Source organism: Gavia stellata, chromosome 10, assembly GCF_030936135.1.
Source record: "Gavia stellata isolate bGavSte3 chromosome 10, bGavSte3.hap2, whole genome shotgun sequence".
NCBI lineage: Eukaryota > Metazoa > Chordata > Aves > Gaviiformes > Gaviidae > Gavia > Gavia stellata.
The window spans coordinates 16,621,467-16,692,911 of record NC_082603.1 but is presented as its reverse complement, the minus strand read 5'-3'; the positions used below and the strand labels follow the sequence as shown (position 1 = coordinate 16,692,911).

Genomic DNA, 71,445 nt, shown 5'->3' with positions numbered 1-71,445 from the left:
ATGCCAAACTAAAAAATTACAAAATTAAGAGATTTATTTTCGGCATGCTTTTCTTGAGCAAGAGATAGCCTTCTTTGTACAGTCACTTTCACTACAATTATGTTAATCCATTTAAAGCAATGAGGGAACATGTTAACAGGAGATAAAGACTATTTTAAGAGAAAGTAAGGAAGGTGGTAGTGAAAACTAGTAGCAAGAATGGCATTTGCTATTTTTAGGTACATTTACTTTGCATTTTCAGCGTCTCTCTAGTACAGCATTAATTAATAGTGTTTATTTAGTTCACTTTTAGAAATGTAAAAACCACTATGTACAGAACGGCACCTTTAGCTGGACTTTAGTGCAAGTGATTATCGATACCTAGAACATCAAAAGCACCTGCTGATCTTAAAATACCCTTTTGAAGAACCACTTCCAAATTGCCTTGAAATAGAATGTCATGTTAAGATAATTTTATCTTACAAGAGCATATTTAACAAATTACCTGTGAATTGGAGAATGTTTCAGACCTTTTTTGTTCAAAAGAACGTATTTTTGCTTCACTCATCTTATCTGAGTCTGCAAAAATATAATGTCTAGGAGAGTACAACTCTGACAAACAGCTAAGTAACCTCAGGATTTCTGTTGTGTGCCCACCTGTAAAAACAAAATAAACTGCAGTTAATATATGAAAAATTTTGTAACTTTCAATTTCTTCAGCTGAATCAGTCACTTTTCCTTTTAAAACTTATTAGTACTAACATTATCAGTGACGCTCTTCTGAGAGTAGAGGATTCAATTAAAGTTTAAGTAACACAAAGACAATTCCCACTGGAGCTGTAACGATGGAAGTTTTTCAGCTAAATGGGATTGAACCAGGATCACACAGAAGTACAACATTTGTGTTTAACATCCTGTACACAATGCAAAAACAAGCGGGCAAAGAGATACACTGTAGTCCATACTCAAAAGCCATACCATGGTGCAATGGTCACAATGAGGTTAGATGGGATCCAGCTCACAGCTGCGCCATGGAAGCGTACCTCCCACTTGACCCTACCCAGAGTTCAGTCCTACGACTTGCAAGAGCAGGGGCTGCGCTATCCCAGCTCGTAATACTGAAATCAAGCAGGCAGCAATTTCACTCTGCAGCTATGCCCATGTAAAAGCTGAGTGCTTACAGAAGAAACAGCCCAGCTCCAGCCAAGAGCTTTAACCACTGTCCTTGAATGGGTGTTGACAACCTTCAAACTGTAAGGTCACTTTGTTCAGGGAGCTACATTGGCACTAAATTAGAGAGAAGGGGAGGGTGTACTTATTGTGGTTTTTGGGAGCAGGGTTAATTTTTATTTTGTCAGCTGAGTTTTCTGAACTGGAGTTACAGGAATACCCGTAACAGTGGAAGAGGGGAGAGGGAAAATTGTGCGTGTAGGTAGAGTGGAGCTGGTTCACCTTTTATCTGTTGGGCTGGATCCGCTTAACATGAAACTGCACCTGTAAGTATATGCATAAGCATTTACTGGATGTGTTACTTTTCACTCTGCTGGAAGTTGTAAACCAAATGTATTCCTATTACCTCCTGCTGCCCAGTGTCATCAGCCTCCTAAGAGACCTTTGCTATTGAAGTCAAGCACTCTTAGCTGGCAAACTGACAAGCAGCAAGAGCTATGCTGCCGCATTAGACACGAGAGTTTGCCACCTTTCTGTAGAATTTAATGCAGTATTTTTCAAACACGTTTGGAGGGATTTTCTCATGAGCGATGGTTTGTTGAAGCTTTCACATATTTTAATGCAATCATCGGAGTATTTCCATAGGAGCAGGAGATTCCCACTTCAAAAAAGTCTCGAAGAATAGGCTTCAACATTATATGAATCTTAACTGACTTATGAATTATTTCACCTGGTAAGCTTATGTATAGTGAATGCATTTTTTTAGTATGTACAAACTGGATTCCAAAGGACCAAAGAAAAACAACCACATTTCCAGCCCTGGTGGAAGTAAAGATGACCTGAAAAATTATAAAACTGCCAGTGAAACCCAAAGTGCAGAAAGATCCTGGGATTATTACTCAATTAGTCGGTGCGCAAAAACCCCAGGGATACTGAGGTGATGAAATCAAAGCTTGCCTGGATTTGTCAACTGCAAATTTTCAAGGTAGTCTAATTTTTTGGGGCAAATTAATTGCCCTGCAACTTTGGGGAGGTCACAAGGAGCAGCAGATGTGTGTGGGGTGACACACTTGGACAGCAGTACTGCCTCTGACAGACCCACGTGAGACTCTCGTAAGTAAACCACAGAAACGTGGTTTGGGAAAATTATTACAAAATGTCACGTATGTAAGGGGCGCACGGATGTTTGGAAAGCCTTGCCCTGAATCGCCATCAACAATTTTCTGTCAGAAGGCCAAGCAGCTGCGCAGGTCTGTCCCGCATCAGTTTTAGCCAATGTATTTGTTAACGCCTTCGGTGAAACGCACGTACCGTCTGAAGGAAAGGTTCATAAACCAAACTGTCAGACGTAAATAGGGACGAAAATGCCCCAAAGAAAAATGAAGCTTAACAATTACTCAAACGAAGAACTAAAAAACCCAAAGACAGGCGGCGGCCCCGCGAGCGCCCGACGCGGAGCCCGGGCACAGCCGTGGCGGGCACGCCGGCAGCGGCTCCTGACGCACGGCTGCCGGCGGGCGGGCCTCCCCTCAGCCCGGTACTGCCGCGCCCGCCACCGCCACCACAGCTCCTGGCACGCACCGGGACGCACCGACGAAGGCCGCGCCGGCCCTCGCCCCGCGCTGCATGCCGGGAGCCGTAGTTGCTGGTGGCCGACGGGGGCGCTCTGCGGCGCGACCCGCTCCCGCGGGCGGCAACCCCTCCTTACCAGAGCCGGCCACCACCAGGAGTCTGAGAGGAGGTGTCCGCCGGCCGCGGCGCCTCCTCGCCAGGACGGCCAAGGAGACGAGCAGTAAGGGAAGGAGGAGGAGGAGGGGGGCAGGCAGTACGAGCTCCATGGCGCGCCCGGAGCCGTCCCGCCGCACCGCGCGGAAGTGGGCGGGAGCACCGTCGCCGTAAGGCAGCCGGCGGGGCTCAAACCTCCCCGCGTCTCCAGCCCGTGCCCCAGCGCTGCTGCTCGAGAGCTGTGGTGGTGTTGGGGGAGTGGCCTGCGGTGTAGCGGCCGGGGCCGGGCCGGGCCAGCGGTACGGGCGGCGGGCGCTGAGGGGCCGGCGGCGGTTGGGCGTGTGCCGGGGCAGCGGCGCAGGGCCGGGGGTGGGGGGGACGCTGTCGGCTGTTCTGGGCGCGGGTGGGCGCAGGCCGCCGGCTGAGCGGGAGCGCGCGGCTGTCTTCGGGTGTGTGATGCGTGTTCGCGGTAATAAAGTGTGAGACTCAGGTTCCTGAGTGAGAAAAGGCTGGGTCTGTACTCCTGCACGTGTCTGACGGGAGTTATTTGTCCACGAGAGCAGCAGAAACTGGCCTTCACCGCTTCACCTGCTGATCAGCCGACTCCCTGGGGCTCCGAAATACTCCCGTGTCGGAGCTTGACCGTGAGGGTAAATAAGTACCGATGCTTCCCTAGTCCTGCATGCCGAGCCACTCCTCCGTGCCCCTAGTCTGCCTTTTGTGCATGGGTTGCAGTCAGCTGAAAGGAGATCTAACTGCTTTAATTTGTAAATTGAGAAATGCATACTGGAGAAGTAGTCGTGTGGCTCCGCTGACACGCACATATTCCTGCAGGAATTTGCAAGCATGCGCAGGCATAATCTTTATTGAGGTATGTATGCGTATATGGAGCTGTAATTTTACATAGCCTACGACAATGCATAAAACAAAGAATATTATTATTTCATTGCCTCTCACGATTTTTGTTTTTATTCCTTCTGATACTTTAGTTTTTTGTTTCAGTAAGAAGTGTGGAGCAACAGATCAGCACTCTTTTCATCTCTGTCAGCATCTGGTCTTTGTTGCGGCAGCTGTGATGATTCAGCCATTGGACTAATCTCAGATGAGATGTGCATTTGCTAGAAAGAGTAAGATACTACATTTTATGATCAGGAAACAGTAGAGTTTGTTCATCGTTGTCCTTAAATTACCTGCCAGGGAGCAAGGCCCTCCTCTTGGCCTAGGAATCAGGATCAATGAACTCTAGAACTTTTTGGAGTGGTTTGACACCATCGCTTCATGGGGTGACTTGTCAAGCATATGAGACATGACAGCTGTGCACTTGTACCTCAAGTGCACAAACACAGTAGATCAAACACATTGCAATTCTGCATCTGTCTGCCATGGTTTCTCTGGCTGTTTTTTTTCTCTTGTTCATTCTGAACAAGTTGGACTTCTTGTATCCCTACCAGCCTTGGGAGCTGAACGTTTCTTTCTCATTTTTTTACAAAAACTGGTGCCAGTCATAGATTGCAGTGGTTACTGCATAATTTACAATTAAAAGTTATACTTTCTAGCTACCTTTTGCCATCTTAGTATCTGAAGTAAAGTGAATCTTTCTGCATTGTGCCTCGCAGTTCTACAGATTATGTTTTGTTTTTCTTTATATCAGTGCAACATATAATTTTGCAGTTGTTTTAATCAGAGACTATTAAAAACAGTGTTACCGTGGTAAGGTCTTCCACCCAAATGAGTAACCTCACAAAAAATATCTCACTGCTTAATCATTGTTGGCATTTGTAAACAACAAGGTTTTAAATAATAGTTCTGTTGATGATGCATGAATTTCAAAAATTCATTTTGCTTTCCACTTAATCAGCTACATAAAACTAATAACTAGGGACAATAGAGATGCAAGCTTCTAAATTACAGAAGAAAGAGGAAGAAAGTACCACAGTCCTTTTTCAGAAAATAAACTACGATGTTAAAACAAGACAGTAAGTTCTATGGGCCATTTAAATGCTAATTTTGTCTGTGGTGATCTTTCCCCTCTTGTACCTTCTTCAGTGAAAATAATGTCATTGATGTAGAATGTATCCCAGGTTGCCATAGGAGGTATAGCTAGCAATTGTTTTATTTAAGGATTTTTTTCCAAGGCTTTTTTATATCTTCCCTTTGCTCTTATATTTCCTACCATAAGAAGTGTTAAAGAACTGCTTTTTATTAGGCATTTTATTCAGAGAAGCAATCCTGGAACCTCAGGAGCAAAGAGTGATATAAAAAAATTCAACTTACTTTCTCATCCTCATGTTACTTCTTCTGCATGTGCATACTTCCCCTTCTTACATAGAATTCTTCTGTAAGGCTATTTGGCGAAATTCATGAGAAACTGACCTAAACCCAGTAAAGTTGGAAGGGTGGTTTTTTTTGCTAGGCAGGTAGTTTAAAAACAAGAGGAAAAATAAGAGTGATGCATACAGGTAAATACCTGTTCTTTGGACTAGAAAATTGAGGATCTGACAGTTCCTTGGACGCAAAGCAAAGATTCTGACTTTCAAAGAGTCTAAAAGGCTAACCGGTGAGTTTGCCTCATAAACTCCTAGAACAAGTGCTGGAAGTCTTCTTACTCATTGGGAATTCTGCTTGAATAAGGGATATAGCTTTCAAGTAGCATCCACAGTAGATTGCAAGGCTTGAAGGAAGAGTCAGAGTTTGATGAGACTGGTTAAAATAACTATTTAAAGATTGAAGCAACTGTCTGCAACCTAGTTGCCTTAAAGTTTTGCAGATTTTTTTTTTTTTCTTTGTGAAAATTGAGTAGAGCCCATGAAGGATCCCATTTGCAGTATAACACTGCTGATTATGTCTTTTCTCAGTAGGACATAGGTGTATTTGTGGTTTTTTCATCATGGCAACTCCCTGCTCACTTGATACAGACAATGTTCTGGACCAGGGAGACCTCAGTCCAAGAACTGTGAGAGTCATGGAGCAAGCAGGTTGCTCTCTACTCATTCAACTGTGTTGCATGCTGGGTGATTGATTCCCATCTGCCAAGTGCCTTGAGAATACTTCATCTCAGCATCAGATATGCATGTGAAAGTTAATATGAAAAAGCAGTAACTCTCCCAAAGTTTAGCACATCATGGTCACATTAGCTAAATAACATGAAGCAGGTGAAGTATAGGACTTCTGCGAGGACGGCAATGGCTAGTACTGGATACTGTTCTACAGTTTGTAAAATTAATAACACTGCAAGTGAACGTGTAACCTGTTTGTTTGTGAGGAAGCAGTGCACTTGCGCTGAAAAGTCATTTGACAAAAGTGATGCAAGTGCAGTAATTACAAGGGCTGTCTCTGGTACCTCTGCTACTGATGCAGGAAGTTAGCTTTGAACTTCTTTACTGCATGACAAATAAGCCACGCTCATTCTAAATAATTGATCACTGTTGTCCAAAAGAAAACTCTGAAACTCTTGAATAGGAAAAAACAGGATTTTGTAAAACAGTGTAGTATTTTTTCCATTTACCGCGTGAGACAATGTTCCAAAGAAGAACCCGCTGCTATCCTTTTTATACGTGAATGTTCTCTGCAGAAGCTTACTAGTACATCTGATGCATGTCTCCTTTGAAAGTTACGCTGGTGAGTACTAAATTGAACTGAGGAAAGCTCACTCTGTGTTTCAGTTTCTAACTTCAACTGTTAGAGAGTCTTTCCATGCAGCTGCAATACACCGTATATTCATGGCTTAACTGGCATTTTGACTATTTTTTTTTCTTCTGATTATGAATTCTAAAAGTAGACCTATGAACAAGAGTGATTGTACTGTTGTTTTCTTAAATGAGGTAATTTTGCCTTTTTTTGGCTTAGAGCGCAGCTTCACAAACGGTTGCAGCAACACAACGGAGGGCTAAACTAGCAAAATGGTGGGAGGAGTTGGGTGAGGAAAAGGGCAGGAACCTCTTACTCAGGCTTTGCTACTGGAAAAATTGTAATGTGGAACCATTTATCATATTAAACTTCAGTCACGTATTAAATTTATCTAAATATTCTTAGTTTCTGCACAATAATTTATGAAATTAGAAGTGATTTGAAAAACAAGATATGCTATACAAGTAAACTTGATTTTCTGCAGAAAACAAGTATTTTTTTTATGTGCTTCCAGTGTTTTCAGAAACATAAAGAGCAGTGATACTATGTTCTTTGATTAGAGAAAACCTGAAGAATTCTGACTAGGTTTCCAATGATTCTTCTTTAATATTAGAAATGCAAGCTGCATCTGGAAGACTCTGGAACAGTAACAACATCGTAAGTGGTGTAAAAAGTTCTGCTGTTAGGCAGGAAAGGGATTTTTAATTAAATCAGTGGACTAGGCCATTGGGGATCAACTGGGGACAAAATGAAGCAGGCAGCTGATAAATGTATAAGTTACTGCCTGATCTCACTTGATGGCAGAACTAGGATGTTATCAGAGCCAGTCTGTGGCAAAATCTGTCTTTTAGCAGCAGTTACTTTCAATTACTTTGGGCTAAGTGCAGTTTTACTTTCTTATGAGTCATGACAATTATAGGAATGTAATCTTAGAGGTCCTGATTTGTATCTGTAATCAATAACATCTGTAATATTTATGTTAACATTACAGTTAGTGCTGTGCTTCCTGGTTTAATGGCACTTTTCATATATATTTAAGATGACTCTCATTTGTTTAGATACAAAGATACAGCATTTGCAAACACTTAAACAGTGCTGGTCCTAAATAGCCAAAAAGCTGGAACCAAATCCCCCAAATAATGAGATTTATTCTCTATTAAAATTGAATTATTTCTCCCATTCACATTTGCCATTCTTTACACTTTAATTTCCAGTGGTGTGCTGTGGTGTCTTAACTCTGCCGTCAGTGACGGACAACAAAGTGGTTGTGAGTTTACACCAACTCAGTAAATAAGGTATCCTTCCTTCCCACTATTTAAAGATTTCCCTCTTTCTGGCAATGGTAAGTTCTCTATGTGTAGTCTTTGGAAATGGGGGAGGAGGGAGGAGGTTTTTTTTAGAGATTTGTCTGGGTCTAAATACCATGTACAAATTTAGAATCAAAGTAGCAATTTATAGGGAAAATGTTTTTCTCTAACAGGCATGAACCATGCTGCTAGCAGATGTTTCTTTAATCTACTACATCTGACAGCGTGGCTAGAGAGCTGGTGCGTGTGGCTTTGATGACACAAGGTTTGGTAACTGTTTGGGCACATTCTGAACATGATTTTATGAAGCAAGAACATTAGTGGTAGATGGCACCAAAATTACATATTGCAACTTGCTCTAATTACTGGGTATCATGGTTTGGGAGCAGTCCTTGTAACATAATGTAAATTAATGTTCTTCTTTCTGTTCAAAAAGCTAGGAGAAAGAGACTACTGTTTCACATCTTAAAAGTACTGAGCGTCCTGGAGGTCACTCAACCTGTAAAAATAAGGCCTTTTTTAAAAATACTCCTAAAATAGACTTGGAGTCTGATATTACCTTCCTGGAAATGTATCTTCAAATCTGTTTGTAATGTAAAATGAAATTTGCAGGGTACTTGGCTGTTAGGATGTAGGGTTCACTACATATTCACTGCAGCTTTTTGACTGGGGTTTTTGTGAGCTTTCCATGGAACTGTAAGGAGGATAAGGAGAAATGCACCTTTGTTTGGCCTTTCCTGGGTTTCTGCTGTCAGAAAACTGGCTGTTGCTTGTGCAGGGAGATAGCCTGGTCTCATCTGTCAGCTTGTATCAGTGCATACCTCTTCCTCTCTCACACCAAAGATCAGGTAGTTGGGGGGTTGCAGCTGCCATCACAGTTCATCTTCTAGATTCCAGTACTCAGCCCTCAGCATTCTCGGGCTTCAGAAAAATGCCTCTCGCCCTTCTACGCTCTCTCCATCCTCTCCTTATGAGCATACAAAATGCATCAGAACTGACACCTTCCACTGTAAAGACAGGTTCCTGAGTTGAAAGTGAGGACAGTTTTCTGAGCTGCTTAGGTTTCTAAAGGCCTAGCATTGAATTAATGACATGCTGGAGTTGGAAAGAACTGCCCATATTAAAAGAGAAGAGATTATGTGTTCTGGTTTTGCTCTACACTGTCTTTCTTTTCCTCCCGTTTTCCTTGTGTCTTTTCTTTATGTAGTTGTATTTAAAAGTATGTCATATATTGACTATTGTTTGGGGCATGCTGCCAGGCATGACTGTAAGTTTGGGCATTTGTCCAAATCCTATTAAATTCAATTGAATGTAATGACTCCGCAAGCTCTCAATGGAGATAAATTTAATTCTTTGTAGAGTTTGCAAGGGCTGGCCAAGTTATCTCAGCATTTTAATTTCTGTACGTTTGTGTATAATTCTTGCAAGACAAAAACATAACATTTTGAAATCTGAAATTCCTTCTATTGCTTCTATCTCTTTAGTTAAAAATATGTAAGAAGTCAAGCACAGCAAACCACGTTCACGAAAAGCTGTCACAGTTAAAAGTCCAGCTATAGTCAATATAACTTACCTTCTGCACTCCATTTTAATTCTTTAATTATGTGATAATGTAAAATTTAAAACCAAATACTCCTCACTTACATTTTTTTTCATCAGCCACTGGTGATGTGTAACACTGTTCTCTCTATGCTTGACAGTACAAGAAGAGAATGTCCTTGCCTATATTACAGATTAAATTAATGTTATGAAATTATACACCATTTGCATTAGTTATTGTGAAATTAATGCATTGTTAAGGTGTCAAGAGAGTTGGTTGATGCGATGTTGTTGCGAATTAAACAGTGATAATGAGACAATTGCTTAGAGTTAAGTTATGGTATTAATTATTTTGCTGATTAATATATTACTGAAAAGAAAAAAATGTTATGCATGCGGAAACACTCATGAGTTTTCATGGCAGCTTCTGATTTACTAACGCTGACCAAGACAAATAAATAATAGAAATAATTTCCAAATAGGGATCTTACAAGTGATTTCATATTCTTTTTAGAATACTTTGAAGACAAACTATGTTGTCTTTTTGATTGTACCTTTGTGTTTGAGGAGTGGTACAATTGTAAATACAAGCAATTCTTAAGTAGATAATAGTCAAGCCAAGAGCTTGTATAAGCCTTAATTATTATTATTTTTTAAAAAATCTAAGTGAGAAACTGTTTGTAACGTAAACTGCAATCACCTTTAAAGACTACTGTACACACAAAGAAAGAAAAAGTTTGTTCAAAGTGAAACTGAAGAGTTACTGCCCTGGACTTGTTACCTTCTCCCATTGTCGTGTATTTTTGTAGTTAAGAATCAGTAAGAAGGGGATGAAGTACTGTGTTCTTATCCAGATTATTTTTTTTTATTGCTACAACATGCAGGAATTCTTTGGGACAGGCACTATGCAAAAGTCAGATGAAAAGATGGTCCCTGTTTTAAGGAGATTTATTGAAATATGTATTTTCTTAAAGAAAGATTAATTACACAAGGTGCAGAGCATTACCTGCTCCAGTATCCTGGCTTCATGTATTTTTCCCTAGGATAACTTGACATAAAAGAGTTTGTTCAATGCCCAGATGGCCTGCATACACGAGCATCAAATTTGCTGAATTCTAAATGTCACAGACTTGCTGCGTGGTATGTCTGGCACATCCAGTGAGTCAGAGGTGACCAGTCTAACACTCGGTGCATATGTGTGGAGTACAGTATGTCCAGAACACATCTGACTTGTGCACTGCAGAACACGGCATTGGACTACACATCTGGTCTGCATATGTGCAGGTATTGTTGCCCAAGATATCTTGAATCTGAAAGTTCCCACTTTCAGTGGGGAAATTCCTGTTTCCACTGGGGCATAATTTCCACGTAGAAAAAGAGAGTATCACCAGAGGACCTCCAGATGTGTAATATCCATTATTCAGCAAATCAAATGAACAGGTGCTGAAATGTGGGCTCTTTAAGTAGTCCCCGTAAAATGATTACAGCAAAATGTGTATGTGTACAACAAAATAAAAGTAAATGTGCAACACTGGGAAAAAACCCAACAAACCAAGATGATGTAGTTAGTGCATATTACAATGCAACTTTCCTGCAATTTATTCAATTACACAATATATTTGGTGCAATTCACAAAGAGACTTTTCAAAGCTGTTTATAATGTTTGCATGATACATTTTTATGGTGAAACTCTTCACCTTAGCATTTTTTCATATATATCGCATATACAATTAGGATTACTTTTGTATTTTTCTTTGTTTTTAATTATCCTTGGGTTTTATATTCATTTTTTTCTAATATTTGTAGATACCTGAGTACATCAATCAGAGTGAGTGTTGCTCATCAGCAAAAATTTATATGGTGTTGAACAGTGTTACTGGAAGTGGAAACCTAAAAAAAATCCTGACTTGATCTGAAAGGCAAGCTTTAGTTCTTTGTTTTAGCATGGATGTATTTAAATGTACTGTTTCTTCTCCTTTTATATCTTTCTTACTAGGACTGCTGTCTTAGATCTTAGGTTTGGAAGTTACAGTACAGAGCATGATCTCCTTCATATAACTAGAATTGCACAAAGGTACAGAAATCTGCCTGTATGAAATAACATACAGATCAAGGCTCTAGAGAGGGGGGAAATCACTAGGCCTGCTGACATCAATGGAAACTAGAATTAAACTCTAGGTAAGAAGCTAGAATAGTGCCAATACAAAATTTGCAAGTAATTACAATAATAACAAGTAGTACTGCTAGAAGGAGGGTCTTTGCTAAAAGACATAATTAGCAATAAAATTAAAAGGAATAGTACATTCTGGGGCTCCTAAATTAGCAAAATTAGGACATAAAGTATATTTCCTTTTGAAACAATGTATTACACCACTTTAATATCTACCCCGAAATATGAAATTAAAACCCCATAATATTTAAGAGGTATAAATTTAAAAATTGTGTTATTCTCTGAAAAATATGTAATTATTACAAGTATTGAGTACTCTATTTAAGAACTGTGTGAAAAACAATTCTTTGTTTTCTTATTCAGGATTTTTTTTTGTAGATTTCAACAGCATTTAGACACACATAATGTGAGCGTGCACCAGGTTTCATTGTTTCCTCGTGCCACTAAATAATTTTCCTTCCTTTTTTCCTCAAGGCTTTCACAGATCAACAGAGGATGGAAAAATCACTAAAAATGATAGACAAATTTTTGCAAAATCTTAAAAAATTGACAGACACTCAGAGGAAACTCTGTTGTCTGAAGAAACTATTCAACCTTTTCAGGTGAATATATCTGCCATTAAAATATCTTAATAAACCATTTTTCTGCACCGTGGTGCGTGCTGAAAGAGGCATAGTTAAATGCTGTGCAGCTGCTATGGCATGTGCCAAAGTTTAGACTGATCTAAGCAGGGCTTAGAAGCTATCTTCAGCATACAGATGAGTGATACTATCCCAAGTGTGCACTCGGTCTTTTTACCTGATGTGCTGCCCCTGAAAATCTGATGCTATCATGCAAAACAAAATACCTAGTATCAACAAGCACTGTTGTGTTCTCTACTTGAATTATGCTGATTTTAATTAACAGTCTGAATATTAAAAAAAGCATCACTTTCTGACCCTTTGCATGTTGAATTGTTGGGAAATAATTTGTTTGTTTTTAGCACTGCTTGGCACCTATTTCATGCTTTTCAATTGTATGCCATTACAAAGTACATCTTCTTTCATTTTTTGTTGTTCTGACATCATCAAATTCTACTCAGTACCACATTCCACAGTGCTCTTGTTGCTAAGAGCCTTGACTCACACAAGGCAAAAGGAAATATGTGCATGTGAAGAAAAGAGTCTGGTATTATTTCAAGCTTTCTCCTGCTGTTTCTGGTGTGCTGCAGCTCGGAGATTAGGGAATCAAGAAGTCATGTTAATCTCAGAGCTCTCTGGTTTAAGCCTTTGGGAATGGAATGCTTTCTAGACCTTCAGTTTGCTGATCCCAAAGATGCACCCAGGTGCAGCTTTGTTTACTAAAGAGCCAAGGACACATTTAACAAAGCTGCAGTACTGCCTCTGTTGTAGTCTTTTGTGCAAGCACATCAGAAGAAAGAAAACGCATGGAGGAATGTGAGGTGAACAATGAAGGAAGCCAGGGGAGGATGAGTGTGGGAAGGAAGAAAATGAAGTGACAGAAAAGGAAAATGTGATAATAAAATAGAGGATAATGTGGGAGAGGGGAAAAAGAGGAGACAGAATGACCTGGAAAAGAAAAAAAGAGATGGCGTTCTTGTTGAGTTCTGTGGATCATATTCAGCACATCTGTCTTAATACGGTTTGATGTTTTGTCATAATGCTGACATGGTGCATCGCTGTAGCGGTTTGTAATGCAGCATAGTAAATTCACAATGTGCTGTTTTACAGGTCCTGAATAGCTTCTGGACAGTTATAATCAGGACAATAATACCAATAGAGAGGGTAATGCTGGAGGTGAGGTGTAACTAGATGAAAGAGACAGCATGTGATGAGAGATAAATGGAGAAGAGACGACAGGAAAAACTGGAAGAAAACTGAAGAAGGGAGGCTGAGATCCAGGAAGAGGTTAGTGACCAGACAGCTTTCCAGAAGCAAGGCACTGTTCCGTTACTGAGAGTAAGTACTACTGGCAGAAATGCTATTTCAAATGGGGAGGTGACAGGAGCTAGGAAAGCTAAACTAACTGATGTAAGATGAAAAAGGAAGGGTGTGTTTAGAGGAAGTAAACAAAAGCAGGGGAAAATGAAGGTATTTAGTACACTGCTACCTAAAAATGTGACAGGATATGTTACAGTGACCTGTGCTGGAAAGGTAAGACTCGCATTCTGTAGCACTTAATTCTGAGTAGGTATAACACAATATGCATCAACACACAAAATATGTCTGCTGTTTGGAAAATGAAGGTAACACTTTCCCTTCAGGGAAGCATACAGCTCAGCAACTGTTAACTGGGTACGTGCAGGGTGTGGGGAAAAAAAACCCAAAGCATGTAAATTCGCTCTTTTTTCTATGCAATTTTTTTGGGGGGAGGGGAGATTTTTTTATAAACGGAATCTTTTTTTTTTCCTTTTCCGTTCACCGTTTTCCTGCTATTTTTCAGGTTTTTTTGGCTAACACCAAATTCAGATCCTTTCTTTTCAGTCTCCTCTTTTCAGTCTTGGGCTTTCCGAATTAAACGCTGCAATATTAGCTGCCTACAGTTACTGTGATTGGACTCCATGGGTGGCCTGAGCAATTTTCAGACAATGGAGCTGGTTCTTCTCTCACTCACACCAGTGTAACTCGTTGGCTTCAGTGGAGTTACTCTTGATTCACAGTGTTGTGAAAGGAGAATTGTGCTTGCTCTTTCATATGTTCTTTCATCTCCATGATATTTTTGCTTACATGTATAATTGATTTTCTGGGAATATCTCCTGCTGCTGACAGGTCGACCTAGGAACTTCCTAAGATGGAAATAAATTTAAGCATTTTTTAGGTCACTGAGTTCAATCCACTGCTGCTACAACACCATGTTATATAATTTCTTTCATAAATGGATCAGCCTTTAAACATTCATTAAGACTCTATTCTTACTACAGTTGGTAAATTCAGACAGAAAGGTTAGTTATGTCTTCTGTAAGTTCAAAACCACAACTGAAACAATTTTCAAATGCTCTAGAAATATTTTCCTTTCTCACATAAGCCTCACTTTTCAGTACAGCAACCATGATAAAGGCTTCATTCTTGGCAGAGGTAGGCTCAGCTATGAGAAAGCACGATTCTGAAATTACAGGCATACTTAGGAAAGGGTACAGTGTAGTTTTCTATTCGTGGTCACATCCCTCTCACACATTTTAGTGAGAGTTACAAGCGGTCATCTGACAACAAATTTTTACCATACCTGAAGTGCCACCCTGAAAGTCAATTATAGAAGGAGAAGGGTATGGAACAGGTGTGTACAGCTTGGCTGAGGACGGATTACTGCAGACTTCAACTTACTTATGTTGGGCTACCGTCTCTTTACCACCCTGTCCTAGCAGACCGCCTCTATTTCAGCAGAATTTGTTCCTCGTATATGGAATTCCTGGGCCTAATTGGCATAAAGCTGAAAATCATCAATATAACCAAGAAATTTAATTGTAATTAAAGCATAGATGAAAGGCAGAGCCCAATTTTTCTCTTACATAGTGTAAATAAGATGATTCAGCTGAAGCCAACAGAATTATGCCGTTATCTGCGCATGCTGTTGTGATACCTTCATGTCCTCCCTACCTTCCCTGTGGTCTTTCAGCATATGTGCCCTCTATCGACATGGAAAGTAATTTTATTTTCCGCCCTGTGTTCCTAAATTTCTGTTCTACACCTCACATTAGCAAGCCCATTGCCCGTACTTCCCTTCCCTGCTTAAGCCTGGCTTCAGAAGTTGCATTTGTTACTGGGGAACTTCTTGACCATTGCCATTTAGCAGTGGCAAATTTGGTTTGCAGCTGCTGGAAAATGGTGGCTGCACATCACAAGGGAGTGAGGAAGAGTTGTACTAGTTGTGAAAGCCAAACTGTGGTCACTGCATAGCAACCATTTGGCTGTGATACTGCTCTGGTGACTGTTTATCCCACCCTTTGGCTACTGTATTTCTGATGCAGAAACAGGTGCACAAGTTGCATCATGCAAGTACAGTAAGCCTCATACTTTTAGGACTTACTGGAAATGCTCAGAGTAATTGTGTGGTAAGTTCATGCAACACTGTAGGAGTGGTAGAGTACTCTCTTGTTTTTGCTGGAATTGCTTTGCACATGCAATACAGGCATAGTGTGTTTGCTGTGAGGATCTCTTTGGGATTGCTGGACATGGGACATCCAAGGTGAGGCTGCTCCACATATGCAGTAACATCCAACCTGATGAGATTATTAGATGCCACGAATCCCAGATATACAGGCGGTTCTCAAAATCTTACTGGAGAACATTTCTGGTTGGAAAAGAGGACTTATGGTAGCCATGTCTAACCATGTCTACAGGCCTCCCTTCTGCTGCAATGCCTTCATACTCCCATCGCCAGGTCTCTCTTATCTGCAAATTCTCTTTATCAAAAAGCTGAGAGAGATCCTGCTGTATGCTCACACAGAGAGCTGCTGCCAGCCAGGAATCCTCAATGCATCACTATTCTCAGCTTTACAGTCAGCAGCGCTCAACCCAGCACGTGTTGTTGGGCTGTTGAAAGATGGCATTGGCTCTGGTCATGATCTGCTGCACGCTCAACAACGTGCCGATCATGGGCCAAGGAGTGAGCAGTGAGGCAGGTCAAACTAGTTTCTTTCACCCACGCAGCACACTAGGCCGAAGGAATTGTTTGGTAGGCTGTGTGCTACACAGGCCTGATACAGATGTTTGGGGAGAGTCTGGTTTGTCTTCTCCTAGGTGCTTCCTAACCTGTAAGTGCATAAGGGTGATGGGTTATTTTGAGGCTTAGAGCTCTGATATGTGGTCTCTGGCAGAATTATCTGTTCAGTTTAAGACATTACCACTCTTAACTGTCTGTTTTACCCTGCTGCTAGGTATTACCACACTGATGGAGATTCCAGGTCACAGGCTGGTGTATTAAAACCCACCTACTTTCATTGTTGTGCTCTACTAGAATGATCATGACCTCAGGCAATTGGGAGAAATAACATCTTAAAACACGGCAGCTAAAAATGCCAGAGCTTGTTGTTCAGAGCCTTTAGTTTTCAACCGTGAGTGGAAGGAGTCCTTGCTTGCGCCTGCAGGCCTGAGGACAACCATTCCTGCCTTCACTGCCACTGCAGATCGTCTGTCACCCCAGAGGTCTGCTGCTTGTCCGTATGGAAGATTGTTGTCATAGTTGTTACAATGTAAGAGGGCAAGGAGTACGTATAAAGAAACTTCAAAGTCGGTGATATTAGGTTAAGCAAAAAGTGAGGACTGTTCTTTGCAAGAAAAAATTTCTTTTGAAGAAAAAATTCTTAGAACTTTTCTAGTTTATGTCATCTTGAAAGTGGTTTATGATCCCACCATGCAGTTCTTAGGTTTTAGTGGCTGTTCTGTTTTGCTAAAAACTGTAGACATAATAGAAAATAGGTTGAAATCTTCCTTTATATCAGGAATAAAATGATATGACATGAGAGTAAAAGATGAGGTTTTTATCCCAATTTCACTAAGAAATTGTGTTGATATGATATTGCTGTCTTTATTTGTCCGTCTGTTTGTTCTGGAATGGAAGAAGGTTGGAAGCAGGAATGGGATCTCCTCCTTCGCTCAGCTGAGAACGTCCTGTGGAATTTTGTTAACAAAAATCAGTTTAAAAGCTGATCAACCATAAGACACAAGTCCATAGGAAGTCAAACTTCTATAGTTCCCATGTTTACACACTTACCTGGCAGTTGATTTTTGTGCAGCAATGGATCAAGCCAAGATGGCTTGAAACAACAGATGCTGGCAGTGCGCCCTGCTCACCTCCTACAGGTTACCATTTCTACAGCAGGGATGGCTCAATGCCTCATTAATCAGTACCTGAGTTTCTGCATTTCGCAGATCACTATATTAAGGGAAGCCAACATCAGTTTCTGTTCAGGCTTAAGCCATAGCATTCCTGCCGTGGGAGACATCTTGCATGAGAGATTAGTGTACATGGTTGGGGTAGATGATGTTTGTCAGCTGCAGCTTAATCTGCTGTGAGATATATACAAATACCTTCAACATTACGTTGTTTGAGAGGAGAATTTTTAAATTATTGATCTGAAAGATAAGGAATCCTCAATGCAAATGGGAAGTTGACGTGGTTTGGGACATGTATGATAGTAGCAGCATGACAAGAGGATCAGAATCCCGACCATTATGCTTTCTAGTTGGTAAAAAACAAAGTCCTTTCATCATCGTATTTAATTTTGTCAACATAATTTTGCTTCTCGTTGATTTTTATGTACTATACAACAGTTCAAAAATGCAAAATGAAAAATAATTTGACAAAAATCACAGCATTTAATTTCAAAAATAGCAAGTAGCAGCAGTACCTGTTCTCCATATGATGGGTGCGTTACCTATGATCTATGCTGTGCAGTGCTATCAAGGAGTGCATAAATGGATTCCTAGGGCACGAACAGTAACATCAACATTTTTCCCGTGATGTTAGACAAGGGGGCTATATAAATGAAAGGCGTAGTGACTGAAACATTGCTGGAAAGCGAGATGCTATACCTAACAGGAGTTTTTCCTCCCCCGGCACATAAGCCGTTCTCAGCCGTGTACATTTAGCGGAATCGGGGGACCCGTGAGTCCATCGTGGTAATGCAAGCACCGACTCGCAGAGGCGGCGAGCAGGCTCCGAGGCTCGTGGCGGCAGCTGCGGTACCGGGGTGGCCGGCGGGACGCTGGCCGCCCGCGGAGGCCCTCCCCGCCGCGCCGCCCGCACAGGCGGCCGCTTCTGTGCGCTGTTACAGCGGCTGCGTTTTGAGCCGCGCTGACGACGAGTTTAAGGACGGCCCCGGGTTATTTATTTAGTTAACCGAACGCAACTGCTGCGCGGCCGTTTGCCCAGCCCGCGCTTGGGGTGCCGCGCCGGCTGCGGCTGCCAGCCCGCCGCTTCGGAGCACCCTGCCTCCGCGCCCGGGCTGCACGGCGGGGGGGGCCGCGGCCCGGACCCCGCTGCCGAGGCCCGCGGGGGTGCGGGGCAGGGGGAGCTGCGGTGGAGAAGGGCGCGGCGACCGCCAGCGCGGGGCGGGCGGGCGGGAGGGGCCGGGAGAAGTCGCCTTCCCCTCACAGGCGGCGAGCCGAGCCCGGCGGCAGGTAGCGGCGGCGACTCGGCCCTTTTAAGGCCCCACCGCCGCAGCCCGACCCCCCGCCGCCACCGGCGGAGCTTCCTGCGCCTGGGAATGGCTGTCCCGCGGGGACGCATGACGGCAGCGGCGGCGGCGGCGCTGCCCCGGTAGCCCCGCTCCCAGGTGCGGCGGACGGCGAGGGAGAAAGGGAGGGTGGGAGGGGGCCGCGGCTCAGGCGGGGCGCCGAGGGCCGGAGCTGGCGGGGCGGGGGCGGTGCAGCCCCTTCTCTCCGCCCCCGCGGGGCTGCGCGGAGCGGCCCCTTCCCTCCCTCCCTCCGCGACGGGCCGCCCCCCGCGCGGCGCCGCCCCCGGGGGCCGCGGGCCGCAGGCGGCGGCGCTCGCCGCTCTGACAGCGCAAAGTACGCCGGCTGTCCCCCTCCTCCCACTGCGCGGGCAGCGGCAGCGGGTGGCCGCGGCCGGAGCAAGCGCGGCGGGTGTGTGCGGCGGCTGCCTGCCTGCCTGCCTGCCTGCCTGCCTGCCAGCCGTCCGGGGCTACCGCCGCGGGCGGGCACGGTGGGAACGGCGGGTGCCTCGGCTGACGGGGAAAGCTAGGTAATGCCCGGCTCGGGGGGAGCGCCCAGCGGCTTCTCGTTAGCGCTGCGCTGCTCGGGAGTTAGCCTGTTGGGGTCCCTCCGCGCCCCTGCGGCTCGGTACCTCCTCCGAGTTTGGGGGGTTTTCCCATTCCTGTTGCTTTTCTTGCAGGGTTTGAGGAAATCGATGTTGCAGGGAAATGATACAGAAGAGCACAGCTCACCCTGTTTACCCTGCCCTTATAAAAGTGTGCCTAATCTGCTGGTTGCTTTGATGTTTGGAGAGCAGAAAGCAAAGTGGAGTTCGGGTTGTGAATAGCCCTGCATAGAACAGGGAACAGCTTAAGCCGTGAGGAGCTTGAATTTTGTTGTGTGTCTCCTTAATGCTGGTTACTGAGCTAAGTAGGATGTCAAACGCAGTACATCTAATCTAATTGGAGCAATAGAAAGTACCGTTCAGAACCAGCAGCACAGCAAAACTCAAGCACTGCAGATGTTTTATTGCTAGGCTTATTGTAAAATGTGCAAACAGTCAGTAGTCCCACATTGCTCTTTGCAAATCAGTATGGCAGGTTTTACAACGATTGGGTTTGGCTTTCGCTTTTAAACAGATCAGGAGAGCGTGGGGCTGAGTAGAATGTCCTGGTATCACTAGCAGCTTTGGGGTGTAATCTTGTTTGGAAATTGATCCAACTCATCTTGAAATCCAGCCTTGAAGAAAGTAAGGGCTGCGGGCCTTATACTTTCCTCTGCACCTCCTTGCTACGTCTTGTGGCTATACAGTTGCATTTCTTATTTTTATGATGTGAAGAATTGATGTGGAAACAGTGAAATGAGGAGAACATAAATGCTAAATGCCATTGATGGTACAACACTTGGTAACTGTTTTGCTCCTTTATCCTCTTTCAGCAAGTGCTGACTTGTTTCTATCAGAAGTTCATAATGGTTTCACATTGGGTGTGAATGAATGTTGAATCTTAATATTGTTGGTTGTTTCCTTCTAAATTTCAAGTAGAAACAGAATTGCAGGAAAACCACAGTATGTTAATAGCAGATGAAAAGAGCGTATTTTCAGCTCTTAAGGAGTATGATTGAAAAGCTGTGTTACTAGCTTTTTCAAAATTGCTGAGTTCAATAGAGCAATTTGATACTGCGCTAGACTTGTAAGCAATACCTTGCTGAAAATTGTTAGCTTCAAGTGTTTGCTGATATTTATTTATCTAAAAACTACACTGAAAAGCTGCAAGAGTGAGGTTCTGATCATTTGTAATTACTGTCTACCTGAATGGTTAAGACGGTAATTTTGGGTAAGCCAGGAAAAGACCACTGCTAAAAAAACTAATGGTGAAGAACCATCCTGGATATAATACTTTTTTCCTGAATTACAAAGTAGTTACACTAAACCTCCCTCCCCACTCAGCCTTCCACTAGCTCAAAAACCGTATCAGCTGACTGAATGGTAATCAATGACTATGCAGTTTGGGTGATAAAGTGTCTGCTCATATATAATCCATGAAGTTCTACATCTTGATCAGACTTTTCTGGACAGCTATAAGAAGATACTGGGGCAGAAAAACACAGTGTACTTGAAGTTGCCTTTGACTTACTAACTTTGGCCATTGTCCTCAGGGCAAAGAAATCATACGTAATCAGAAGCTTGTTATGTTTCTTGTAAGTGATAAGCTTTGGTTCAACAACATTAATGATTTTTCTTCTAAATAAAAAGCAAATCTGGTAAACAGCAGTTAATTTTTATGTTAAATAGGATATAATGGAACGCAACTTAGAGATACGAGAAAACGTTTATAGCTGAACTGTTCTTCCATCTCACATGAAACACTGTGTTCACACCTGGTCCTTGAATTAAATTAAAATACAGCACTCTTAATTTGCCTAAGTAAAATATGAAATTATTCCTGGACTTGGTACTTAACGTACTTAAACAGCATCTTGATAAGCATATATGAAATCATCTTCTGAAATCGGTCTTGCAAAACTCTCATGAGTATCTGTCAGACCAACCACAGAGGCTGGGTGACTAGTTTCTCTTCCGCTACCACCCTACCTTTCTCCTTCATGGGCATCACAGTTCTGTACTTGCTGCTAAAACTTCTGAGAGATATAGGTACGTAATACTTCTGAAAGTCAGATCATGCACTTTCCGAACAAGTACTTTTTCTTAAAATGAATTCCCTGTACAGGCTCCTTAGAAGAAAGATTAGCTCTTCTAATTCACCTCTTGCAAGGGATGGTTGGGAGGTTTTTTGTTTAATTCCATAATCTCCCGTACTAAAACGAACACCTGTCACGCGCTGAAACATTACTTATCTAATAAAATCTTCTGGTCCTAAGGAAACAAAACAAAACATGGTTTTCTTTTGTCCAAGAGATTATGTCAATGTCTTTGAAACTCAGAGTTACTAGTTCAGTCATTGCAGATGAAGAAAACTGGTAGCATCATGAGAATTGCTATGTTTTATAAAAAAGGATGAAGTAGGTGTGATTGACGGTCAGTGGTTTTGCTGTTTTTCTGAAGAGAATTGTCTTCAACACGCATTTTGGCTTCCTTCACTTTAGGAATTAAACCAACTGATTTGGTCTTAGACCCTTATGTGGTCTAAGAGAGGACTTGCTTACTACACATGAGCTGATATAATAATGAAGTTTTGGCCCTGGGAGTAGAATCTGGCACGGGCACCATACAGTGCTTACCAGTGGATTTAAACTGGAAGATACAAAATTAAATTGATTGTTTTATTCCTTCAAATGGAAAAGTTTTAGAAAATCAAGCTTAACACCCGTTGTCTCCAGTACTTCAAACTGTGTAAAAACTGCAGAAAATTTGATTTGTATCTTCTTGGTCAGTGGAGGCAAATGGAGAAGTATGTGGAGAACAGTGTAAAAAGTACTTGAGAGAATACTGAATATTCAGGATAGTATTTGAAATTGAAAGTTTTAATGGACTAACATTAAAAAGTATGCAAGACTAGTACGCTGCTGAACTGGAACAGGCCATTAGATAAACAACTGGAATGAACCAGAGTTTGTTGCAATGCGCTGCAGCATGTGTACATTAAAATTTTAGTTTGGAGTAAAAATGCACTTATGAACTGAATCTTCTGATCACCCCCACTAACTGGCCTTTGGTTTGTGTTGCATAGCTGTCCCAGAGCATGCAAGCTGGCTTCCTTTTGGGTTAAAACTGAGCAGGAAGATAGGCCCGAAGAGCACATCAAACACTACCTAAAAACTGCGGAGTCCCTAGGACAGGATTAAAGCTGGTCTGAAGTAAACATGTGAAATCCGTATGTTCTGGATGCAGGTTTCACTCAGGAAATCTGCTCTTACTCTTCTGTAGCTGTAGCTTTTAATGTGGGTACTAGTCAGAGATCATCACTTTTTTCACCCTTCAGTTGGGGGGGGAGGGAAGGAGGAGGGAAAAAAGTTTGAGATCATTGAACCTGCTTCTAAATCTTTGAAGACAAAAGTATTTTTTTTCCTGATCTATATGTAATACACCTTTTGTTCAAGTTCTAAGTTTAAATGCAAGTGGTGTTTCAATACAGTCACCATTTACACCACCAAATGAGAATATTGTACTTAATTTTTTGAAAAGTTATTATTTTAACTGGCGGACTTCTATTTTTTTTTTCCCCCCCTGAAGTTCAAGTTTCTTTCCATCTGCAATGCAGATACAATTTCAAAAATCTAAGGCATGTTCCCTCGTTCTATAATGCATGTGAACTAAAGGTGGACATAAGTGTATTACATAATTGTATCAGTTTTTGCTGACCATTAGGTTGTTGTAGTAACATGAAATTATGCTAGCCTCTAAGTCTGCATTTTATTTTTAGATATTTTCTTCAGTAAAACTAAAGTAAGTGACAGCAGTTATTTAAATGGCTATTAAAATCATTATTTAAATATTTTAAATGAAGCCATTTGGCTTTTTTTCCCTTTTCTATGCAACTTAATACAAATAGACTTTTTATGAGTTTGTAACCTTTGCCAGTCTTGGAATATAAAACACTTCACGACACCATCAAACTGGAGATGTATGTCAGAAGTTTGCGGCTTCTGGGAAAATATCATTCTGTCTTGCAAAATACTGGCAACTCAGGAGAAATGACTGAAGCATTTAGAGACTGACGTTTATGTTTGGAATTGTTTAGCTATTTATTTAGACCTCATGAAATAGCTAAACATCCAGCTTCTGAGAAGTGCATTAGCTCTGATGATAGGAAGCTTTTCAGTGTGCTCTGAAATTGTGTGAAGTTTAGACATTCACGTGAAGAAGAAAAAAAGCTCAAATACAATAGTGAGATGCCCTCAACTGTGAAAAAAGCGCTAATTGAGAACTACCCTCTCTGTAAAGTATACAAACACAAAGCTGCAGTGAGGCTATTACTTCCTGAGGCTGACCTGAAAACCTCTCCACTATGCTTATCTGATTTCATTGTTGCTTTTTAAAATCGCATCAGCAGCAGTCAATCTGGTAAGAATGAGATGAGTTTTAGCTCAGGAGCTTCTTGGGACAGAAATGGAGGCTTCTGAGCTGGCGCTTGCACTGATCAGTGGTCCTCCCTGCTCTTTCTGTGTAGATAAAATATGTGCGACTTTAGGCAAGGAAAATGTATAGTATGCAAATGTTAAGAAAACCCAAAGCCAAAATGCAACTTTTACATATAAAAGTTTGGGGATACTTTTATACTATTAAGGCTTAAGTAGAAGTGTTGAACAGGATGAAATTTTTTGTGAATACTGTTTCTGTTGAGAAGTTAGCTGTCAAAAACAGTTTCTGTGGCTGCTTAAAATAGTTACATGGAGAAAGGACTGAAATTATCTTCTGCTTTTCTTTACAGGCCAAAGAACAATGGCTTTCTTCAGCAACCTGACTATTGGCATTGCCGTTGCCAGTTTTACTGTATTTCAGCTCCTGTTCCATGTTTTAAGTTCTTGGGTGTCAACACGAATAACACCTGGTTTTAACAGTCTCGGCCAAAAAAGGAAGATCGAATGGAATTCAAGGTAGAGTGTTCAGAACAAACTACAGCTAATGACTTAGCTGAAGTTGTCAACATCTGAACCACCTGTGTGTGTATATATAAAACTGCAGAAAATGCTATTAGTTAAACATCTGTAAGGATTAGAGGGACGGCTCTAGGCACTTGACAAATTCTGAATGTAAAATCAGAGGCCCCTTCTTGAACACACAGCATTACAAACACTTGTACATTAAACACTTTGTTAGACAGTGATGCCCAAGTGAAAGAAAACAGTGACTGGTGAGAGGTAATAAACTGAAGTGGATTAATTTTAAACAGCTTCTCTGTGACGCTTCTAGTAAAGAGAAAAAGTACAAAATTCCCTTCCCCCAAACATCCACGAAAATCAAAACTATTGCAATTTATTCCATGATCTAAATGCTAGTGTATCTCTGGTCATGCTTTTAGGTGTAAAGCAAATTGCTCTCTCTTCTCCCACTGCTACTATGCTACAACCTGTTTTATATAAGTTACGGTTTTCCAAGAAATTCGATGAATCTGTGGTGTAGTATTGGAGTGAGGCAGGGTTAGACAGGTACATGTCTGTATGTTGATGGGGAAGGAGACTGCAAGAAGAGGAGGGGAAAGCTATGACAGACACAGGGTACGCATTCAAGAAGGAGCTGTGGAAACTCACTCTAAACTCACTCCCTTTGTGTTTCTGCAGTTCCATCGCTGGGATGGATCCACGTGCATTACACTTGTCTCCTCAGACAGAGCGCTGTTAGAAACTTGTTCAACCCTGTGAATCTTTCCTGAGTGCTTTCCACTCTTTTAAGCCATAAAGGAACTATAGGGTAGTAATTGCAAATGGGATGATCACTGAGGTTTTATTTGCAATATACTACTCTGAAAGAGTATATACAGTACACAAGCTTCTCCAGTTGAATGAACTGATACGGTATAACTTTATGCTTGAGTAGCCTATTACAACTTTAAAATATTTTTCAGGTGTTTCTCAAATTTGAAGCTCAAAAACGTGTACTGTATGGCTGTCACTGCACTCAAAATGCATTAGTTGTATCCCTGTTCTTCCTCAGTGCTGTTTAAAGGCAGTATCAGGTGGATACTTTAAAAGTTGTTTCCATTGTTCTAGGCAGCATTAGCAACTCAAATAGTCTTGCCCTTCCATTTGGCAGATGTCCAACTGCAGTGTTCTTAAAGGCACCATCTTAATTTCAGTTCGATCTTTGAATAATTACCGATCTGCCAGAACAACTTTGTAGGATGCCAGTACATGATAGCAGTGCAGCTTAGGTTTATCTCTATGTTACAATCGACAATAGAGGCAGACAGGGAAACTAAACTAAACTGTTACCATGTTGGAGCTGAACTTTTGTCTCTAAGCCACATCAAGTGACCCCTGAATTGCATAATAGGCTTTCTGAGAACTTATCCCATGCCTGGTAGCACTATGCTAAGTTGTAGTGCTTTGCATAATAATATATGAATTGTTTCTCACATCACAAGTGTGCTGGAAATAAGCTGCTCTGGGCTACTTTGTAGTACTACTGAAGTTGATACAGCACCCCAGGCTGTGTCCTTTTTTACTTCTTTCCACATTTTTTCTCGGGGCTGACAGTGGGATGTAAATGTTCACACACAGATGAGTTGTGGTCCAGTGCTACATTCAGTTCTCTAGTTAGAAGGCATGAAACACAAAGCATGGTTCATCAACAGCTTGTTAATGTTATACCTGAGGAGGGCTTGAAGTGAAAGAAAGGCTAACTGTGCTTGTGTTTCTACAAAAGATTGACTGTTAACTCTGCTGACCAAACACAGTGCTTTGTCAAACTGCCTCATCACTCCAGTGTTTCACCAAAATGAAGAGACACCCCAAGGCGTATCTTGTATGTTCAGAGAATGTAGATGGACATATACGTACTCTGCAGACAGCTGTGCAGGTAGAGGAAGTTACTATCCTCCAGTAAAATGAGTTGGGTTAACTTAACTGATTTAAAAGTGGATATTTGTTATTTTGTCCTATATTGAACTGGTGTAGGGAGTGCTCACACAAATGGTTCTGTTGGCAGTCCTGAAGGAAACTGGCACAGAGGATGGTTACGCATTTTTATCAGCTCAGCTGGGTCTGGAGGAGGGCATCTGCCTGAAATGAGCTGTAGCATTGAAAATACATATAGTTTGGAGGGCTTTGTAATCAAGCATTTGAGCTGCAGCTCTGGACTGTGTTTTCCATACTGTCAATTCTGTTCATTCTGACCTTCCAAGAATTAAGAACCAATAAAGTAATTGCTTCTGGAATCTTAAGTATGCAGATGCTCAAATTGAGTTAAAAACTGTACTTTGACACAGATGTAGTATAACTCTTCAAAATAAATTCCTGTCACCTCTTCTACAATACATGTTTGTACTGCTACTAAGCAGTTGTGAAAAAAAATATAGATTCAATAATAAAGGAACAAGTATGCAACTTATCAGTGCAAATTTTCTTTGCAGTTTATTGAGGAGTTAAAAGATGCAAGCTTTGACAGTAATTTCAAGGAAATGTACCGAGCTTGATCACTTGACCTAGATTCCATATTAAAATGGAGTGTTGCACTATTTCCCTTCTTCTGTCCCCTCTTCTATGGAGAAACTTCAAAGTCCAGAGTTAAGGAGGAAATCTGATTTTTTTTTTTTTTTTTCCTTTCTTTTTTCTCCCCCTTCAAGTGCTGTGCTTGTGTATAGCTTGTATTCTAAGCACTAAGGTTTGGATAAACAGCCACTCCTAAGACAAATTGCAACTGTAAACTAATGAGCTATATTCTAGGACAGATTTTACTTCTTTCAGCATTATCCTCTCCTAAAGTTCAAAAATCCCAGGTGTTTCTCAAACACTAATTTATATGCCATGCCTTGTTTTAAAAAGGAAGCAAAGTTCCTAGCTCTCTGTTAATTCTGTGTTGCAAGAATAGACATTTTAATTAAACCATTAATTATAATGCAAATTCTGATAACTAGATTTTATTTTTTTAAGAAAAACAAGGGAAAAGAAAAAAAGCAGCCTGTGCTATAATGGTTAGTAAATGTTCTCATCCAGCTTGTTACATTTGGCTATTTATAATATATTAATCTCCATTCATTTTTTGGAACACTACTGAAAAAGCTGCTGAAAATAGTATGATGACACTCTTTAAACAAATTGTAAATAGAGACTTCTTTTATGAAAAGTCACAGAATATTCTAATGCTAATAGACAATAATATAACTTCTGGAAACAAACGAGGGATTATAACCTACTCTATCTTTGCAAAATCTTCTACATGAAGTAAGATTCCTGCTCCCCGCCCCGCCCCCCCCCCCCCCCCCCCCAATCTTACATGGTAGAGTTTAGACTCCTGCGAGTGACTTACGCACATTTAAAATATTAATAACTTCCCAGCACATATAATCAATACATACAAAGACAAGACTAATAACTAACAGCATCTATACTTCTATGTGCATATTGTTAATGCTGTAAATACGGTGCAAAGGTGTTTCTGATCATGCAGCATCTGACTTAGAGTTCTCATCTTTCAAATACTATCCATGATTCAGTAGAGATATTTTGGCACACAGTTTTTTTTCTTCCTAGTCACACTTAAAAAGCGGGAAAGCAGACGGTAGCTACACCATATTAGATGCAGTTTATAGTAGTCTTAAACCTAGCTAGAGAACAAGGTTATACATTTTGGACTCCTGCCCATTGCATTGTTCTACCCTCCAAGAATACACGTGGACTCAAAAGGGCAGGAGTGGCCCTGGCCTGCGTGCTGGCAGAAACCCTCTCCGGGCCTCTGTAAATAGGTAATTCTCTTTAAATGCTTGTTAACATTCAGAGTTTATCTACAGTGTGCATGCAGTCTGTATACTTGACATTGGTGTCTTTGGAGAAAAAAAAAGTGTTTCTTACCCGAGTATGGACAAGGCAATTGTGATTACTATGACTTTATATAGGGCAAGAGGTGTGTTAAAATAAAGTAAAGCTGTGAGCTTCTAGTTCATATGAACCTGTAGCTGTTATACCTCAGATACAACTTTTTGTTACACAACTTTTCTCTCTGAAACCAGAATCTGCTTGAAATGCACTAGAAATTCTTTCTGAAACTTTCCTTTATAGGATTTTTCATTCAATGCCCCTCTTTCCAAAAGCTGAACTTGGCACATTTATTATGGGTCATCTATTAACTTGGTGCCTGAAAGGAGAAACCTGCTGCTGCAGGACTCATGGGCCAATCTGAATATGAAATGCATATAGATTTTCCAGCAAGTGGGACAATACAGTAAGTATTAGTTAGAGAACTGGATGTCGTATTGTCTTTAAAGATTCATTAATATATGGGATAATTGCAGGAAAATGTAGATCTCAGTTACTTTAAGACCCTACTTTGTATTTAACACCCCCTGCTCACCCCAATCTAATAGATTCCTTCTTTTAGACTGTTTTTCCCACCTGTCATTGTATAAGTGGTTGGATGCAGCGTAGAGAAGAGATGATTGTCTTCCACAGAGGTATCTGGATGCAGTTGAGAATGTCTTTGGAAACATCCTACCTTAAGCACAGTATATAAAGTTGTGAATGGCAGTACCTCCTTGTGACTGTGATCTCTTTTTCAGGACAGTGTCCACATTCCATGCCTTGGTGGTTGGTGGGTTTTGCCTATATATTTTGTTGTACGATGATGCTGTTAATGCTGACCGTCTCTGGTAAGGCATGTTACCTATATGTTGTGTTTACACAATAAAAAAACATAATTGAGAAAGAAAAAAATAATCCTGCAGTGTATTAATTACTGAAATAATTATTTAATTTCCCATTAAAACAGGCAGTCATGATGTGTCCTTTTTTACGTCTGCACTATTTGATAATTCCAAATTATTCTGTCATTATTAATGTCTTAGTGCATTGAGTCGCTGTGAAGTGGAATAGATAAAATACAAGCAATTGATTTGAAATAGCATATTAAATTACTAAAGCATAGAACCAAGAGTGTAACTGGAAGTCGGCATGACTGAACCTATGCTATTTACTATAATCATTTTAAAGTGAAATTGAAATGCTGTTGCAGGTCTGGAGGGCATGGGGGAGGAAAAAGAAGCTGGAGGTCCCTATTATATGTATAAAATATATATGTCTAAATTGATAAATTAAGATGTTTATATTTCCGCCTCCCATAAAGCCTCTATCTTTGTTTTAAAAAAAAGTATGAAAATTTCAAGTGCTGTCTTCACAAGCAATAGGACTATTTAATAAATGGACTTCTAATATTTTCTCTAGTTAACAAAATACTCTATATTAAGCTTATATTTCTTGATTTCTAGTTATATTGTTTGGTTTCACACTTTTTTGAGGGAGGAGGAACAAGATGCTTTTGTTTTAGTCAAGTTAATTATGGATTGCTATTGGTGTTTTGACATTTCGCTCATTATCCTCTGGAACTCTTTCCCTATAGAAGGAAGAGGCCATATTTTTCCCGAAGACTAACTAACTACTTTAAGTTTCATTTCATATTTCTGTCATAGACTGCTGTTTTTAACCTTGTCAAAGGACCATACTGTGAGTCAGTTTAAAGTTACATAAATTTAACATCAGACGCTTGTTCTGCTCTTTTGATACTGTAAATTAATGACAATGCAGCATGGACTAGATAGGATTGGGCGCTTGAAGCACTCTGCCACTGACTTGTTATGTGGCTTTAATAAATGTAACACTAATTCATAACACGATTTTAGGCAACATTGGCCTCTTCTGTATGTAGTGATATATGATTAAATTGTTGACTGTTTTGGACTTTTTTATTGCATTCTGGTGTCTTTAGAGAGACCAAATGCAGTCTGAATATCTTATGAGATCTGTTAACCATGTTGAAAAGCAGCACGTTATAACTCTCTCAGTGTGTGTTGTGGTAAGCTTTATCAGATAGAAGCTTTTATCTTGGTTTGTTTGAGTAGATCTTGTTCTAAACAGTACAAAAGAAGTCAGGAATGGCAGAAATAAAAGCCTCCTGGAGATGATAAATATTCAAATTAAGCAGAAATTGAACCATTTTTTTGTTCTTAGTAAGTTTGAGAAAAGTTATGTTAGGTATTTTTGTATACTGCATTGAAAACTCAATCTTGCTTATGGAGCCTTGGCATCCTAGATTATGTAAAAACATTAAATCTTAAAAGACAAAATCCATTTGCCTTTGGGGGAATATTTTTCTGTATTTCTACTGTTGCTTCTGAATAGTTCCTTCTGTTTGGATACATTTACAGCAATTGCTATCAGTGTTTTTATTTACATTTGGTAGAGTAAGGAAAACTTTATATATATATTTAAAAATCTAGTGGAAATATATCTAATCTGTGTGTTTAAAATCAAAACTTCAAGTTCATTTCATGGCAGTATTTCTGTAAATTGTTTCTCGGTCAGAATTATCTTAGTGGTTTCAGGAGTTTGTCAATTAGAAGTGGACAGAACACAATGTATATGTGGAAATCAGTATTTTTAATTATTAAACTAATAATTTTAAAATGTGTGAAGTATCATTTAATGTATTTAAAGCAGTTGCAATGATTTGAATTCATGTTAACGCAAGTGATTAATCGCAAAGGAAGACCGAACATAATACTGCCCATGGCTTTACAAGTACTTGTATGCAGCCTGTGAGTAAAATACAACTTTATGTTAGGCTTTCTTCTGCCAGTGAAGCCAGAATTGTAGGGTGGTTTCCTCAGAATTTGCAGAATTTGTACATTTTCTTCTAAGGCTGACTTTTACATTATTCTTAAAAATGAGATGGCTAGCATTAGTCTATGCATTCCCCCATATGTCCTATTGGTTGCTGGTACACAGCAATTAAAGCCTTAACTGACCATGTAGAGCTTTAACCATTTTTTTTCCCAGTCTGTTTTATGGCTCAGCTGTATATTAAGTTGCTTATCATTTTTACATTGATTCGTAGCTGAATCCACATAGTCTTGATTTTAATTGAATAAGACTGAAGAGGAAAAAACCAAATTATACGGGAAATGCCAGATGGACTGTTGCAAGGCTGCTCAGTCTGGAAATCTAATGTCCTTTTGAAATGCAGGCATAAGCTGTGGGACTTGGTCATTTACAGATACGAAGGGTGCATAAGCCTTTCTGTAGGAGTCTCTTATTAACAATACAAGAAACATTTGTGAATCTATTTTCAGTAGTTGGTAAGTAAATGTCCAGGAATCCTTCATGCAGCTTTGCTGCACTCTTGTAGCCCAGGTAGCCTGAAAACTTTACACAGGTGCTCCAATTTTAGACTACTGGGGAGGTTTTGATACAGTCACTCTTTCCCTCTAGTTACTGTCACAATCTTTGTGTAGTCATTGACTGTATGACAGTATCCAATCAGTTCTTTTCTGTGGGATTTAAAGATATCTGTATCTATAATGGAAAATCACAAGTTCTGAGCCTCTGTGTAAGTTAGCCTAATTTCTGAGTTCACATGAAGCTTAAATGCATGGTAATAATGATGATACCCATATGTCTTGAAAGGGATCAGGACTCCTGCTAAGGGTTTGGGTTCAATGGAGAGCGAATGTGGTATTACTGTCAGGTAATGCCTGAAACTAGATACGATAGATCCCAACAAAGGATAATAAAGACTGGAGCATTGATAAGTTACAGGGAAGCATCAGCATTGTGTACATACACCTTATTTGATGGTCTAGGACTTCTCATAACATTTTGCCTTTTTTTCTATATGTGATACAGACTAGCTAACGCAGACGATGTAGAAATTGTTTTTGAGGTGGTGAGAATAACACGGTAGAAAATGTGGAGGTGGCAGAGATCAGATAAGGAGAGGGAGAAGATGTAAATAAGTGAATTAAGTTGTAGCTACACAGAAGAGCAGGCTTTTTCATATGACTGTCTACAGTCATTACACTTTTTGAACTCTGATGTTTGATTAGCATTTTATATGACTTTGTATCTGCAAAGAAGTTTGAAGAAAGTCAGTCATGTGGACTTTTCTTTATTATATCTGCCTGTGCGTGTTCATGTGTAATTCATTTGCCACACATACCTCCTTAGCAATCACAAAAGAGATAGCTCTTCCCTTTTGCGTATTCAAGTCACTCCCTGTTTGTCACTCCTGGCTCTTGCTTGCATGAAAACTCTGCTGCAAACATCAGGGCTCATAAGCTCCATTGCACTTCCCGTTCAAGGAGACAGATCAAGAAATCTAGAAGATTTTAGACTAAATTCTAAGTTTTCCATTAATTGAGATTAATTTGGGATTCTAACCTGGACTCTTCTTGAAAGGAGGTGACAGATGGGCAGTGCAGCCATATATGTTGTTGAAGTGTTGGTTTAGAAAGTCTAGAGAAGGTTTGTTGCAAGGTGACCATTCTCAGGGAAAGAATGAAGGGAAGTGAATCATTCCCTGTCTCATCGAGTTAAGTCATATTTACCAATATCAAGGAACCAATTTCATATACTCGGTCCTTTGCATCTTCTCTGGAGAAGAATATGAAGGTTCTTGAATGCAGACTCAATGTCGGTGATGTGCTGAAGTGTATTGGGAGCACTTCCAAGTTTGGGTATGATGTTGCCGCTGCTGCAGCTGGGAGCTCTAATGGGGAGACTGTAACTATTTAAAGAGTTTCTGCTAAAGTTGTGAGAATGCATCTGTCTATGGTCTGTGTCTAGCTGTGGCTTTCAGAAGAGCTACACCTAAAGAAGCACACAGCCCACAACCTATGTAGCTCATGAAACCAGGTTTTGAAGCCATGGAAAAATGTTCCTGTCTCAAGTTGTAGTTAAGAGAGCCTCTATGGCCAATCTTAAGAGATGGAGTGAGCTCCAGGCTCTCCTGGTAATGCTCTTCCTCACCTAATGGCAGAATTCTGGTTTTGTGAGTCCTTCTATTTTCCTATAAGCTACCATCCCACTCAGGGAAGCAGTTAGTTTTAGATGCTAAGAAAGCCTTAAAATTTAGTGAACAGATTGTAATAATACAGGAAATCTCTTCCACTGCTTCATTCCAATAGGATTAAAAAATAATAACTAAGTAATAGCATTTTACTGCTTTCTAGCTGAGGTAGACTTTGTATTGGAGGTGGCTGTAAGCATAGTTACGTTCCTTTTTTCTCGAAAGGTTTACCACACAGATTGCTTTCACAGCTTGTCTTGAGCAGTCCACATTTTATAAATCTGTAGACCTGTCACTTGAAGCTCAATTCTTACTTACACAAAACATATCTAGATTAGATGCACAACTTAGTTAAAAAAAAAGTTATGATCTTTATGCTGAGGAAAAGAGATTTGTTTACCAAACTCCTTAAAGTAGGAATTCACAGAGGACAGTGGAGGAAAGAACAAATGTTACTTGCTGTAATGTGGATGCTTCCCTTTCTTGAGCTGTATTCACAAGTTTGGGTTTGTTGAACATCCTAGAGGAACTGAAGTTGTGTGTGTGCTACTGAGAGCTTTGTCTGCTGAATGTTTGGTGCCAAAAGGGAAGGGACAGAAGGTGTGAAACTACTCTGAAAAGCATTTCTCCTTGAAGGTTCCTTGGCTCCAAAGAACTGGCAAATAATTCGTTTCTTGTCTCCTTCTACTCTGTTTATCCCTGTAAACATCCATCCTCTTATGAATATGAAAAGCACCAGCTGAGCAAGATATTTTTGTCATCCTTAACAAAGTTTTAACACTGGCAGAAGAACAAAAATGGAGACACGGAGTGTCAGTTAAAGTGCTAAGAGACACTACCTGGACTGTTCTCTTTTACCCTCTATTTCCAGAGAAGCCAGGTCAGGGTACTTGCTGGGTTTCAGTTCTAGTCTCTAGCGAGACTCTTGGGGCAGTCTCTACCCCAAGGCAGGGGGTAATCCTGATTAGGGTGGTTAGTAGATATCTTATATCTGGGAGGAAAAGGAATCCATTTTCATGACTAGGACCTTTCTTAACCAAATCTCGTAATCTTACTGATGGGCCAAGAATAAGGTGAGCTGATGGATGTTAAGTTTTTGATATGTATATGTACTTTGCAAATTACCTTGTTAGAAAGGCTGTAACTGTGTATTTTTGGTATGTTTACAGGGGTGACCCTTCAATTGTGAAACTGAATATTGCTATTACCACAGGCTACCTCATTTCTGGTAATTATGCAATGTGTGTATAACACACACAACCTGTATATTTACATTGAGTCACTATGCCTATATATTTATACTGAGCCACTGTGCTGGAGATGTGATATGTGTATACAATACAGTTTCTACTGTGGCTTTTAAAATTGCTAATGGAGTTGTGGGTTGTGGTGAAATCACAGGATCTTGCCAGCGGATGTGAAAGATGGAATGATATCTCCCCAAGCACTGTGGAAATGCCACTGTGTGGCTTTATGATGGTTTGATACACCGCCACCAACTCCAGCTCGGTTTTGTCCTTCAGCCAATTGAGAAGGTGTTAAAGCAGTGCCCTTTGCTCCCTTCAGCGTGTCTACAACTCGTAGCTCTTTTATCATATGTTTCTTTCTGTGGCCTCAGAATGCTGGCAGACGAATTTTAGTAACCCTCAATACAAGCTGAGGCAAATTATGCCATAGGATCCTGCCCGCCCACCTTTTAGTCTCACTTTAAGCCAAAATTTAGTCATGTATAAAACATGGAAATTTGTAATTATTTTCTTGGTATGGCATTTACCCCTATATAAGTTTTGTGTTCTTAATTATTTACAGTCAACTAAAATTGGCATGGGAATTTTGCTACAAAATGCTTTGGAGCTTTCTTTTATGGTGTGTGTGGATAATACTGACTTATCAAAGCAAAAACTTGTTGTGACTTGGACTATTTTCAGGCAAAACTTCTCATGTTAGGATGGAGTCTCTGGTCAGAGATTGGGCTGTGGACTAGATGTCTCTCAGACTAGATTTCTTACCCCAGTGGAACTAATAATCTTGTCATCAGCACACTTGGTTAAACTGTGGCTTAGTTTAAGTCTCTGTTTTTTCCATCAGAACTTCAGGTCCCATGTTTAAATTCATTGATATCTATTTTTGAATAATTATGCATTAGACTTTCATTATGAATTAATGAATGCCTTTGAACAGAGACCTGAACCTGGCCACTCATTCTCTCTCACTTCCTTATATAGGTAATGTTTAATTATTAATAGGAAGTGGAGCGGCTATGTCAGATGATACAGAGTCCTGCCTGAGGATAGCTAACATAAAAGAGATCAAGGCAGTTACTGGAGATACAAAAGGCACAGGAGTAAAGTCTTTGATTTGGAACCTTGGTCACTAATATTCCAGTCCAAAGTACTCATTTGGAGAAAGCAGGGGCAGAAATTGCTTGTTCTAGTACAGAAAAGAAAATCTTCTGAAATCTCAGACTATCATGGGAGAAGAAAGAACAACTTTGTCAAAGCTTTCCTTATAACATTAACTCAGGTCCACTATATCACTTTTGCAGTAATTGGAAAATTCTGATTAAATAAAGCAAACATGCTTCTCATTCCAAGTGACCCTTGCAAAATATTTTTGGTAAATGGATCCCTGTTTGCTAATATAACTACTTTTTGATTCAGAAGTTCCCCATACTAGATCCCTGCATTTATTGCACATAGCACACCCACCCACCCACCCACCCCCCTTTTTTTTTGGTCACTTGTTCCAAATTTTTGGGTTCATAAGTGTGAAGTCTTGCTATGAGATTAGGGATCCACTTTTTCTTTCCAAAATATTTCAGCTAAAGCTACTGTCTCTGTATTTGCATTGATGTGAAGAGTAGTAATTTATGGAACTGTTGGAAGAATACTATTGCTTAATACTTCGACTAAAGTAAAGTCGTTAGGATAAAGATGTTCTCTTCAGAGATAATTAATTCAGAGTTTCTACTGATGCCATATATTGGCATTTATACCTCTAAAACTTAGAGAAACGCTATTCTGAGGTCAATGGTAGTATAATAAATTGTTCTTTATCATTATTTCTTTTCTTTTGTAGATTTGTTGCTTATTATTTACTACTGGAAGGCAATTGGTGACAAGTTTTTTGTAATACATCACTTGGCAGCTCTGTATGCTTACTATTTTGTACTGGTGAGTGCTGTATTTTCCAGTAACATAACAAGCAGATGAGATTGAAGACAATGCTTTTATAGAGCTTGTTTGCTTAATGTTTAAAAAAATTCTTCACTGGTTGGTGTATTAGCTTTGTGAAAGACATATTTATATTTTGAATCATCATTACTTTCTAAATGGTTTTATCAGTCATTTGTGGTAAGTGCATGTCTTTTCAATGTTACAGTCCTTCAACAAAAATGTGTAACATATTTAAATGCTGAAATTAAAACTCTTCTCAGTTTTTGCTGTAGAGAGACTTTGACAGAGGGGCTTTTCGCATGGTTATATAAAAGGGTTTCAAATAAAACCACAAGCCTGAATATTTAGTTGGAAAATTAGAAGGGAATGGTTTCAAGTGGTTATGTTCTGCTTGTGATTGTATTTGCAAGGCCATAGGTCAGTGATCCCTAACTCTGGTGAATGCATTACAATCAGCTGGGTGTATTTTTTGTGGGATTTTTTTTTTCTTTTTTTTTTTTCTTTTTTTTTTTTTTTTAAATCTGTTATGACGCAAACAGATCCTCTGAGACTTCTTGTTTAAGGTTACTTTGGTGGGGAAACAATGGATCATTAATGGTATATATCTGTAAATGTCTGTGGCGTACATACATTGAAGGGAAAAGGGGAAGAGAAGGAGAGAAGGATACTGTTCTAGGATAAATACTAACTTAGTTACTCTCTGCTGCTGCTGTAATTTCTCAGAGATGCCCACGTGACTTGGTAGAAATTCCATTGACCTCCAGAATAATGCTCCTGAATCTCTTCTGAAAAGCTCATTCAGTAAATAAAGAAATCTTATAAAATGCAATTTACTTCGTTACCACATTTCTTTCCCTGCCTACTGTGTGAATCCCAGGCTTACAATATTAAAACTGTCGAGATGCCAGATTACTGTCAGATTTCCCATGTAATGGTTTAAAGGGGATGAAGTGCACCGACAAGTAAATACTCTGTTTTGGGTGGAAGATAATTAGATCTACTAATATTATCATGGATGAAAGTGAATTAGAGCTGAATATTAGAGAAATGAAAATACCACTACCAAGGCTAATCCCTGATTCAGGAAATTCATTGGTTGTTTCTGGAGTAAATAGAGAGCGTAGCATAAGTATGAATTTCTTTTAAATCAGATCTTATTATTTGGCTAAAGCTCTGCCCTTGGATGTCTGTGTGTTACTCTCATTCTCTTATCTTCAGAGAAATTTACTCATAAGTATCTCATTTCAAAAATTGCTCTTGAAGATAGGAGAGAATTTGATTAAGAACACAGATTTTCTGTTTGTAATGTGAACTGACATGAAATGTCTGAAGTAGTGGGTATTAGCATGCTCAGTGGGGGGAAGAGGGATCATGACACGCGCTACATAGGTTGTTCAGAAGACCTACTGAAAAAATCTTTTTATCTCTACATCTGCAGACTGCTGCTTACCCAGCCATTGTGTAATGGGGTGCTATTTCCAGCACAACCAAACGATAAGGCAGAGAATATGCTGTACTTTGTCACTTGGAGGAAAATGCTCAGTTACAACATGTATCAGTGTAAATGTACCACGCAGTTGTCTGGATACCAGTATGAAGGAGATGTGCTCTTTCTTCCAACCCACAGGGCATGGCAGAGACTGCGACAGAGCTGGTGGAAAGGGTTTCCCCTGCAGTGGGGAGGAGAGAAGAAAGGGCTTTATGTGCCCTTTCTGCTGCCAAATAAGAGCTGGGAAGTCGTCTTCACTTTGGCAAATTATGTTCCTAAAACAATGCAGGGACATTTTTCTTTAGCTTACAGCATTTCTGTTTGGGCTTGTTTAAACACTGACAAATCCAAAATATTTATAATTCTCTTAGACAGCAATAGTGTCATTACAATTATGACCTATGTCCTATAACTACTTGTACCAGTCTTCTCTAGCTAGCTTTCCATGGCCACTTAACTGTAAGTCTTTTGAAGATTTATTTAAAGTAAGAAACTACTGATTCAAGACATCTGAAGGACAATTGCAGCTTTTGTAGTAAACCGCATTTTGAAATTGTAAGGAAGTTCACCACAGCTGGCAAACTCGCTTACTGTCAGGTTTAATAAAGAAGTTGAGGGATCACATCATTCTGTGTATACTTGAAGACTTTAATCAAGATTTCACATATACATTGTTCATTTTTTAATGTCTATTTTGTTTTGCTAACCAGAGCAAAGGTCTGTTGGCTTATTTTGGAAACTTCCGTCTGCTTGCGGAGTTCTCCACTCCTTTTGTCAATCAGCGGTAAGTGGTTAAGGAATTTTTGCATAGTTCTTTTAAATTTTCATCTGTATTATTATTATGTCACTTAGGAAGTTTTCTTTGCTGTTAAATGTCTGCTGAAAGGGAATTAATATATATTTAACTAAGGATCACTATGTGGAAGCCTTTTTTACTATGAAAACTTTTTGCTGCTATAGCTGCAACAGTATAACTAATGTATTCACCCCGAGTTCCTTTTTAGAGTAGACCAGCCTTCATATGAAATGCCAAATTTTTATGAAACTACTGAACAAAAAAGTTCATAAATATAATATTGTTTATTGGCCTTTGTATGTTCATTTAATTATTATAATAAAGCCATCATTTTCAACAGGGATTTTTTTTAGTATTATGGACGAGGAAAAGAAGCAAGATAACATTGTAATCAGAATCCTAGAATGGAATTGCATTGCCCTAGATAATTTGAAGTTTATTTTACAATACTGGACACATCTAGATCAATATTAATATGAATACATAGAATAAGATAAATTTATATTCTTTATTTACTTTCAAAAATAGTTCTGGAAATTATTTTAAGCACTTAAATTAGAAAAACAGTGAAGCACCTAAATATATCTGAATGGTTAATCTTCACACTTGTGATCAGAGAAGAAAGTGGCAGAAGGCTCTTTTGCAGAGGTCAGTGAGAGTCGAAGCCTGCCATGGCTTCTGGGTATAGTGTTGCTACTAGAATTGCTGCTGTGAGTATCAGAAAAGGAGCATGATAATGTCACATACTGCAGGTGGGGGAAAGTGGCCAATGGAGTTTCCCAATGCTCTGAGGAGGGTGACCTCTCTCCTTACTCCATAGCCACCATGACCCAGCTGGGGACAGGGATTTGCCCCAGGAAGACTTCACCTCAGGAGAGTGGCTTTGGTATAGGGCAGTGCTGCAGTCCTCTCCTCTTCCTCCATTTTTTTTGCAATGTAAGATCAGATCTTTCAGTGTATTAGATGCCTATTCCTTACCCAGACTTTTTGGGGTGTATTTTTACTTTACTGATCCTACATGTGTGGCATCTGTTTTCTTTTCCAGGTGTCTGGTAGAGAAAGGATAAGGTTTGTAAGGCAAATAGGAACTGTAATCCTCCTGCAAACAGGGTATCTGAGTATTACCCGTTACTGCATTGTGACTGTACACTCTGAAATATTTTATGAGACTGTAGCATACCTCAGATCTCTAAGAATAAAAAAGATTGTGCTGAGATCCCTTTTGAACGTTAGCTTGGCAAATTCAACTACAGGAGGGCAGGGTGGGGTAATGGAGCTCTCCAGGGGTTGCTTTCATTTGCCCAAGTGCAGTTGAGTAGGAGATTATCGTCTAATGTAGTCTGTGCTCCATGTGCACAGAGAAACTGAGGAGTAAATAAATACTTCTTTAAACTTATTTTAGTAATAAAAGGAAGAGGAGAGTAAGAAAATGAAAAAAGGTGGTATTATATTCTGGGTTTCTATATTGAAATTCATGTCCTAGTGAATGGCCATTCTCCCAACTGACTTCTACCAAGATAGGATTTCATCCTGGGTTTAAGTGGTACCTATACTGATGCTTACCTTTCAGACTGTGGTGTTAGGAAGTATCGTGATACAACTGGCTATTAAAAGTAATATATGTTATACTTATAAAATGCCTATGGTGAGATCATGTGTCTTTGAATACTGACATTTACTGCTTTCTCAGAAAAAAGGAAATCACTGTAGGAGATAATAAAGTCCCTTGCACTAAGGGATGTCACCTCATTAGTGCATGAATTTTTTTTTTTCATTAAATTTGAAGAGAACCAGACCCTTAAGACAGTAAATAGCGGATAATGATAATGACTTACATTGTGTTTCTTGTTTGCATTCTTAGTATTACCAAAAGAGCTATTATTAAAATATAAAATCATACTCTAATCTCAGAACTGCAATATTTTCTCTGTATTTCCTGTCTGTGTTATTAGGGATATCTAATTGGAGGTTGTCTCCCTGCCAAGCATTTAGATCTTTTAATGTTAGTATCAGCATTTATGTAATTAATTATCAGCTGTGGTGGGTAAAATTGTAATGATAACTGTGATGTACTGACTTCTATTTTTTTTCATTTGCTGGGAGAGGGAAATTGCTAAGCAGATGTCCAGTTACCTATATTGGCACATCGCAGTGTATTTTAAAACTTTTTTTTATATTAATTTTGGAATCTGCATTGTATATATCAACAGAAGAACAGGCTCTGATTGTTAGTCTGACCAAATACATCAGGTCTCTCTCTTCATCATCCCAGTAAGTGTTTCTGTGGTGAGGTATTCTGCTTCCAGGCTGGAGTGCCACCTCGACTGCCTGGATTTTAATTGTCTCAGTTGCACTCTTAATGAATTCCTGGAGTATTTCTGTTAAAGCTGGATGTCTGGCAAATCTTTTTAGTATATCTAGAATTACCTCGGTTGTAATCTGTAGGTAATTGAATTTAAAATTACTTTTAAAACCAGTTTAAGAACTGTTATTTTGTTAAATTGTTTTACCCTCGTACCTTATTGGTAATAAACTGATTATTCTACTTCCCCTCCCCATCCCCCATCATGAATACAGTGATTTAAGTAATTTTCCTCTGGTCCTGTCTTTAACCTGCCATTGTTGCACAAATTTTCCTTGCATTTATTCTGGTTTAAGTGTGAATGATAAAGAATTAGAGAAGTTTGTTGTTCCCTTTTCTAGGAATTCAACCCGCAGGTGCTGTGTGCTAGGCAATAGAGAAGTTATGCCTGTCTACTAAGGAATTAATACGCAAGAATTTTTTTTTAAAGATCACTTATGACCCACTTGTAGTAGTGGGAGAAGGTGTTTTTAAATTTATCTTTTTCATTGCGTAACATGTGCAAAACATGGCAAAAACTGTGACATGATCCAGTGCCATTTACAATGTATGGTTCTGAAGTTCTTGTTTCAGGCTGAACAGAAGCAGTCAGAAAATCCCAAATCTTGAGAAACTGGAAATTAGAGCTCTATTTAGATTACCATATCCAAATACAATGCTAGAATTGCTTTCAGGGAAACAAAAAGAACTTTAGTTGCCATTGGTGCAAACTATAGTAACAAGTAATAAATCTGTATTTATAATTTTAAAAGAGAATTTGAATTATAGTGTATGACACAATAGTCACTGAAATGCACACTGGTTGTCAACTGGTTTACAATTCAAATCAGGATTTTCTACATGTTATTCTGCAATGTACTGGATATCGCACACTACTTAAGTGGGGAAAACAAAATGCTGCCAAGCAGACGAATTTGCAACTAAGCCAAGACACAGTACAATAATTTAGAAATGGTAAGGGTAGAAGCAATTAATAAATTAAATTATTAATTTAAAAAAGATGAAATAAAATCCTTTTTTAATGAGATGGCTTCAAGTCTGCCTGTATCTGTGAACACTTCTTTTGCAGGTGGTTTTTTGAAGTACTAGGATATCCCAAATCTTCAAAGGCAAACATCATCAATGGTGTGCTGATGACAGTTGTGTTCTTCGTGGTGAGGATTGCCGTCATGCCTATATATTACAGCCATGTAATTTCTTCGTTTGGAACAGAGGCTTTCCAGAGATTAGGATTTGCAGCCCAGAGCGCCTGGATTATCTCAAGCGTTGTCTTGGATGTTATGAATGTGATGTGGATGGTCAAAATTGCAAAAGGATGCTACAAAGTAATTTGTCTTATCGGACAGAAAGAAGCCCAAACTCATAGAAATGGAAAATCTGACTAGAAATCATATGCATAAAATGAAGTTTCTGCTCTGAAAATAATTTGGGTTCACTGAAACAGTGCACATTTCTGCATTGGAATGCTCCTTTTAAGGTATTACCTCTGTACTGACCTTACTCTTTCCCTAGCCACACTGCCTGCACACCCAGGGCCACGCTTTACGGATCCTGTCCGGTGAGGAATAAAAGCAAAAGCTCATACAAATGAGTTCCACGTGTCTCTTCTAAGCAGTTACAAGCTACTGAAATTAGAAAGGAACAGACTGGTTACTTGCTTGTTGTCCACCAGTGTGTTCGAAGTGTTTCACTCAGGTTTCTCAGATTAATGTGTTTTATAAATCCAGTGAATACTGACATCTCTCTTTTTTTAGAAAACAAAAAACCTCCCCAAACTCCTGATATGGTGCAATTTTCCTGGCTCGTTTCTATGTTTTCTTCTAGGAATAACAATCAAGATTTCATTCTTGACAACTTTTTAATTTTTGCAAGAAAAGCTAAAGATTTAGCTTTGATTCTGTGAAGTCTTTTACTGCTTTTTGTTCTGCCTTATATGAATGCAAACCATTTTGGGAAATTTATGAAATAATTTTATCTAAAATGCTGTATTATAAGACTACAGAATATCTTAAAAATTGTTGAAATTATCTGATTTTGATGGAAAGGATTCACTTTTGCTGTGTTAGATTACATACAATATTACATCTTCTAAATTGCCTGTGGAATTTTTTTCGTAAGTTAGTATGGTAAGTGATATGTGGAAACAGCATAATTCTTACTGGAGTACTTTTTCCTTTGCTGCTACTGCCTTTGAGAAGTGCTGCAACTCTCCTCAGACTACTTTTAACCATTGGCTATTTGGATGCAAAGTTTAATTGTAAAGAGATAAATTTCTTCTCTATATATGATGTGTAACTTACAGTAATATTTTTTTTCTTTTATCACAGAAATGACCCATTTGATATGAAGTATTGAGGTTTTTTGTCACATTTTCCTTGTTAATCACATCAGAAATCTGAGGTGTTGACTAAAAGCATTCTTGAATTAACTGTGCCAAACTTCTGTAAAGCTGTATGGTAATTCTGTAGAATGACAGTTCACTTCTGTAGGCACAACTTTTTATTTTTTCAAACGACGTATTTGTCAATAGGTAGTCTGTTCCTTCTTCTACAAACTTAAAAGGTTTGGAGGGCATCAGAGAGGAATCTTACCATCTAGGAATACTCCAGAATCTAATTTAGAATACAATTTGAGGAAATTCTGGGTTTTGGTTTATTTTTAAATGATTTTGAGAGCTGTATTTGTGTGTAGTTTGGTTTTGCTTACTTTAAACTATACCTGAATTGGGACTGATTAACTTCTGGTTTTTTTCCTTGGTATGTTTTCTTGTTTTGTGGTTTGTTTTTTTTTTTTTTTTTTAAATGTTATTTGTTATACCTTCTGGTAAGGTGTGCTGAAAGTATCCATTTTCACTCAGTACTTTCATGCACATCCCAATTATTGTAGCAGAGTGTTTAAGCAATTTATTTTTAAACAAAAAAGATAAAATATTTACCCTGTGTAGGATAATTAGTTTTCCTCTTGTCCTGTTCCGTTTAACAAAGCTGGGTGACATGAACTCTCCCCTCTGTAGTCGGAGGTGTGAGTGCCCCAATACTGTGCTCTCGGATGAGGCACGTAGCGTTCCCGTCTTCCAGGAGTCAGATGTCTGTAAGACCCCAGGAGGGCTGCGTAGGCTGAAATGCCTTATAACCAAGGCGGCTGCGATGAGTTTAGTTCCCCAGTTAAAATGATGTCAGGGAGTATTGTTTGGACTAGCGTAATACACACTTTTATAAGCCTAGTTCCACTGTTCAACTGTTTCCCAATCCTGCCTTGTTAAGGGAGGTATCAAGGATTGTGAATACTTCTATTTTTTTTATTCTATGCTTTTTAATACTTCACAAGCCTGCAGACAAAAGATCTGTTTATGGCTTGGGAAAGTGAGCAATTAATCTGTTTAGCTGTATGATTTGAGTGAGCGCAGTAATTTATTTGGGTATCAGTAAATCCATAGTCTTTGAGAGTTGATCCTGTGACCTGCTTTGATGAAATAAACAGATGCCCTTTTATACTAATTTGCAGAACCTGGTATCTTTTAAAATAGTGATTTCAGTGTATCTAATGCAAAATCTAGGCTACGTACAAAGGCTCTATGTTTCTATCACCTTTCTATCACCTTTAGGATATAAAGGTGCACATGAAATACTTTTTTCTTGTGCTTTTTAAGTCACTAGATCAGAGAATCATTTTGTAATAGCTTGTTCCTTTCTAAAAAAAAATTAAATTTAGTAAATTCAAACATTTTGGAGAATGTGTTTGAAAGTAGAAGTCTGCTTTTGTTATTCGGGAAGTACGATTAAAAAAATGGTTAAAGAAGGTGATTTGGAGCAACTCTTAAGGTGGTAACTCCTGAAAACTTTCTGAAATACATCCCTTCTTATCATTAATCTCTAATATTTCAGTATTTTAAATTTTTTGTTTTCAGTGGAGAACTTTCATTAAAATGGTCCATTTCCTTCACTTCTAGATAGACTTGTGTCTGATGGGGGGAAAAAAAGTAAGTCAAGCTATAATAAAGTTATGTTAAAACTAGATTGAAAAGACCCAACAAACCCAGCCCAAAACCTTGCATAATACACTTTGGGCAACAATCCAGAATGGAAGGGCAGTGGGGTAATTATTTTAAAACATGTGATATTTTGGATTGCTGTACAAAATCAGTGTAATTAAAACAATATTTTGCAATGCATTAGGTTTAAATTTTCTAATGTTTTTTAATGTATTACAGTTATGTCCTGATGCATCTACTATATGTCAGAAGACAACTTTCTAATGAAAAAAATTATTAACACTTATGTATTCAGCAAGGACTGTAGTAAACAGACTGCAAAGTTGTGATGTACTGAATACATTAGTATAGGGCACTTTTTACCTGACATTAACAGCTTATAATACAGCAAATTAGATAGCTGCAGCACCCATTTTTCAATTGCACTTTATTAATTTAAAAACTGTCGTGAAATACTGATGAAATTTAATGTTGCAGGCTTGTGTCTTTGCTTTTTTATGCAAAAAAGTAAATGCATGATAAGTAGCATCATAATAAATGCTACCTTTAGAATGTAATATTATCTTAATAGTGGCTTAAAACTTCTATTTTTAACAGATACATTGTCGATTGTAAAAGCAGACTCTTGGTATGTCACGAGGTGTCTCGGCCGTGGAGATATCAAATGGAAGGAGTTAATCTTGTAAAAAAATGCTCAGCTATCTTGTTTCTCTTTTCTTTTACATTCTTCAGTACCAGGTGACATAAAATTAGCACGATGATCATGGGAGAGTCTATTTGTATTGGTAAAGCTGTATGTAGGAATGCAAGTTTCCCTTTTTTATGGCTTTACTTTTTCATCAAAAGATGAGTAAATACCACTTTCAGAACTACTAGAGGGGAATAGTAGGTCAAGTTTTGCTTTTATAATGGATTTGTGGATACAGTACTTGCAGAGAGGAAGCGTACTTCAAATACTTATTTTTTCAGTGAGTGTTCCAGTGGATTTCAATGAAGTTGAGGGACTTACACTACAGAGATGCATTATGGGTTATGTGTCCATTCTTCAGTGCTAAGAATTACACCTCTGAAGGCTACTCCACCTCTATAAATACATGCTATCTTGAGTGAGCTCAATAATTTAATAACTTAATTGCTTAAAAAATAGAATCTATTGAATAATGAAAAATGTCCTATACGCAGGAAAATGAGGGGACCTGACTTTATTATAAATTCTTAACAATTTTGTCTTAAAATTTATTAAAAATTAAATTAATTACAGTGTCTGTAAGATAATTACTTCCATCTTTACTTAGAAAATTATGGGAGAAGATTACTCATACTGCAGAACTAACGTTAACCTAAGAGTAAAAGCTTACACAAGTGAGCAAAGGCATTCAAGCAGGTGTAAAGAGTAGAGGTGGAGGAGTCTTTGAGAACACAAGTCTAGAGGTCCAGATGTCTTCCTACTGCTGTGGTTGGGAGAACAGCAGACTGATAACGTAGCAGAAAGGTTTAGGTATTTCTCTATCTCTGTTCACAGTGGAAAATGAAATTTTATTTTTTAAAATTTTCAAGCTGTATAAAATAGGTTATCTGTTGATTGCTGTATGGAGAGGACTTTTTCTTATGGACTTGTATGTGTTTAAGTATATGTACATACAAGCTTTCCATAAAAGATCATTTAATAGAGAAGTTTGTAAAATTGTTTTGTGATGCTTCTGCTGAGCCATTCAGAGGAAAATAAAGGGCTGCTTGACAGTTACGCCAGCTTAGGATCTGGTGCCGTGTTGGCTGCTGGTGAAAACCATCAATAAAGCTGACAGAAAGGGACTAGAATTTTCAGATTAAAAAATGCAAGTGTAGAAGACTTTGAAAAGTATGGGCAGCCCTCGTTCATATTTTTAATAGCCTACTGTACAACATCATTATCTGGCTACAAGGAACTTCACAAGGAAGGATTTGTTCCTGGTGGAGTTTCTCTATCTATGGAATAGATTTGATAGCTGGAAAAAAGAACAGTATTTCATTGCTGAGACCCTGACAGCAGCCAAATGGAAATAGTGATCAATATTTATGAACTTTAACATTCATCCAAAGCCGGGTAAAATCTCTTTATTGGACAGGTGAAGGTCTTAGGATTTTCTGAAAGCAACTTAAAAGTTCTTTTTATGGTAGAGAAGATGAAAGATGTGCTGTTTGGGATGTTTAGAGATCTGGGATTAAGCATCAAATCATACTTATCCATTACAAACCTCTACTAGCTACCTCCTTTGACATTCTTGCTCTATTTATAACCACCAAGCACTTTATAGCTCAGTAAAGAATGGAAGGTAGCTATGAAGAATAAATTGTATTGTTTGGTATAAAAAATATTTTGGCAAAATTTCTTCTGAGATCAGTTTCATTCTGTGATGTCCTGCACTAAGAGGGCATCTGATTATAACGATGTATATAAGTTTTTAATCTACTTGTAATGTAAAGGAAATGTCTTTAACAGAGTGAATTATGAAGAGTTCAGCATGGCTTGGTATCAACCATATAATGATTCAGCGTGCTATTTATAACTTCCTACTTAGTGAAATTGAAAATATAAAAGCAAATAAAATATTCTGTAGCATATCTTTATTTTTAATCTATGCGTGGGATGGCAAACATCGTACTTGTCTTGTGGACAGGACATACTTTTATGAGCCTATAAATATTTAAATATATGAGAATTTGCACCCAAGTGGAACATGTTGCATGTAAATTGTCTTCTAAGTTTTTAAATTTGGTATTTTTAAAAATTTGCTAGGTTTGACAACATTTAAATATTAATACTACATAATAAATGTACTACAGAACATAACATTTTGAATGCAATGTGGGATATATTAGTTTTGTTTATTGTAACACAATTCCAGTTTCACAAAAGAAATCCATCATATGATGATAGGGGGAAAGGAGGAAAAGGGCTAATCATGAGCACGGCTATATAATTTGCACATTTAATATGCACACATTCAAATATTCTGGATTTGTTTCTAGCATGCATCTACCAAACAGTGTTTTCTTTAATATTGGCAGATACCTATATATGTAGAATAATTTAACACGTAAGCACAGCTAAGCTGATATAAAACCAAATTACAAAAACTGTTGGGAACAAATGAGTTACAAGTTAGGCATAAGTAATGGAGCCTGTAATTCAAAAATGTTTCTATGATCTTCTGTCTAAGAAGAAATTTGATGAATATATGTAACTTATGTGCAAAGCAAGGATGAAAACTGTAAATTCTGCTAGACTGATTTCTGGTATATCTTGACAATCTTGTTTGCAGTAAATACTAATACTGTCACAAAATGTCAGGATCACATGATAAAATTCAAATAGTAATGTGGCCTGATTGTAGTAGCAATCCTTATGGCACAAGAACTTAAAAATGCAATATAACAATTCGGCAGATTGGTGATAAAAGTAATCAGTTGTAGTAAGGCGAATGATTAAGTATTATGGGTTTAAATTTACTTTTTATTGTAAAAAAAATCTTCTGAATTATTTGCATTTCAGTGATCTTGTAAAGCATTTCTATATTTTGTTTGAACAGTTTAGGAGCTTGCATAAAATGATATTGGCTGATTATTTTTTTCACTTTGATATATGCAATAATGTCAATAAGCAATAAATTGCATGTTGTATGCAAGGTATCGGTACTTCATAATAAAGGAAAGGAACACAGTTTCTTATTTTGTGAATTTTTCTTTCTTAATATGGTAATAGCTTACGTACCTATAATGAATGCATCATGAAAGAACAATTTTCTTTGGGTTCAGTTCAGAAACAACTGGCTTATATGGTATCTTGAAATTTCGTGCTGTATCTTTTTTTATTTTTAAAAAAGTGGAGAGAAAGTATGAGGTCTGAGCCACACAGTTGTTCAGCTGGCTGGACTTTGAAGGCTGAAATTCTATGTAGGACATCACTGGGACCAGGAATGTAACTTAAACTATAAATTTTGTTGTGTATTGAGGAAAAACTTGTATCGGGTAGTAGAATTACATTGCACTGTATTGTAATACCACATGTTTCAGAACATAAGCGGGACAGTTGTCTGAAGGCTGTAGGGATAAAGAGTTACTGTTGTCAGCGTATTATAAATGTGATGCACTAAACGCTCCCTTACTGAATATTAAGACGGGCAATTAAGTTCCTTAATACGGCAGTTCCTGGATTCTATATGTGCAGTGCCTGTATGCCTAGGAAGCATGAATTGTGTGGTAAAACACGGAGGTTTCTCTGAGCATCCTCAGAGGAAGTTGTTGCTGTTTTATATCTTAACCATTGGCTTCCAAGCACAGGAATTGCTAGTGTTCCTTTGAGTTTTCTTTTGTATTATGCAATGGTTAAATTACTAGAAGAAAACACAAAGCATTCCAGTAGTTTTTACTTTTTTCCTCTCATCTTTTAAGGTGTATTTAGTTCCATTTGTAAACGATATTCTTAGGGTACTTATTTTACACTGTTAGTGTAGAAAACTACTCATTAACTAGTCGGTCTGTTTGCAAGTGACTGGGAATGTCTGGAAACGTTATATGGGGTCAGACACTATATAGGTCAGATTTCCAACCGCTTGAGGAAGGACAATGGGGGCTTGGTGGGAGGCTTTCGTATTGGCACTGGGCAGGTTTTAACACTGAATGGTGGAAAGGAAGGACTAAGCATGGCAGGGAACAAGGGATGCCTTTCAGTGAGCCATTCCTAACCTGACAAAGTCAACAAATCTTGCTTAAAGTGAGAGAAACATACCTCTCCCTAAGATGTAGGATATAGAAACTATTTTGTATATCTACTTCTTTGTCATGTTCTGGTGCAAAGTTGCTCTTCATTTTCTCCCAAATGCAATTTTTTTTAATTACTCTCTGTGTTCTTGCTGAAAACTATGTTTTCTGTACTTGTATTGGTGTGGTAATTCTGCATTAGGTTTTTTGGTTTTTTTTAATTTTTTATTTAATCTTCACAATGGATTTCTGTCATTTTTTAGATGGTGGGCTACTGTTGTGAGTATTTTCTTATTTTGCTCTGTTTTTCTGGAGTTCACAGTGTAATATACCTAAGGGTAGATTGTGTGCTTCGTTGAGATTGTGAGCTTGGTGTTCTTCGTAATGCTTTACATTGAGGGAAAAGTATTTGCCACTTGGCTTATTTTATAAAGGGTGGAAACTATTATCTATACAATGACTAATAAGTAGTGCAATTGTTGCTTCTGGTGGAGTGTGATGGTGGAAAGCAGGGAGACAGCATACTGACATCACCAACATAATGTACTTTGAGAGGAGGGTGTAGAACCAGTTCCCCATTTGAGAACATCAGAGAGAATGTGTTTTACCTTAGTGTCATTCTGCCACTGACTTGAAATATTTGGAAGCGGAGATGTCAGTTGGTCTACAGGAGGGTCTTAAGTTGTCAAGTGCAGCAAGTGAAAACTAAAATGATTGTATCTTGTTTAGTGCTGCTTACACAGCTATTGCTGTGAATGCAGTCTTAGAGATTTCAGCAAAGCCAAATATGCCTAAAACTTGGGCAATGATGGAGGCAATCATAATGTTTTCTAAGGCATATAATAGAGACACAATTACTGACTGACATGGTGCCAGGTTCTCAGTATGCTGTGCTAATAATTCCTGCATGCAGAAAGGGTAGGAAACAATTTCCTCTTACAAAATAAAGACTATAAAAGGGCAAAAATGAATGAAAGGATGGATATTTGATATTGCCTTATTATTGCGGTTTTATTTCGTGTTCACACTGAATGGAACTGTCCTCGTTAATAAGAAAGATCCTATTCTGAAAGACGAAACATGTTCTTAAAAGCACTCTTGAGAGGAATGTATAAAAGAAGTTTTTTAATTCAGGTAGTTATATAATTTGAAATACTGCTTGTTAGAACTGCTTCAGTGTAGTTTAGAATTTGTCTTTATTAATCTTTCCAGTCTTTCTCAAAAGAAATGGGAGGGAATCACTAAGGTCTTTCTTTACACCAAAATACATACAGAGGCTGCAAGAGACCCCTTTTCCAGATTTGAATTTGGATTTTCTTCATCCCAAGTTAATGTAATAACTTCAAGCTTAAATTGCTTCCTACTTTATTTTTAATTGCTCCAATGTAATAGGATGTTTTTTTAAAAAAAAAAAAGTTTTTTGATCAGTTCTAATTGTTACATGTTTATAATGAATGTTTGTCTCGTGTCTCCCCACACTGGCTTTTGCAGCTTATTGAGAGTCCATGTTGTGGGATGAACATTGAAATAGCTCTGCAGGGGTTTGTACTCACTGTTACAGCTGTTCCTGCATAGCTAGATCTTACGGTCCTTAGTCAAAAAGGGATGGGATGAATGTAGTCTTCCTTGCTCTGATGCAAAATGAGCTCCATTTTCTGAATCCTCAAAGCGCAGTGTTATGCACCGTGTTTCACACGCATAGGTAAACTGCACCTTCTGGCATTGAAATAAGGCAATGTTCTTTGTAAATCTTGAAGAGCTGCGATACTTTCCTTGACTAGTTTATGTTTAAAAACATCTTAAGGAACCTTATTATCTCTGCAAGATTAATACTAGAAAGGATACACCTTTACAATATTGATTCATGCTGCCTAGTAGATTACTTTTTCTGTACTTCAGAAAAATTATTTGCAGTTGTAAGGGATAGTGGTTTCACAAACGAAACCACATGACCTACGATCACACGTAGCTCACGCAAACACAACTGTACGGGGACTAAACGTGAGGCTCAGTACATAAAATTCACTGTTGGCAAATTTTGAAATAACTTTCGTACTCTGACGTGTGCCACCAATAAAACCCAGCAGCCCTCGCGCCCTCTGTCCACTCCCAGTTTTGGGATTCGGGACTGTACCCCCCCGCCGCAGCCCGGCAGTGCCGTGCCCGGGGCAGGGGCCGCCAGGCGGGCCCAGCCGCGCTCCTTCGCCGCCGGGCCGGTGAGCGCGGCCGCCTGCAGGCGGCACCGCGCCCCGCCGCGCTGCTCGGCAGGGAGCAGCCCCCGGTGCGGCCGCCTGGCGGCGCAGCGCAGCGCAGCGCAGCGCCTGCCTGGGGCCTTCGGCCTGCCTTCCCCGCACTACAGCAGCGCCGTCGTCCCCTCCGCCGCGGCCACCCGCCCAGAGCCCGCGGCCGGGCCCGGCGGGGCGGTGCCGCTGGAGGCTGGGCTGCCGCAGCCCTGTCCCCGCCCCTCCCGGCGGCGGTGGGCGGTGCTCCGGCGGCGGGCGCAGGCGCGGAGCGGGCCAGCGGCGCCGCGTTCTCGCGAGGCGGGGCGCGTGGCGTCGTGCTGCGCTCGGGGCCGGCGGCGGAGGCGCGAGCCGGGCTGAGGTGAGGAGGCGGCGGCTCTTGGGGACGCGCCGCGCGGCGGCGGCGGTGGGAGGCGGGTGATGAGGGAAGGCGTACGCCGCTGGGCCGGGCCGGGCCCCCTCGGGCCGCGCCGGCTCGGCTGGGCGCAGTGGGCGGGCCTGACCTTGCCTGCGGCCGCCCTCGGTCACGGTGTGTGTAACGGTGCGGCGGCCTCGCGCGCGGCGTTACGTGAGGCGCTTCCTGCCCGCGGAGGGGCTGTCCCTGCCCTGTGCGGGGCTGACGGGGCTGCGGCGGGTTTCGGGGTGCGGGCGGAGCCCCCCCCGGCCGCTCGGCCTCGCTCCGCCGCCGGTGGGTGTGAGTGAGGAGATGGGCTGAGCGGCGGCTGGGCGGGGGGAGGCGGCTGTGGGTGTTACCTGCAGGGAGACCCCGCACCTCTTGTCCCACGCGGGCTCGTTCGCTCTCGGTCCTGGTAGACGCTTGGGCTGTAGATTTTTATTTAGGCTGGATGTTTATTACTTAAACCGGTGTTTTATTTAATTTTTTAATTTGTTATATAGGAACATATCAGTACATGTATTCACCAATGTAATTCTGTATTACGGATGTTTGCTTTTTTTTTCCTTTAGAAACTTGATCTAAAAAGACCCGGTGTGCGGAAGCCATGGGTTTGTCTGCGTCCTCCCCGGCTGCTGCAGGTCAGTTGCCAAATGCATCCAAGCAACATCAGACGGCGTCTCCACCTTCAGAATGTCCTATGCATCAGGAAAAAATGAGTGGTAATTATTCTTGAAACTTAACTTTTTACATGGAAAACAGATTGAAAAATATTTGGGAAAAAAAAAGAAAAATGATTCTATGAATAAAAACTTGAGTTTTGCCTTTAGCAAAAACAGCTGTCAAGTAACTTTTCATGAAAAGGAGTCAGACGTTCACTGGAACAGCATGCAAGCTGCTTTGTCTGTAGAGACAGTAGATGCTTGCTGTAGAACCTGTGGGTCACTCCTGATTGTCGCGTTTCACAGGTGTCCTGCAGATCTGTTCTCATCAGGTGGTACACCCACAAAGAGTCAGGGAGGTGCAGGGGCCACTACAAAGATGGTAAGTGGGAGCAGGTGGTTGTTGCTAGAGAACATGCATCTGCAAAAGGGCAGCAGACGGATGGGATGAGGTGAATGCCTGGAGGAGGAGGACATCAGTTCTTCCGTTGACACAATCAACACATGTTGGATTAACATTGCTGTGGAAATGTTCACTACAAACAGCTCAGTATAGGGGCCAGCATGGGGTGGGGAATGAGCATTCAAGGACTACGTAAGAATTTTAGATCTTACTGTGGTGCTGGGTCCTAAAATAGGCAGGAAAGAGAATAGTTAAAACTGTTGCAAAGCTCAGAAGAAAAATTGAAATACCAGTTTGTATTTACATGAACTGTTCATTCAATGAACTGTTTCCCGTTTCATGCCGTGTCATAGGGTCATCATTTTGTAGCAAAATACATACTATTTTTTCCTGTATTTCAGGTTGTCCAGTGCACATGAAGACTCCTGATCATAGAACCGAGAACACAGACGATGTTCCTGCACATCAGGAAAGAGCGTATGAATTTGTAGCATGTCCGGTGAAGTCTGGTGCATCTCAAGTGAAAGACGACATAGATCCTAGCAATATGGTAACTTTTGCTTAACCAGATGTTCTCTTCAGTCTTGTTTCTCCTGAAATACCATCCCCAAAATGTAAATAGTGATACTGTCTAAGGTGGAAACTCTGGCAATTAACGTTATTTTTTAATTTTTAACACTGCTTTTTCTCATTTTATATGCAAGTACTTGTATAAAACCGTGTTACATCTTATTTAACATTCTCATCTTCAAATTTACACAAGGTGTTTTTTCAGTTTGTAAATATCTTTTGCTGTCTATTTCTATTTGTTAGTTACACGCATGGTTTTTATGCTACATTACTAGTTTCTGAGTTCTGTGTAATGGTGGTATGGGACCTGATTCAGATCCCTCCAAGATTTCCTCTGATTTACAAAAAGCACTGCTGTTTTGAAAGTTGAAGTTTAAGCAAAAGGGATGTTAGTCTTCAGATGACAAAGTTGTGCAAAGAGCTTTACTGCGAAAGAGAGAGATAATTTTAGTGGACTTACATAAAGGCTGAACTTGATCTTTGTAGCAGCTGGTTAATTATGCTTTGTTTTTTCTCAAACTGTAACATAAAAATAATTCCTACTCTAGTTTGTTGTTGATTCTCCTTGTTTTCTAGATGCCTCCTCCTAATCAGCAGCCATCCCCAGATCAACCATTTCCATTGTCAACTGTTAGAGAAGAATCTTCCATTCCTAGAGCACATTCTGACAAGAAATGGGTCTACCCTTCAGAGCAGATGTTCTGGAATGCTATGCTAAGAAAAGGGTAAATACACTGTGAATTATCAGACAGAGTCTGTGAGTCTGAAATTCATGAAGTAGTATCATCAGTTACTATTCATTGATATTATTTAAGAGTTTGTGGACTCTAAGCAGTAAATAATTAACTAGCTCTTTTAAAAATTACTATTTTTATAAACAGCTTTATTTTAAAGGGTGAGCTGGTCTCAAAGGCCATGTCTTCTCTAGTGATCAGCAAGATGGTAGGGAATGTCAGGCAACTGCCACTAGCTCAGAAAATTTTCTTAAAAGTCAGTGCATACGCATAGACAAACTTTGCATGATTGCTGGCTTTCGAACTCCATCGGCTTCATGCTAATCCTATAAACTGATAGTGAATGTTCTATATTTGTGAGAACATCTAACTCGACTTTGCAAAATTGCTAAAAATGTGAAAATTGACAAGTAGATGTTTTCAGTCTTTACAAAAATTCAGTGTAGGCAAGATCTAACTGCATGATAAATGTCTCCTGTGGCCTAAAAAACCTTCTGTGCTGCTGTTCCCTCGTTCTTTTGTAATTATTTTTTTGTCATTCTCAAAGATCAACTTGAAAGGCGGTTACTATTAAAACAACAGTAATTCTTTGTTCTACATGTCAATATTGTTCTTAAGATAATATGTCATAAGCAGTCTGTATTGAACACACAGATTTTGACCCTGTAAACACTTAAATGTGTTCAATGTTATGCCTGTTGAAAAGGAAGCACGCATGTAGTCCTAGTGCAGGGTCAGAGAGATGAAAGGCATTTCTGAGTGTATGCAAAATGTATTGAATACAGGACTTCTGTGCATTAGGAATGCAAGTGGGATTTTTCTCTAAGCATTTTTACGAATACCATGGATGTGCTGATGTTTGCACACTCTGATAGCTTTCTGATCCAGTTAAGCTGTTAATTCAGCTAACTAGAACTTGCGGATCTCTATGGTGATAACTGATAACTACACTTTTACACAGAAAATGAAGTGGTTCTCAAGATGCTTAAGCAGATGAGCCAGAAGTTTCCATACTTGCTCTGTGTCTTTGCATAAAATCTTAAATCTCTTGATTCAAAAGCCTGTCAGGTAAACTGAGGAAGGTGGAGTAGTTACACTGTAATGCTTATCAACTGTTTTCAAATTCTTATTTTTTTAGGTGGAGGTGGAAAGATGATGACATAACAGGTGAAGACATGACCAACATCATTAAGATTCACAACCAAAATAATGAGCAAGCTTGGAAGGAGATTTTGAAGTGGGAAGCTCTTCATGCTGTGTATGTACATACAAAATGAAAAGCAAATCCTTTGGTTTAGCTCTTGCTTTTGTAATTCTTTGAAAGTAGAATGTCATTTTAGTTTTTGCAGAAATACTGTGATGCTGATATGTCCCAAAAGTTACAGTCTCGTAGGAGCCTGCATTTTGATTAATATGGAGGAAGATTATCCAGAAGAGCTTAACTAGAACTGAATAATTACTGTGTTGATAAAACTGGTGAGCGTTTTGGTGGTGTGTGTATAATGTGGATTTGGAGAAATTAACTTCCTTTTATATCTACTGGGAATTATTTAATTGAAATCTTTATGTTACGAAAAAAATAAGAGATGTAAACTTAGATTAAAAGGGACTGGTGTAAAACAAACTCTGTCACTTTTTAGGTCAGTGTAGTCCCTGTTCCTAGAAGAGACAGACTAGTTAAGCATTCTGTATGAAGAAATTGTTCTCTGAAATTCTGTGACCTTTGTTACATAGTAGTTTGGATTACGATTTTCTGTTCTCTAATCCATTAAATCTGTGGATTAGATTTGCTGACAACTGGTCTGTTGATAAATTAGAACAATGGTGTGGAGCATATCAAAGGTACTTTATCATACCAGCAGTAAGTGCTGCCAGAAACTGGGGGAGTTTTCGAACTTTTTAAAAAAAAAAAAAATGCTGATTTAGATCACTTGTAATTAATTTTTTGCTGTTGCTCTTTCTCCTGTTCGGTTTTTCTGTTACTAAAACTAATTACCATAGTGGTTTAAACACTTAAAATAAGACTGTTTTTTAAAAGGTAAGAACTATTTTCTTTTTTACTTGTGTGCACAGGGAATGTCCATGTGGACCATCACTGATGCGGTTTGGAGGCAAAGCAAAGGAGTATTCACCAAGAGCCAGAATGCGTTCATGGATGGGGTACGTGGGCAGGAAAGAAGGTCTTCCAGTGAGGTGGGAGGGTAGGGAGCTGTGTCTGAAAACATGGTGTAGAATTAATTCGAAGATGTTTCAGAGCTGGAATTGCAAGTTATAATTACGAGAAGATAGAAGTACTAGTGGAGATGTTATGCCAGTATCTGGATAAATAAGTCTTAAATAGGACTTCCACTCCCTCTTGCAGGTTCATAATACCCATTAAAATATCTACATGGTCTATTACCTGTCTTTCCAGATACGAACTTCCCTTCGACAGACATGATTGGATTGTTGACCGTTGTGGAAAAGAAGTGCGATACGTTATTGATTACTATGATGGTGGAGCAGTAGATAAGAACTACCAGTTCACTATCCTGGATGTTCGCCCTGCGTTTGACTCTCTCTCAGCTGTGTGGGACAGAATGAAGGTAGCTTGGTGGCGGTGGACTTCATAACTACTCCTGTGGTGTGTAGTCGAAAAGTAAACCACTTTCCTCCTGGACTAAGGATAAGTGAACACTAGGACTTGAAATAGAAGTTCACTGCAACTGTCATTATTTTCATCACCACTGTTCTTTGGGGGTGGGAAAGGAGGATGGGGAAATCTGTTGTTAAGTACACCGATACTTTATGGTGTTTTGAATGAAAATAAAGTTATAGTAGCAAAAACATGTATCTTAATTTTCTTAAGAGCTGGGAAATCTCTCATTATTTTTCATAGATTTTGCATAAGCTTGCATTCTTTTCATTTCATGACTCCAGAGCTGCACCAAATACATTAGGTTTCTGATTCTGACTGGAGTTTTGAGTATTACTTAATTAGTGAAAACTGGAAATTTCATGAACAGTTTCACATAGTTACAGTATTTGAATACTTAGATGATGAATAAAGGGTAAAAGATCTGGACTGTTTCCGATTGCATGTTTTATTAACTGTATAAAACTATATTTGTTTTCACATGGACACTTTACCTGTTCAAATACATGCTTCCTCAGAAAACTTTAGTCAAGTTTATTCTGTTACAGGAAGTATAGTGTAGTATGAATATCTTTAAAGATATGTTAAGTTGCAAATAAGGAGAATATACTCATGCCTTAATCTGCAATTTATCTTTGAACAGAGGAACATCTGTTAGAAGCAGGAAATTAGTGTCAGTTACTTTTAAAACAACATTTCTAAAAGATAAAATTGGTATTTAATGGCTATTTATTTGAGTATTTAAAAGGTTTGTTTTCTGGTTTAAGAAAACTATTGTTTTAGTATTTTCATGTCTTTAATGTGTCTCATGTAATGCATGCAGGACAGAATTAAGCCTTAAACTGTCATGCAGTGCAACTGTATTTTGCATCTTAGCTTCATCAACTGTAGTATAGGCTGTTCTTTTATATAATACAGAATCGCACAAGGGTGTGTGACTACACAGTCATACACGTTTCTGCATAGTGATTGTAGTGAGGCATATTACAGATGTGTATATAACTTGGCTAAAAGGGTATTAAAAGTGCCAAGAAATAAGGTTGATTTGAGCATTTTCTAAGTGATGCATGTTAATGCTGTGTGGCTTAAAGATTTGATTAATGTTTGTGCTTAATAAGGGAAATGAACTTTTTTTTGAAGTCTTCCACTGTAATAGCTTTAAATTTGCATGGTTTGGTAAATTTCAGGTGCCACATACCCCTAAATGTAAATTATTCCTCCCTTTCAGCATATATTACTCTTGAGAATGAGTTCTCCATGCAAAACGCTTGGGAATGGAAGGAATAAGAGAGTATCACATTGTAGCTTCTCAAATGGGAAAAGCTTCCTTCCTGAAACTTCACAACCTTAAGTGGGAACCAGCTAAACATACATTTTCTGAAAGTGTTTATTTTTAACTGACGTTGGAAGCTTTGTTCTTTTTTTTTCTTTTTTCCCCTGAGGGGAAAACCTCTCAACGTTTCAGTCAAGTCACTTCCCATGTAGGAAAAAATTATTCAGGGAAGCTTCCATACTTTGAGGTACTAATGGAGATGAATGGTTCCCACTTCAGAGGCAACAGTCTGGCATGGTAGGAATAAATACTGCCCGGAATCCTAAGAGAAAACCATGCTCTTACCCCTATCCACTTTCCTCATTAATTTTTCACCTTTTTAGTGATTCATATATTTAGAAATGAAAAACAGTTTGGGGCAAGAAAAAATAAATCTCCATCTGAGTATGCAATGTATATATGAGATATGAGAAGTTTGTGAGCTTGTATGAAGCGTATCTGAAAATGAAAGAGCTGCTTCTCACTTCCAACAGTAAAGTCTGAGGCTTACTGCTTTTTGGGGTGGTTTTTTTGGTTGATTGGTTTATGTATACACTTGGTAACTTGATATACGCAGAATTCTGTATTTCTCACAACTAAATATGGAAAAGATACACCAATGTAGGGAGTGCTTCAGAAGCTTCAAAAGAACAAGTTTGCTTTGTTGATTTGAGAAGTGTGATGTTGAGTGCATTACGGAAATTGTAATTGCTGCTAGATTGGTGAAAGGTGTTGCACGTCCCTTCATGCATTACTGTCTTCTGTTCCATCTCACATAGATACAAAATTGTTCTTTTCTGTGCTACTGTGAATGAAATGTACTACTTTGTCATCAAACAAAAAGGAGAATCAAATAAATATACTTTTCTTAACTTTGGTGTTCAGTGATCATATATTTAGCTGTAAGAATTATTAAGATGAGCTTTTGCATGTGTCATATGAGATTATAGTCTGTTGCAACTAATCACATTGAATATGTACTGCTTATTTATTTAGGTGAATACAGAACCAAAACCCAAGGACTATATTCATCCTGAGTCTGGCTAACTTCTGAAGAGAGAAATGCAAGGGTTTTGGTTGTTTTTTTTTTTAAATAATCCTTGAAGTGTAAATGAAAATAATTCATTTCTACAAGCAGTAAGACTTAAGGAAGTAAACATGGAATTTTCTCTTTAAGGTTTGGGTTACTTTATGCATGATGTTGGCAGTTCACTGTTTCTCAGAAGATGGGTGTCAGTGATGAGAATTCTAATGTAAACTTGAAAAACAGTGATTTAAATTGATGTTTTTTACCCTTTGGGAGGATGTTTTGACTGTAAAACTATTGTTTAGGCTAGATTAAAGGTAATGTGTGTATATGCATACAAATACATTTATATCCTTTCTGTGTAAGTATAGAAGGGTATGGAGAGTTCATGAAGCTCAAAAAGGTGAAGAAATACCCTGATCAGGCCCCTCAGGGAATTCTGCAGCAGCATCAGCTTCCCAGTCTGGCTGAAACAGAAGTTTGGAACCCAGCATCTGAAACCAGGTTAACCATGTGCACATGCAAAAGGGAAAATGTGGACACTGTCACTAAAGCAGGGCTGCTTTTTAAATCAGTTGTTTAGGTATCTAAAGTTCACCTATGTTCTGCTTTACCATGTGGAAGCCCTGCTTGTCCTGTTGTGTTTCACTCTTGCAGTTAAAACAAGTTAGGAGAGCTCTCCTGGTCTGCAGCTGAAGATGTGTCCTTCAAGGATATTGCAGTGCTCAGAAACTGCAATTGCTGTGACTGATTGATGGAAAAGGACTCCGGCATAACACTCCAACTGTAATCAGGTCTTGGGTCAAGAGTGCTAGTGATTTTTATTACCTGGAGCAGGAGACCATTCTGCATTCAAATACCTGGTTTTGGCCTCTTGCCATTGCATTGCTTCAGGCAGCCAGTGACTACCCTGCAGTTGGGGTGCCTGGTGCCAGTCTAGAGGGGCACCGAGCATGTGGTTGCTGTGCCTACAACACCCTCCCTACTCAGTAACGTTGACCCAGTTCTCTGCTCTTCTGCAGTATGTCCTGTTAGTATCTGGCCAACATAAGTGCCCTGTAATCAGGGAGTAATTCACAGGCTTGTCCTTCCAGGATGCCTGGAGTTCCAGGCTATCTTGAGTCGTTTTGCCCTTGTATAGTATTAGCAGGCAGTTTGGAAAGGGGAGCTGTAGCTCTTCTGTCACCCTTTATTTATTTATTTATTTCCCTCTCCCCTAGAAACAACTTTGCTCCTCCCTTTCGTATTACACCAATGGTCCTAGCTTCAATCTCTTTAAGAATTTTTCAGCTAAGCCCTAGAATTTCTGCCCTACTTTGCTGTAGCAGAAAGAGACTCTTGCTGGTAGGAAGGTATTTGTGTCCGTTGTTGATTATTGCTATTTGTTACCGCCAAAGCAAAGTGTCTGGATTACCATTTTTGAATTGTGATGTGAAAGAGATATGCTAGTTTAGTGTGCAATGGGAAAACAACGCTGTCTAATGTTTACATAATGTATTTACTATCAGGACTTTAATGTGCTCTGTAAATAATTATTTGAAATCTAAAGTATGATGATGAATATTGCTCTGCTTCCAAAAGATGTGAGAGTGGCAAGGGATCTTTTGGTGCTCTGAAAATGATCATAAATAGTCTGTCATCTTGTGCACTCCCATTTTGTTCATTCAACTCTTGTGTCAAAGTGTGGGGGAATAATAGCTAACGTGCCACAGCTTAAAAGATGGCACAAGGAGGCACAAATACTAAGTTTGCTGTAGCTCAGCAGCTAAAAATGAAGGGAACTGGTAAACTAAGGAGCACTGCCTAATTTTTGGACTCTTACTAATGTGTTTTTTATAGAGGGTAGAAATGCCCCTTTCAAAAACGCCACTCCTTTACTTGTTAAATAGCTCTGTTCCCAATGTTTACTAAATTAAATGACACTTTAATCCTTTGTCTCCCTTTGCTTACACCTGGAGCAAAATCCATGTAGTAAGGTTCCACAAGCAGATTTACTTGATGTGGAAGCCGAACTTGTTTTGAGGATAGAATATACTACTAGTAATGCTAGTTGTGCTTATGTCTTCAGTATCACACCCTTCCCTACCCACAAGTATGTTTACATATGTTCTTTTTAAAAATACACAGCATTGCTAGTTTTCTACAAATTTTTAGTAGGCAACTTCACGCATTTTTACTCTCACTGAAAGAAAATGTGTTCTATTTATTATTCTATCTGACTTTGTACAAGGTAAATTGCAGGCAAAGATCTGTATGCAGTGAATCAAGTAAGTACTGATTCTCTCGGCAATGTTAGTAATAATGGGAACCTATGGTCATGCTAATATGTCATTTTGTAAAAAGCATCCTTTTTAGTTTGCATTAGGTGGTTAATCACTTCTATGTGCACTTCCTTCAAGAAAAAAAGGCTTGCCAAACTCCCAGAGAAAGAATCTTAAATCCTTTTATGAATGTGACAATTGCATCTATTTGGTCTTACTATTTGTACATCAAATTGTATAAAAACTTGTGGGCAGAATACTAGTCTTGACTCCAAACCTAAATGTGTGGCCTTGAGCATGTGTGAAATGATGCATTATTTACCAGTGAACCACTGATTCCAATGGCAGCTACTCATAAGACATGTCTGCATATTTGCAGCATGGGTACATATTTTTATGACTGGAGTCTGAATTAATCAATTTTCAAAGGGTAATGTAAATTTATTGGAAGTATTGGGATTATTATTAGCCCTATTAAAAAAAATTTAAAATAGTTTCCTTTGACGTTCAGTTTGGACCATGGCCTCTCTTATAAAATAGAAACCATCACATTTGTTTTCAACATATTATGGCAAAAAAACCCATTAAAGACTGAGTCATGATTTTTGTTTTCCGATGTTCTGCCAGTTTTGTGGTAACTACAGAAAGTTTTAGCTATTTTTCTAACATGCTGCTGCTCTTGCCTCCAGCTTCTGAAGACTGTGACCCCATAAACTTCCTGTCTATAGAGATAGCGAATGCTTTAATTGATCATTAGTAGACTTTCAAAATGAATTTCCATCTGCCAAAAGATTAAGTGTCTTAGGGAATTGACTTAGAGCAGTTTGATGCATGGAGGATAAATGCAAGTGCCTTTAAAAAGCACTGCTAGACCACAAATCCTTTAAAAACTTGCTTCTAAAATACTTAAAAGGAAAAGTAATAGAAAAGATTTTTCCTCTGATTTGTTTTTTCTCAAATTAAAGAAGGCTTTTTTATATATCAATGACAATTCATTAGCTCATTTCCAAAAACCAGAGAGCAAAATCTCATGAAAACATTGAATTTAATCTTAGCACAAACCATACAAATCTTGGCAGCTTTAATTTGCAACATAGTTTTTTTGTTAAATGAATTAATTCCAACTTTAAAACACATATGCTTTGGGCCAAAAAAATGATGAAAACTTTTCTACTGGCTGTACTTGAGAATACTGCGGAAAAACATCTCCATGTTTTATCACAATTCTTCACAATTACAAGGGTTGCTTCTCCCTCTGTTTTCTTTAAACTTTTGCCTTCTAGCTTATTTGGAGTGATTTTTACAGGTTTTCATGTTGCTTTCTCTCAGCCATTTTTGTGCAAGCCACTTTTGGGAAAACTTCTACCGTTGCGGTAACACTTACGGTTGTTACTACAGAAATTATGGCTTCTTTCTTAGGTGTCTGAAATATCAGTGCTATTTAGCTCAGTTAAGAGCAGTTCTAGCTGGTAAGAATTAGAGCTGTCAACATTGCTGTAGCAGAAAATATAGGAACTGCAGCCGTCCTACAGTAGTGCCGAAAGACCGACATGATTTGTGTTGCATAGGTTAGCCATCACGCTTAGCCGTGGTTATGGGTTCCTCATTAGCGTTTGTCTTGTGACCCCAAAATGGGCAACTGCAGTGATTTTTAGACTCTTCCTAGTGGTCCTTTAATGCCTTCTAAAGTACGTGCTTTTAGGACTGCTTACAGTTGCAGTAGCTGGGACGGTGGCGTGGCTGGCATGGTAATGACAATAAAAAGATGTAGATGAATGTTCCAAACTGACGTTTTTTTCCAAATGTCTGTCTACCCCTCCTCTCTTATTTGCCACTCAGGTTAGGGGAAAATGGGTCTAAACGCACAGTTTCATATATAATCGCTAGTAGTTGTCGACGCAACACCTAACTGATTTGGGCCATAATTATATTGAGTGGAAAGCAAAGGATACTACTTTTGCAAATAACACTGGGAAGATTAATCTTACCTACGAATGAAAGGTTGCATTCTGTTTGCCTTGTCAGGCAAAGTGGAAAATACTGGTATCGTCAGTGGCATATCGATTTATGACAGGATGCTGGAGCTGTTTTAATACAGGCTGACTCAAAAAAGCAAGATTTTTTTTTTTTTAACTTAATTCACCACATGTTGATGGGAAAGCATCCATTTAGAGAAATGAATATGGCTAATGTTATTCTATCAAACACGGCAATGTTTGAAGAAATCAGAAAAAAGAGAAAATAAGATCTTGACTTCCAATTTAATAATAATGGAATGTGGAGGCCAGATTGTAACTTTAGAAGTTCATTTCAAATTTAAATATTTAGCATTTTCACTAGTCTGCGAATACAAGAAAATTTATTGCATTAAGATGGAATTTAGATATTTGACATGAAGCTGATATTTTCATAGTGTGAAAAATATCAAGCTGACATTATACTGTCTCATTTGATGACTTCCAAATGTCAGAGTGCAGTAACTTATTCATAGGGACCTCAATGTCTTGTGATAGTGTCAATTTAAAAGACATTTACATTGACTTTTTTATTTAAACATGTAAAATGGAATATGCAAAGTGGATGAGGAGAAGGGGGAAAGACCAGGGGCAAGAAAGTTCTTAATAATAGAATGAGGCACTTTTAAGGCTAACTTCCACCGAAGTCTTCTGACAGCTGCCTGGGCTGCTGCCTGGCAGGGCTTCTGACAGCTCCCTCTTCTTTCCCTTCGCGTTATTTCCCTCGTTCCCAGCTCGGCACTCATGTTTCTTGCTATTTCAACGAACCTGGGGAATTAAAAAGAGCATGATGTAATTTTCTGGAAAAAGTAATCCACCCACCCTTGCTTTTATAAGTGATTTTGTAATAACGGAAGGTAGCGACTATTTCTTTTGAGTCATTATACCCGGCAGTTCGTGCTATCGTCGGCTGTGGAAGACCTCCGTCAGATGGCCGTTAGCAGGATTATAAAGCCACAATAGTTGAATACAAGAAGCATAAATTTATACTCTACTAAAAAATTCTGTACGAGTGCGCGTGTGGCTGCACCACACGCGATCGCCCGCGCCCTGAGGACGATGAGGTTGTTCCCCTCCGTGGGCCAGAGACTGTCATGCCCCCCCGTACACCCAGAGCAGGGCGGGGGGCAGCGCGGGCCGCGACGGGCGCCACCGCCGCCGCAGAGAACGGCCATTTTGTTTGGCGCCGAGGGAGAGAGGCTCCCGCCACCGCCTCTGGCGCTGCCCGCTGCCGCTCGCTGCCTCGGAGGCCGCCGAGCTGCTCGTCACCGCGCCTGCCTGAACCCAGGGGCAGCGCCGGGCGAGGCCGGCGCAGCGCTGGAAGGGCCCCGCCGCCGGCTCCCTCCTCCCTGAGGCGCGGGCCGGGGTGGCGGCGGCGGCGGCGCCCCCTGTCGGCGGCGGGGCCGGCCCCGCCGCCGGCAGGGGGCGCCGCCGCCTTCCCGGCCCGCGCCCTCAGCCGCGGCCATGTCGGAGCCGGCGCTGGAGGAGCTCTCGGCTCTCGCCGCCATCTACTGCGAGCCGGACGCCTGCGAGGTGCTGGCGGTCTCAGGTGAAGGCGGCCGCGCTCCTCTGCCGAGAGCCGCGGGTCGCTCCGCTCGGCAGGGTCTCGCCGCGCTGCCCAAGCGAGACCCGGCGCGGCATCGGCGCCTCAGCCGGGGATCCTCCCGCTGCCCCGCGCCGGCTGCGCGGCCCTGCCCCCGCCGCGCTACCCCCGGCCCGGCCCCGAGAGGAGGTGCTGCGAGGCCGCTCCGGGGGCGGCCCTGCCCAGCCCCGGCAGGGGTGCGGCCTCGGTGCGCCGGGCAGCCACGGCTTGACCGCCTGCTGTTAGCGGCAGCGCCGAAGACGGGTGCCTTCTCGCCCGTGCCCGTCCTGCCGCGTGTCTTTGCTGCTGGCCTCTCTGTAGGGGACAAAGCCTGGCGGGTCCTACTCGTTTGTAGTTAGCGACTTTCTTCATTTCCGCCGTTTGCGGTGCGTGCGGAAACTTGCAATAGGTGAAGGGCAGCAGTGGGAATGGGCTGGCTGCCGTTTAGGTAAATAAGCAGTTGCATCTCACACGTGTAACAGGACCAGGTATTTATCCTGTAATATTTAATAGGGGTGCAGCTGTGGCTATGCATGAGAAGCCTTGGGTCACCTCTGTCTTTTTCTGGGAGTAAGGTAATAATCTGGGCCTTACGATGTGCCGAATGTTCTCCAGCTTCAGCAATATGCGTATGGCTCTAGGTTTTACAGGGTGCTAAGGCTAATCTTTCATGTTTGCTGCAGGTGGGAAGGTGAGAAGATTTGTAGCGCTTGCTCCTGCCAGCTGCTGGATGCTGTAGGCTAGGAACGCAGTGAAGTGTAAACACTTCTACTCCACGTTTTCTGCACCAGCCATGGTGGCCGCTGATCAGAACGTAATGTTAAGAGATGACTTATCAGCCTGTGCCTTCACAGTGCTGTGAGGATGCCCCTTCAGCAAGGGAGAGCAAATCTCAGTAGTTCCAGTATGCAACAACAGTTACTATCAGGCTTAAAGAAAGTGTTGGGTGGGATATGCAAGTGTTGCATGTCTGTTCGGATCCAGAGCATAAGTAAATTTTGCTTAGCGCCTACCGCAGATTTGACAACTCTTCTATATATTTTTGGCAAAATATATACACACACACATGTAGAATATGCATATATTCTGTATCACTTACTGTTCCCTGGTGTCCTGGGAGCTATTGCAGCATGCTGCCCAGCTCCCCACCGGAGTGACAGCCAGCAAGCAGCTTCCTGCTGGTTGGACTGCAGTAAAGTCCTGGAGAATGCTGTTAAACATGGATCCAGTGGCCTGCTGTCAGATTTTGTGTGTGTATGTATGTATTCAGCCCAAAAGAACTGGGATTGATAAGGAGCGCTTTTTTACTGTGAGGGTGACCGAGCACTGGAAAAGGTTGCCCAGAGAGGTTGTGGAGTCTCCCATCCTTGGAGATATTCAAAAGCTGTCTGGACATTGCCCTGGGCAGCCTGCTGTAGGTGGCCCTGCTTGAGCGGGGAGGTTGGACAAGATGACCTCCAGAGGTCCCTGCCAACCTCAACCATTCTGTGAATCTGTGAAAATAACTTTGTGCTGCTTAGGTGTGAAATTACATGTGGCTGCTCTTGAGTGCCTCACTTTAACTAAAAAGTTACTAAGAAATTGATTGAATAAACCTCCAACTTTTATTTGAAAATAGTCGTTGAAATAGATTTGCACAGAACAGCAAGTGGTTATTTGAAAAGAGGACTTTGTGTGTAGACAGCCTCAGACGGATGAAGGCATTAGTGTCTGCATGGAGCACAATTAACTGGGGTAACCTAAAAGAAGAATTGTTTTGTGTCTAGATCTGCGTGACACACCTCTTGCTCCAGTGTAGGCAGGTGATTCTGCCATTTTATTTTTTTGATTGGTATTTAGAGTTGTATTTTTAAAATACAATTGATGAAGTGTTTCGACTGAGTTTTATTTTCTTAAAGACAAAAAGTTCAGGAATGTTATTTCAGGCATAGTTTGAAAATACAGTATCCAGGCTTAAGAGATGTTTATTTTAAAAAATGTGAACGCATCTGAACATTGCATATGCAGGTCTGTTCCTCCAAATCAGTTAGAGAAATATACACACACCCTTCTCTGTGCTTCATATACAGAAAAATGGTTTTGTGTTCATAAGTTACCAAGATGTACAAGGCTTAGAAACCTTCCTGGAACATAAAATGAAATGCCACAAGTGCACAACGGGAACAGTCTACTATATTTATATTGATGTTATGTGACCTTGCAGGGCCTTTAGCCAGGCTGTGTTCATGATATGTTAGGTGGGATCATGCATATCTGGTTGATTTCCGTTGTTTTCTGCTGGAACTGAAAAGGTTATTTGCAACAATGATTATTGGTAGTTTTCTTTCTTTGGGATTTTACTTCTCTTTTTAGTTGGAGCTACAGAATCCTTTAGTTTGTATACAATTAACTTTTGCAGTATTCATTAGCTTACGTTTGCTTTATCTCTTCCAACCATGTAAATTGTCATTGACAAACAGTGCACAGAAGTAACTTCCAGTAAGACTGTTATGTTATGTTATCTCTAATACATTAAGAGTAATTTGCGTGTAGATCCGCAGGATCAAAAAGGAGACCATTGGGGATTAACGGTTTTGAGGAATGTAAGAAAATGCTTTTGCAGGTCTCTTGGTATGCTAAAAACTGGCTTTCTGGAATTTAACAATGAAGTATTCAGAATGCAAAATATGTTTTTATCAAAACCAATGTGTTGATGAATCTAAATAAACTAATTACAGCATATCTTTTTTACCTTACATACCTATTTACAAAGATTAGCGTTACAGATAGAAATCCATAATTTACTTGTTAATCTGTTCTCTTCTGGTTTGCTCACCAAGCTTGCTATAAAAATATATTTATATATTCTAAGCTTGTACGTTAGTAGGTGCCATTTTCTGAATTTAAAAATAGACTGCATGTGTTGCATAAAATGCCTTTGGGCAGGAGAGGAGGGGGATGTCTGTCTGGTTGACATGGAACATAAGAAAAAATCTGAAGTATGCTAGAGCTAAATATACTGATAAGCATGCAGCTATGGGGGAAAATGAGTTAAAATGTATTGAGTTTAGCCTTATTAGCACATTAAATGCCAGCAGAACGGTCATACCCAACCTTTTATTTCAGAAATAATCACTATTTTGCTGTGAAGACAACTCAGACCTTGTAGCATGTGCAAACAAAGGAAATATTTCTTTAGAGCCTCGTTACACAAGGCGACGGTGGTTTGCTTTTTGTTCTGCCAGCTGTCTGCAGCGCTGGTGCAGAAAATGGACGCTGGAATGTTTAAATAAACTTTAGATGCTGTAGCCCCACAAATGTTTTGAACCGATTCTCCTTTTTCAAAGTAAGTCAGAAGCAGATGTAAATGAGCATGGCTGGGCTTTTTGGGATGGCTTGGCGTGGTACACCTTGAGATGCGAGGCTGCGCTGCTTCCTTTGGATTAGTTCATCATCACAGGGAAAGGTGTGAGATTGTTGCAGGCTTAAGAATATGATCACTGCAGCAGGAGGCCCTTGCTGAAGGGGCAAGGTTGGTATGTCTGTTTATCCCTCAGTTACTTCTGAGTTGGTGAGATGTGTTATGACAAGCTAGTGAAAAAATCCTAGGAGGATTATCAGAAAGGTAACATGTTTTTCTGTCACTGTAATTAAGTTGGCAATACAGTAGTATTCTTCAACTCATTTATAGGCTATGCATTTTAAAATTTCTTGGCAGCATAGTTTAAAATAAAGTGTTTCACGGGCAGGAATATAATAATGTTAATACCATTCAGCCAAACACAGCTTGCTTTCAGCTGGCTGCATACCTGGTGGAGCTGTCCTGTGTAAGGGGCAGCTGGAAGGCGGTAGGTCGGCAGGCATTGTCTGTGTGCGGTGCGATGCTCAGGTGCATGTGGAGAACCTCCATGGTGGCCAAGAGGGTGCTGGGGGTCCCAGGAGGTGCAGTGCAGGCTCCACTTCTTGTGTGTGTGGTTATGTACCGTGCCTAGCATAATGGCAGAGAAGTTATCGCTGCTGGTGCCCAGTAAGAAACGTTTGTCAGGGCAGCAGAAGACGGAGATTGGAATGGGAAGGCTTGAGGTCATCCTGCTACTGCCCATGAGTGCGGGCTGCACGCTGCCAGATGGGTGCTGTGGAGACTGGAGTCTCTTCCAAGGCTGGTGCGTTTCTGAGGACTAAACTTGCCTTAAAAATAGTCTGGAGCCTTTCATAGGGTCTTAAAAGACTGGAGACCAACTCCTGTTGGCACGGAATGAGGCTTTGACACCTAGTGCCTGTAGGGATGGGCATGGCTGGGTGTAATTTCATTTCATTCGCTGGATTTGCATCCGCTACCACTACTTTTGGCACTGGATTTGACTCTGTTTAGGTAGCGGTGGTTTGTAGATGTTTGGAGACTTCTTTATAGTAATGCTAGAGTTTGATTATGGGTTTGGGAGGGTTTGCTTATTTTATTTTGTGACTGCTCTGACCTAGAGAGTTCTTCGTATGACCCAGGAAGAATGTTTGGAAACAAGCCCTTGGCTAAGCTCTCTAAAGTGCTTCTGTCTGTCCAAGTCACTTTTAGGTTCTTTAACTTATTTAGTAGGGTTCAAATATAAAATCATAAGCACTGAGGTTGGTTAGCGGTGTCAGCAATACTAATCAAACATAATTCAACTGACTGTCATGTAAAGGAAAGTAAGATAAGGTAGGGGGAGAAGAAGGCAAGTCACTTCAAAAGAGCTCCTCTGAAACTCGGCTCTGCTCTAATCTGCCTTTCAAATCTGGCTTCTCCTGCCCTCATAGGATGAATTAACCTGACATTTTAGCAATTTTTTAAAGAAAAGGGGTGAAGTGTTCAGAATGCATCAAAGGGGTGAAGCAGAGAACATCTGAAGAAGATCATCTTTTATCTGATACCCTCTTTCTGTATGGCAGAGGAGCAAAAGTAGGTTAGGTCTTTGTCCCCGCTTTTCATTTTATGACGTTTTTTATTGTTTTTCTGTGAAATATGTTTTAGTTGAGAAGGTTTTATTGCAGGAATTACTGTACATAACTTTCATATTCAGCATCTTTGATTATATGATTTATCAGGAGGATGTGGTCTTTTGCCCTTCCTGCTACATACTGTATGTATCCTTTTCGCTCTGAAAAGAATTCTATTCTAAAGTAGACCAACAACAGGTTTTGAGTAGATATGCAGATATATATACACATACATTTATATAAGTATATGCATATATATGTATATGTATGTAGTATCTAGGGTCAGATGTACAACAGAGATGTTTTCATTATGTCAATCCAACTGTTGTAAATGTAGAGAGGTTGGCAGAAAAGAATTAAGTGTATTTTCTCTGAAAGTTATAGGGGACAAAGAATCTGACTTTTTTCTTTCCAAGTCTCTCTTTAGTGTGGAACTGTTTTTGAATAGTTGTCTTAAAAAATACTCAGTACAAGTCCATTTGCCTTGTGCTGATATTGATAGAAGTTTTACAGATTTCTCTAGGAGCAAAGTTAGGGCAGTGCTGAGTCCATCCCGAAAAGTCTCTATTTTCAGTTGTCCTTGCTGCTGCTGTTGAGCTGTAGAAGCTGACTTGTGTGTTTCTAAGAGAGACAATTCTTTATTTGTCTAGACTTCAAAAGAGCCAAAAGGTGTGAATGCTTTTTAGAGTGTGTTAATAACTTCCCTTCTAGTATGATATGGAAGTGTTTCATTTCAGGATTCCCTGCAAGCATAGCTTGAGCTGTTGGTTGCAACCCCTGACCCCACAAAAAACCCCACACCCCTTATTTTGTATAGAATGGTAGTCATTTGAGTTGAATTGTTAAAGAAAATAATAGGACTTAATAATATATATGTATTTCAACTTCAAGCAAACTATTAATGTTTATGTTTTTAAACTTTCCAGAGACGCATGGAATCACATTTAGAATTCAAATCAGCGTGAAAGAACTGCTGGATACAGATG

The 71,445-nt window shown here is 39.8% G+C and overlaps 4 protein-coding genes across 5 annotated transcripts in view; 3 read left to right on the top strand and 1 right to left on the bottom strand.

The window, feature by feature from the left end:
• ALG14 (ALG14 UDP-N-acetylglucosaminyltransferase subunit) overlaps positions 1-2,987 on the bottom strand; it is a 21,476-nt gene extending 18,489 nt beyond the window's left edge. The window contains exons 1-2 of the mRNA XM_059822173.1: positions 2,858-2,987; positions 485-636 (exon numbers count right to left, since the gene is read on the bottom strand). Coding sequence (XP_059678156.1) covers positions 485-636; positions 2,858-2,987 — 282 coding nt within the window. The remainder of the gene's footprint in view (positions 1-484; positions 637-2,857) is intronic.
• Positions 2,988-19,191: 16,204 nt separating this feature from the next.
• TLCD4 (TLC domain containing 4) lies at positions 19,192-42,328 on the top strand. The gene is made up of 7 exons (XM_059822248.1): positions 19,192-19,218; positions 24,059-24,224; positions 28,841-28,930; positions 34,290-34,348; positions 36,199-36,293; positions 38,496-38,569; positions 42,013-42,328. Exons 2-7 carry the CDS (start codon positions 24,070-24,072, stop codon positions 42,326-42,328), a joined length of 789 nt encoding a protein of 262 aa, XP_059678231.1. The 5' UTR covers positions 19,192-19,218; positions 24,059-24,069.
• Positions 42,329-52,554: 10,226 nt separating this feature from the next.
• LOC104251893 (holocytochrome c-type synthase) lies at positions 52,555-59,496 on the top strand. The gene is made up of 7 exons (XM_059821824.1): positions 52,555-52,602; positions 52,881-53,030; positions 53,775-53,923; positions 54,520-54,668; positions 55,816-55,935; positions 56,751-56,837; positions 57,091-59,496. Exons 2-7 carry the CDS (start codon positions 52,916-52,918, stop codon positions 57,287-57,289), a joined length of 819 nt encoding a protein of 272 aa, XP_059677807.1. The 5' UTR covers positions 52,555-52,602; positions 52,881-52,915; the 3' UTR covers positions 57,290-59,496.
• A 5,895-nt stretch (positions 59,497-65,391) lies between these two features.
• Positions 65,392-71,445, top strand: part of RWDD3 (RWD domain containing 3) — an 8,578-nt gene continuing 2,524 nt past the window's right edge. For both annotated transcript variants that reach the window (XM_059822038.1, XM_059822039.1), the window contains exons 1-2: positions 65,392-65,476; positions 71,386-71,445. The exon at positions 71,386-71,445 is cut by the window's right edge. In XM_059822038.1, coding sequence (XP_059678021.1) covers positions 65,392-65,476; positions 71,386-71,445 — 145 coding nt within the window. The remainder of the gene's footprint in view (positions 65,477-71,385) is intronic.

Excerpts from the sequence above, each read along its gene's own strand:
- TLCD4 (XM_059822248.1), top strand. The coding sequence starts at position 24,070 with ATGGCTTTCTTCAGCAACCTGACTATTGGCATTGCCGTTGCCAGTTTT. Across the intron at positions 28,931-34,289 it reads GTTAATGCTGACCGTCTCTG|GGGTGACCCTTCAATTGTGA; the intron begins GTAAGGCATGTT and ends GTATGTTTACAG. Across the intron at positions 38,570-42,012 it reads ACTCCTTTTGTCAATCAGCG|GTGGTTTTTTGAAGTACTAG; the intron begins GTAAGTGGTTAA and ends CTTCTTTTGCAG.
- LOC104251893 (XM_059821824.1), top strand. The coding sequence starts at position 52,916 with ATGGGTTTGTCTGCGTCCTCCCCGGCTGCTGCAGGTCAGTTGCCAAAT. Across the intron at positions 53,924-54,519 it reads ACATAGATCCTAGCAATATG|ATGCCTCCTCCTAATCAGCA; the intron begins GTAACTTTTGCT and ends CTTGTTTTCTAG. Across the intron at positions 54,669-55,815 it reads AATGCTATGCTAAGAAAAGG|GTGGAGGTGGAAAGATGATG; the intron begins GTAAATACACTG and ends TTATTTTTTTAG.